Source organism: Heloderma suspectum, chromosome 12 (genome assembly GCF_057233095.1).
Source record: "Heloderma suspectum isolate Gila_16-S chromosome 12, 16-S_ref, whole genome shotgun sequence".
NCBI lineage: Eukaryota > Metazoa > Chordata > Lepidosauria > Squamata > Helodermatidae > Heloderma > Heloderma suspectum.
This window is the reverse complement of record NC_139469.1, coordinates 16,909,951-16,982,039: the sequence shown is the minus strand read 5'-3', so window position 1 is coordinate 16,982,039 and position 72,089 is coordinate 16,909,951. Positions and strand designations below refer to the sequence as shown.

The 72,089-nt window shown below is 46.0% G+C and overlaps 1 protein-coding gene across 1 annotated transcript; it reads right to left on the bottom strand.

Moving 5' to 3' along the window:
• Positions 1 to 21,200: 21,200 nt before the first annotated feature.
• On the bottom strand, positions 21,201 to 51,472 carry GPR139 (G protein-coupled receptor 139). Its single transcript, XM_084819200.1, has 2 exons — positions 51,364 to 51,472; positions 21,201 to 22,135 (listed from the first exon to the last, which is right to left on the bottom strand). The coding sequence occupies exons 1-2, from the start codon at positions 51,470 to 51,472 to the stop codon at positions 21,201 to 21,203; spliced, it is 1,044 nt and encodes a 347-aa protein (XP_084675326.1).
• Between the last annotated feature and the right edge of the window lie 20,617 nt (positions 51,473 to 72,089).

Here is a 72,089-nt window from a genome sequence, read left to right as displayed (position 1 = left end):
AGTCTTGATGGCTATGTGCTACCTCCAGTATCAAAGCCAGCATGCCACTGTACATCAGTTGCTGGGGAACACAACTGGGAGGGTACTATTGCACTCATGTCCTATTTGTGGGTTTCCCACAGGCAACTGGTTGGCCACTGTGTGAACTGGATGCGATGGACTCTTGGTCTGATCAGCATGGCTCTTCTTATGTTCTTTTGTTCATAGCTCAGTGGAAGATCCCAAGTTTTGCATGCAGAATGTTGATGTTTCAGTGATCAAGTAAGAACATGAAAAGAGCCAAGCTGGATCAGATGAAAGGCCTGTCTAGTCCAGCATCCTGTTCCCATGGTGGCCAAGCAGATGCCTATGGGAAGTCCAAAAGTCCAGTTATGTTTGCCAGCCACTGGTTTTGAGAAGCACATTGCCTCCAATACTTAGGTAATAGATAGCCATCTTGACCAGGAGTCATTGGTAGCCTTATCCTCCATGAATTTGTCCAATCCCCTTTTTCAAACCATTCAGGTTGGTGGCCATCCCTCCATCTAGCGGTAGTGAATTGAATTCCATATTTGGATTATGCCAGGGTGTTGAACCACGTTCACCCCGAGTGCTGAATTCCATTTTGAAAAAGCTTCCAGGGCCTGCCTTCTGTGGTGAGTGGGGCAAAAGGAATGGCCACATATAACAATGTTTTCAGAGAACTCTGTCAGGACTCAGTCATACGTTTGAAGATAGGCAGGAAGAGTGGTCACTGGCAGAGTTCTCTGAAAGCTTTTGAAAAGAATTCTCCCAAAGAAGGCCATCCCTATTTTACTGGGCCAAAAGGAATCGGGCTTCTTAAAGAATAAAGCTACTTTTTCAGTATCTTGAGACTAGTAGTTCTTTCTTTTTGGAAAGAAATGTAAATAAAACTACATAAACAGGAAGTCCAAAGCTCCCACAGGTTTTCCAGTTAGGACCTTATTTGGAAGATGTGTCACATAACCATTTCTGCCTTTATCACTGCAGCGGGTGAGAGGATAAACCATATACAGCCCCTTTTTGATTCGTATTGTGGGAGGAACAAATTAAAAGGGCTCCTGTGTGTAGCAGTAATTACATTCCTAATCAGTGACAGAACATTTAGGGGAGATATATGGGCTCCTAATGTCGGAGATGAATGCAGAACAGCCATTGTCACTGTGAGAGCAACACGATTGCAGTCACGTAGGTTGCAAAATGGGAAGGGGCCATTTGCCGGGTGTCTTCTTGAGGAAATGCAATTATTGCTGTCCATTTTTTAACAGGGCTTAATTGCATTGCTTTCTTTGACTACTGGCAGCAGAAGGTGGAGCCGAAGATAAATCCATCTGACTTCATTGGATTTCACTCTCTGGGAAGACAATTTCGTTCATGAAACACAGGTGTCTTTTAAAAATATGTGTGTGTTTTTATTAAGAACACCATGCTAATCATGCCATCAGCTTGCAGTGGTTTGTAACTCTCTGTTCTTTAGTATTTTATTGTAATATAAAAGCTAAGGCTGCAAGCCTACAACTACCCATATGGGAATCAACCCCATTGAACTTAATAGGGGCTTACTTCTGAGTAGACACAGGTAGGATCATTTCCCTGACCTAAATCAGCCCCCAAACCTGACACAGCTGCTAGATCCAAGGTGGGAAAAGATCAGTGAAAGCTGGTGGCTCAGGTGTTGGTGAGGTGATGAATCTGCTTCAGGTTTCAGTCAGAACCACACAGAACTCTAAAGGAACTATCCAAGCTGCAGAAGCACCTTGGATAGCTCCTTTAGACTTCTGACTGGTTCTGGCTGAAACCTGGAGTGGATTCACCACCCCACAGACATCTGGGCCACCAAACTCCAATGGAAAATATAGACACCTGTCTTCTGACTTTCTCTCCTGCTCCTCTCCCGACTGGCAGTGATGTCGTGGGGCCAGGGTTCATGGGGACACAGTGCTGGCACTTTTTTTTTTTTTTTAAATTAGCAGAGACTTTGATGTCATCTGCCATCCCCATCCTCAGAATTCTCTGTTCCCTCTGAACTTAGGTGCAATTCTCACAGTAGCTGGGGGGAAATGATTTTTCCCTGTAACAATATATTGCTGTGAGCTATCCTTGTGGCAACACAAAGTATTTTGGGGTGACTAGCTCTTGAATGGGCAATTGGCTTTACAAAAGACCTGGTCCTGGTGGGGAAAGGGGCCTCTAAGACCGTCGAGTCCAATCCCCTGCTCAATGCAGGAATCCAGTTCAAAGCATCCCTGACAGATGGCTGTCCAGCCTCATCTTGAATGTCTCCAGTGTGGGAGAGCCCACCGCCTCCCTAGGTATGCTAGAACTGGTTCACTGATGCTGTCAAGGGCTCCTTGGAGGCCTCTCTCAGTCTAATCCAGTAGCCAAGTCCAGACACAGACAAAGGGATTCCTTTCAAAGCTTTATTCTTCTTTTATAACTTAACAACTCTACCGTTTGCAACTAGATCTGAGCAGCACAGTACCTATGCCCTAAGTTGGAACAGTTGGTCCCCATTTGAAAAGGAATTACTGGCAGACCCCTGAACTTAAGGACTAGGGAGAGTCCCTCCCCTTTTCCCTTGGATCCTCTGGGTGCAGCCGTTGTTTGCGCGCCAACCGGGCACTACGCCTCCTTTCTGCGCCCTCCATTTGGCACCGCTCTCTGCGTCGGCGTCGCGCATCCAAAAAGTCTGCTTCCCGTGCTCTGTCACTCCCTGGACTGCTATCTAAGTTAGGAATGCTGGTGGGAGGAATCTCCATCAGCTATTGGCCCTGGGAAAGAGGAGCGCGCTCCTCTCCCAGGAGTGACTGCTCTTCCTCAGAATCAGAACTACTCTGGGATTCTATGGGCTCAGTGTCCACCCTGACAGATACAGAGCTGCCTGGATTTTTGGACTCTGCTTGGGGATGTGGCTATGGGGGCCATCATGCTGAGCACCTGCACTTCAAACTTGTTCACTACACCACTGCCAACAGGGCTAATCGGATCCAGTGATTTAGATGGTGGAAATGCCATAGCACCATTGCGAGAGGCATTGTACAGGGGCGAAAAAGATGGGTGCCATTGTGGCTGCCCAAACAAAAACAAACTTTGACGCAGACAAGCACATGCACACCAGTACCACTGCTCTGATCAAAAGTGGAATTCCCCATGCTGCAGTGGAGGCTGGTGGCTCCAAGATCATGGGATGGTAAACCTGCTCTGGGTTTCAGTCACAACCAGTCAGAACTCGGTTCTCCTTTTTTTGTTAAAAATTAGGAGAGAAATGAGATAACATCTGTGAACACATGTATGATATACAACTAAGATAAGAAGTAGGGAATAATAATGAGCATTTGTTGTGTAAGGGGAGCCAAAGGTAGATATCTTACAATCTTAAGAGATATTTTAGTGTATGTGTATTGTGTGTTTTAAAGTGTCCGCGGTGGCTTAGTGGTTAAGACGCTGAACTGCAGACCGGAAGGTCGGCAGGATAGCAGTTCGAGACCTGAGTGCCGCATGACGGAGTGAGCTCCCGTCTTCAGTCCCAGCTTCTGCCAACCTAGCAGTTCAAAAGCAAGAAATTGCAAGTAGATAAATAGGTGCCGCTTCGGCGGGAAAGGTAACAGCATTCCATGCACCTCGGTGTTCAGTCATGCTGGCCACATGACCATGGAAGCGTCTTCAGACAGCGCTGGCTCTTCGGCTTAGAAACGGGGATGAGCACCGCACCCTAGAGTCGGACACGACTGGTTGGGGACACCTTTACCTTTACCTTTATTGTGTGTTTATGTTGTTGTTGTTGTTGTTGTTGTTGTTGCTGTTGTTGTTTTTCTTAAAAAAAATAAAATTATTATATCAAGAACCAGTGAGAACTCTAAAGGTGCTATCCAAGGTGCTGAAACCTATCCCCAGCACCATTCCTGCACCTTGGAGAGCTCTTTCAATGACTGGTTCTGACCAAAACCCAGAGTATATTCACCACTGCACCGACATTGGAGCTACCAATTTCTACTGCCCTGCCAACTTTAGAGTGAAAAAAGAGGAAGAACTGTTCCACTGCCCCCAAAGTGTTTTTCTCTGTGCTGTTGTCACCTTTGAAGTGCTGACCTAAGCTTTCTTGGCTGCATTGCCCAGCTGAAGAACATCAGCCATCCCACAGCTACTGCTGGGATGCATCCAATCTAGCTCTTTGGTGGACACAGCACCTGTACTTCTGGTGTGGTCCTACCCCCTGCTTATGTTCAGGTGGAAGGACCATAGCTCAGAGGTAGAGCACCTGCTTTGCATTCAGGAGGTCCCAGGTTCAATCCTTGTCATTTCCGACTTGGGCTGGGGAAGACCCCTGCCTGAAACCCCGGAGAGCTCCTTCCTGTTAGTATAAATGAGTGCTCCCCAAGCTTGGGTCCCTAGATGTCAGACTACAACTCCCAACATCCAGCAGGCATGGCCAATGATCAGGCATGATGGAAGTTGTAGTCCAACAACATCAAGGGACCCAAAGTTCGGGTGTGCTGAACTAAATCAGCCAATGAACTGACCTGGTATAAGACCGCTTCCTACATTGAAGGTTTTTGGGAGGGGCCATAACTAAGTGTTAGTGGTGCACATATCTGGCATGCAGGAGGTCCCAGGTTCAGTCCCTGGCATCGCCAGGTGGGGAAGGGAAGGAGCTCTGTCTAGGGTCTTGGACAGCCACTGTGTCATGCCCCCGCTGGAGGGATGCTCCTCCTCCAAGGTGCTGGAGCCCCCAGAGACCCAGGGCACCCCAGATCACGTACTGCCACCAGACCAGCAGGTGTCTGGTCCCTCGGAGGTGATGGTTGCATGTCCATCCCTGTCAAAGGGAGGGGATTCTGCCATGGAGGCAGAGGATAAACAACCCCCATGTCCCTAGGAGCGTTGTATCCTCAATCAACAGGCCAGTAGGGCTAGTGAAAATCCATTCCATCTGTGTTTTGTGGATTGTCGGGTGCCTTTCATTCCTCTGTCTGCCCATTAATGGAATCAGATTTTTTTAGTTTCCAAGTCTGTGCAAATTTGCATATGCAAAAATGTGCAAATTCCTCCAAAATGTGCATGTTCACACTTTAGCCTATGGGGAAATGCACATCTGGGCCTGTTTTTTTTTTTTTGGGGGGGGATATTTTTCTATGATGAAATTTTCATGAAATTCCCAAAGAATAGAAAAATGGTTCTCAAGTCCATCGAATCCACCTGACAGGGGGAAAGCCGGTCCACTGCGGAATTGACGGGTCAGATTAATAAAAATCTGAACTCATTTGGTTCTGTTGTGGATTTATCTGACATCTATAAGTCTGGCCCCTGTGAGAAGGATTGCTCACTTGCAGAGAAGGATTCCTCAGGAGAAAGTAACTCCTCAGGAGTAGGGCTCTAAACAGGGAGCTCTGATTAGTGCAGCTGAGCTCTGGGTGGGGCTCAGCAGGCTTTGGGGTTAAAAGCCTTCACTGTAGGTAGCCTTCATTGTTCTCCCAGCTCCTGTGCCATGCACCTTGATTTCTGGACCGTGTTCTCTGATTGATGCTCTGTGTAACTGATCTTTGGACTGCCTATTATATCTGAATGGCTGCATGTGTTTTGACCTTTGCCAGTTATTTGGACCATTCTTGTCTTAAGCCTGAATCCCATTGGATAGAAATATGTATGCTTGAATGTCTGCTGGCTTTGTTGCATTGCTTCTGTGTTAGCCCTGAGCTCAGAGTCTGCTGCAGTCAAAGCAGGGCATGCTGCCACTTCCTATATTCGGGAGATGTGACTTATTTAATTTTGGACTTTTCCCATGCTTACCTTGGATGTTCTTAAAATTCCTCCCCTGCTGCCCCATTCCTCCTTCCTTGTCTCATCCTTTCCCCCTTCCAAGTCAGAGTAAAATGCAACATCCGTGTGTGCGTGTGAGCATACATGCGCACGCATGCGGCAGGCAGCTCAAAGAACAATGGGTGTAAATTGCAGACTTAATCTCAGGTCAGTGTGGTTAAACCTCAGAAGTTCTATATTCATTATAATTACACTGATTGATTTGTCAAGTCAGTCATTCATTGCTATAGCTACTGAGTGGAGGTAGCTTAAATGATTGCTTCAGAAAGTGCGCGCACTGGCTTCTGGCAAGAGGGAGACCTGCTGAGGGGAAGTGCAGGGGTGTCATTCACGTGCGGCGACAAGCTGGAGAGAGCCATGTTTTTTTCTGGGTTATGCACGGCTGCAAGCAGCACCTATTCCCTTACGGAGTGTGTGCAAATGTGCTCCCATCTTGTGAACATTTAGAGATTAGGAGGCTGTCTTCTTCCGAGTTGGACCATTGGTCCATCTAGCCAGTGCAATCTGGTGGCTCTGATGTCACTGGGGTGGTGAGTCCGCTTTGGGTTTCAGCAAGAAGCAGTCAGAACTCCAAAGAAGCTATCCAAGGCGCTGAAATAAATTTGGGGCTAGGTTTCAGCACCTTGGATAGCACCTTTAGAGTTCCAACTGCTTCTGGATAATACTCAGAGTAGATTGACATCGGATCTATGACATCGGAGCCACCAGCCTCCACTGCATCTAGCCCAGTATTGTCAGCACTGACTGGCAGCAGCTCTTGAGAGATTCAGGTGGGGTTTTTTTCCAGCCCTACCCGCTAATGCCAGGGATTGAACTTGGGACCCTCTGCATGCAAAGCAGGTGCTCTACCACTGAGCCACCACTCCATTCACATCTTTGGGCTTGGATAGGGGTAGGGAAATCAGGCCAAGTCCAGCTGTCCTGGCAGGATCAAAATCAGGGGTGCAGAACATCAGGCCCAGTGGCCAAATCCAAAGGGCCATGCCTCTTTCCCCAGCCCCATCCTCTTTCCCTAATCACTGTGTGGTAGTTTCCTGGCTTTTGTTCAGTTTTTCCCCATTCTAAAACATCTAAATTGCCTGTCCTTAAGTACTGCCAGGAAGAGTTTTAAGCTCAAATATGCTGGGTTTTAGGATATTTTTGGTGGTCTCTTTTGTCTTTAGCTCCACCTCCTTTTGCCTTTGGCCCTACCCACCACTGCAATGCAGCCCTGGGAGTGTCTCTTAAATGGAATTAGGGCCCCGGGCTGAAAGAGTTTCAGCAACCCTGGTCAAAATATTTGAAAGAGAATACACGCACACGCACACACACACGCGCGCGCACACACGCGCACACACACACGCGCGCACACACACACACACACACACACACAGAACTTACAGCCTTCCAAACCAACTTTCAGGTTTTCTTAAGGCCGTGAATATGTACTTCCCCTCTCTAATCGACTGCGGCAGTCTCATTGTCTATTCATCGCAATTGTCTTCGCATGACATGGGGCTGAAGTGTTTCAGGCTCTTTGTTGTGTCTGGAGAGTGTTGCATGCACTTGGATTAATTGCACACTGCCATGACGGCTGAGCCATGAAATTCAGCCTTGGAGAGGTAATAGCATGATTATTATTTAACAATCTGAGTCTGCCAAGCTGTCTCTTATTTGATCAGCTTGGTGGGGTTTAGACTGTTCTTGTTTTTTGTGGTGGTTGTTTTTAACAAAGAAGAAATGAAAAAGCTAAGAAGAGAAGTCAGTAGGAGTTCAACCATCAATGCTTTGGACATAGCTACTAGTAAACTTCGCCATACTAAGCAGCTGATTCTAAAGACGCTGGGGATGTGAAGGCCATGAATCATTTTGAGAAGTAAACAGCTCAAGGAGATCGAAGCTCAGATTGCCTCTGGTAGGAATACAAGGAAGATGGCTAGAAGAAGAACTCAATGGCTTGTCAACATCCACAGAAGATGAAATGCCATCCAGCTGTCAAAACCACCTTGGAACAAGCAAAAGGTGGGAAGGTCAAGTGTGTAGCAAAATACTCAGCAAAAAAGCACTTCCCAACTCAAACACCCGGAGAAACAAAATCATACGACTTGGGAGCTCCCTGCCCATAGCTGGGATGACTGTTTTCAATATCTGAGATGAGCCCAATCTATGTCTGAGAGGAAATTGAAGGCCAGGCTTTTCTCTTCTTTGGCCTTGGCTATTGCCAACCCATATGAAGCCTGTTCGGGGGATATTTATGGCCTCATGACTGCATGTAGTCCAGACAATTTGTATGGGGATTGTTGGCCAATACAGTTTGTGAACTCTTTTCTTACTGAGGAAGACTCTGAAACAGAGGTAACAGCTGGCAGATTATATATATATATATATATATATATAGAGAGAGAGAGAGAGAGAGAGAGAGAGAAATATATGATACAAAGACTAAAAAGAGAGTATTTAAATATATATATATATATATATATATATATATATATATTTAAGCTAAACATTTCGGCTTCAACCCTCATCAGTAGCTGATGAGGGCAGAAGCTGAAACTTCAACATATAGCTTGAAATACATATATTTAAAAAAAAATACTCTGTTGTTAGTCTCTGTATCTTTCATATACATTTTGCCTTAAGACTGACTGCCTCCATAGTGGACCCAGAGCCTCCTTGTTGCTTTGTTATGCCACTTTACACCCCCCACACACACACATTGATATACTATATTTTATATCATTCGTATGTACAAGTCCATTTTTGTAGAATAGTTCTGCATATCTTTCTGTGTATGTTTGCACTTTTCTAAAACACTTTGGTGTGATATTGTATCTTGCTATGATTGAGCTGGGGAGTGCTTTTTGTTTGTTTGTTTGTTTGCTTAGGAGAAGCTGCATTACTTGTCATGGTGACTCATCCCCAGGAACTATGGGCTTTGTAGTTTGGAGAAAGTGCAGACAATTCTCTGTTACACCACCTAGCCTCTCTCTCCAGGAGTTACAATTCCTAAAGATTCCCCAAGATCTTTGGGGAAAGCACTGACAATTAAGTCAATGTGGGTTTGTCACAGAAACACATCCCAAGATGCTGCCTCTGTGTGTGTGTGTGTGTGTGTGTGTGTGTGTGTGTATGTCTCTGTGTCTTTCATACAGAGATGGGTAACTTGTGGCCTCCCAGGTGTTGTTGGACTGCAACTCCCATCAGCTCTTGCCAGCAAAGCCAATGATGAGGGTTGGTGGGAGTTGTAGTCCAGCAACATCTGGAAGGCCAAACATTCCCTATCACTATTTGAAGTGATCAGAAGCTTTAACCAGCATTCCATCAACGGCTTAAAATCCCCTATAGGATAGAGGTTGTAGGTCAGTGGCAGAACTCCTGCTTTGCATGCAGAAAGTTCCAACTTAGATCCCCAGCTTCTCTGGGTACTGCTGGAAAAAACTCCCACCTGAAACCCCGGAGAGCCGCTGCCAGTCAGTGTCGACAATGCTGGGCTTGATGGACCCAGGGTCTGACTCAATATATGGCAGCTTCCTATGTTCCTTTGCATAAATCCAGCAGGGGAAACCTATGGTAAAAAGGTCTAATAGCAGCACGAAACTGAATGAATTTCACTTTCTCCCACATTTGGATGTTATGAATTTCAAGTTCTTTTCATCCCATTTACAAAGGAATTTGTGGATTTGGGTAAGTTCTTCTCGAAAAGAGAACTAAAAGGAATTCTCAGCCACCTGCTAAATTCAATAGGTACAGTGATTCCCAGCAGGGAGAGGACCATGTTTTACCTGTCTGCCATGCAGCTGTTAAAGATGAAGAGCCTGTCTGAAAAAAAAGAGAGGTGGCAACCCCAGGTCACCAGCAGAAACCTGGTTGGATGCACAGCGATTCAAAGCCAGGTTTTGAAGAGCTAAGCACTCAAAATCCTCTGCCAGGATGGATGAATCTTTCCATTTTGTTTTCTCCCACATTCCCATTTTTTTTTAAAAAAATCTGAAGTTCTTTCCATCCTGTTTATGAAGACATTTGTGAATTTTAGTAAGTTCTTATCAAAACCTGGAACCAAAAAAAATTCTCACCTGTCCTTATTCGGTAGGCAGTTTTCTTGGTGAGCCGTTGTAGTAAAAAAGCCCTGCTCACACACCAGTCTTGCGAGGTAGAATGGGCAGGAGCTAAATTTAAATCATAGTCATCGTTTCTACATCTGTATCTATAAATTTGCATATGCAGATTTTATGTAAATTATGTCTTCTTTTCCGTGGGGGTGATGCCTTCCCTCTTTTTTGAAGATGCATGAGCAGCCATCCCATAGCACCAAAAAGCTCTGTCTCTCATGCTCATTCACTGGACCACTTGAGATGCCAGCACAGACCCTCTGAGGTAGATCTTAAAGCCCATTCAATACAGGAGCAGAGCGGCCTTGTGGTAACCAGACCCAAGACGGTTTTCACCCTTGGAAGCTATTTAGTATCTGCTCTGGCACAACTCCTTCCAAGTCAGGTGAGGCAATTCCACTTGTGTTCACAACCTACGGTGATAGTGTGGTATAGAGGATTTGGGATGTCTCCTTCTTCTTCCCAAAGATTCTCCTGGCTTCCTCCCTATTTCTTTCAAACAGAAACTGAAAACGTTTTTATTCAAACAGACATTTGATGTCTAATTTTGCTGGCTCTTAATGATTTTAAGCTGAAACCCTAGACACACCTATCTGGGAGTGAGTCCAAATGAATTCAATGGGGCCTACTTCTGAGTAGGCATGTATAGGATTGTACTGCAGTTCCTATATATAGGAATACATGGTGATTCAAGGTGGTTTTTAATTCTGAGAGGGTTTTTTTATGCATTATCATTAATTCTTGTTCTTTCTGTGTGTGTGTGTGTGTGTGCGCGCGCGCACGTATGCATGTGTGTGTGTAAGCTGCTCTGAGTACTTATTGGTAGAAGAACACTGCCTACCACCCAAAATTTAATTAATTAATGACACCATAAAGAGACAACCTCTGCAGTGGAGAATTTTATTAGAATACAAACAGGTATTGCCAAACACAATATAGTCTCTACTTATGAAAATATTAGTGGTTACAGTTTGAATAGGCAGTAAGTCACATTAGTAGAATGTTTTTGTATCCAATATTCTGGTTTTCTTAAAAAAAAACACTTTTAATGTTTTGGCATTAAAAAAAATCAGACACATACAAATCCTTTGTTGTATTGCCTGGTAACACAGTCTCTCTCCCGCTCCTCTTCAGTATAATTGGAGGCATTTGAAATAGAAGTTCAATCAAGAAAATAACAACCCCCCGCCCCATCTTCCACCAAGATCTGGACTGTATTTTCATTTTCTGTCCTTGGTTAAATCCTAATTGTATAGACATCAGAGATTACAAATAATTCAGTGAGACTCTGCCAAGTAATCAAAGCCATGGCGTTAAAAGTCACGAAACTGGGTCAATACCATAAGGCCCACATGAGATGACCTCTGAACAGAGGCTTGAGCCGTTGCTAGGGGAGGGAGGGCCACCCCAATCCTCCCCAGCAAGGTTCTGTGCGTACCATGATTAGATCAGGATGCAAAATGGGACCCTTCTCCCATTCATGAGTAAGCTATTTTCCTCCCACTCATGGTGATTGACAGTGGCATGGGCCAATGGGACTGCTTGTTCCCCTGGGCTTTCTCTTGTGGTGGGTATCTCAATACATGACTTGTGTCCTTTCTTTGCATTGATTTTCCTGCCTTGTGCCTGATCTCTGTTGGCCAATTCAGCATCATGTTGCCACCTTCAGTAATATTTGCTCCTTGCCCCCTTTCTCTTTCACCACCTGAGCATCTTGGGAAATGTAGTCCCCAGGGTCAGACCACAGGCTAGAATACAAAAGTCTGAGAAGCTATAAAATAAGGAAACAGCTTTTGGGTCATCAAGAGCTTCCATAGTAGGTTAAAAAGTCAAGGTTATATTTTCTCCAAAAGCACCCTTAACCATTAGCATGCAAAATCGTGACAGTGTGTTTTGGTTTACAATTGTGTTCTGAATTCTGATGCCTTGGCTCAATGTGCACAGGGGATAGTTGAATCTTGAACCACAAAGAAGTTCCCAACAGGCCCTCAAAGCCAAGGAAGCTGGAAACAAAATGGTTTGGGGGTAAGTGTATATGTGTGGAGTGGATGACACCAACAAACTTGTCCTGCCCTAGCTTGGCTCAAGGCTCCCAGGGGAAGCTGATTATAAGCAGTGGCATTGAATGGAAGGGCAGGGTGAAATCTGATAAAGAAGAGTTACAACAAGATAGGTAAGGACCTTATACAGATCCCTGTGGCAGGTGCTAGCTGGAACTAACCCAAGGAGAGCTGTTGTCTCAGCAACATGCAAAGGCCTTATGAAAGCTGGTTGATCGGGATCTACTGTTCATCCCACCCCCTCAGAGGACCAGTCTGTATTTCTTAAAGGTCCAAGGCTTGATTTTGCACCGACAGACTCCTATGTCATAGGGGTGGTGAGGACTGTATCAGGGGGGTAAAGCCATGTCCTCTGGCCTGAAAGGCCTTGGAGTGATGAACAATGGCTCATCAGTTGATGCCTCATCCCGCTCCGAATCTTCCTCTGAGCTAGAGGGGAATTATGGCCAGAGAACATGACGAGATAGTTCAAAAGACTGGTGTGGAGAAGTGATCGTGACTAGGGATGTACGAAAGTCACTTACCTGTAACAAAATTTGATTCGCGGTGGGGGGGAGGTGCTCTGTCCCTCCCCCCCCCCAAATTCTGCCCTGGGGGGAGGTGCTCTGTCCCTCTCCCCTGAAATTCTGGCCGAGGGGGAGGCGCTCCGTCCCTCCACCCCCGAATCCTGGCCAGCCGGGCCGCAAATGGCGGCGGCCGTAGCCGCTGCCGTTTGCGTCCCTGCAGTCAGCCGTGATAGGCTACATAAATGTTTACGTAGCCTATCATGGCTGAGTAAAAAAAACCCAACTCCCCCCGCGCATACGCAAATGGTGGCGCCCATGGGCACCTCCATTTGCGTTCCTTATTTTGGCATGTCTAGTCTACGTAAACATTTACGCAGACTACGGCAAAAATAAGGGGAATGCAAATAGCGTTTTAAAAAATCTAGCCGTGATAAGCTACATAAATCTTTACGTAGCCTATCACATTTTTTTGTTGTTGTTGTTTTACTAGAAATGGCGGCGGCGGCAGCTGGTCGGAAGACCGGCTGCCACAGCCGCCACCACCGAACCGCCGCCGAACTGCCGCTGGAGCTGCCACCATCGCCAGGAGGATTCGCCCAAGGTAAGTCCCGTCCCGGGGGGGCGGGGGGGGTGACCATTTCACCACCAATTTCGGGGGGCCGAATGCACTGGCATTCGGCCTCCCCGAGATTCGTGGTGAAATTCTCTGACATCCCTAAATTCGTGACTTATTTGGTGTTTTGATAAACATCTGAGATGTCATGTCACAGAACTGCCACACCATTCTCTGTTTTGAAGTAAGGAATGGGGAAATGGAGTGGTTCAGAATTGCACATGAATGTTTTACTATATCTTTTCAGTGCCCACAATGTTTTGCACAGGCAGGATGAAAGTGGATCACATAGTTTGCCAGGATTTTTTTTCAATGTTATAAAATCCAGAGGGATAGCTATGTTCTGATGTCTGTAGCATCAGAAACAACAAAAGAACTGCATGATACCTTAAAGATTAGCAAATTTATTATGACAGATACTTTGTGGGCTGGATTCCAGATGTGTGACCATCAAAGTGGCCTCTGGCCTACAAATTCTGATGCTCCAAAACATTTGTAAGTCTTTAATGTGCTGCAGGACTTTCTGTTGTAGTAGCCATAGTAGTTCAACATGAGTTTGATGCCAAAGCAAATGGAGAAACACCCACTTGTTTGAGGCTCCATGTGGCCACCACAGTCACTGGACCATCTGTACCTGTGTTTATGGTAGTGGATGGATAATGGAATAAAGGACTTGCAGTTACAGTCATGTGGATGCAGCAAAGGAAAATCACTTTTTTGTGACACTTTTTATGCCCCCACTGGAAGAGTTCTCCTCAGAGGAAGAGCTAGAACTCCCAGAAACCGAGGGCACCACAGATCACTCATGGTCACCAGACCAGGAGGAGCCTGGGCCCTTAGGGGAGATGGCTGTGGGTTTGTCCCTGTCAGGGGAGGGGACTCTGCCTCTGAGACAGAGGCTGAGCAGCCCCCAGGCCCCCAGGTACATCTTCACCTCAAGCAACAGGCCAGCAGGGCTACCATTAGGAGGAGTGGTCACTTGCAAAGAAGGACTTCTTGGGAGAAAGTGACTCCTCATGAGTAAGGCCCTGACCAGAGAGTTCTAATGTACTGCAGCTGAGCCCTGGGTGGGGCTCAACAGGCTCTGGTGTTACAAGTCTTCAGTGTCTGCCTAGGTAGTGCTGGAAACAACACCATTCTTCCAGCTCTAGTGTCCTTTACCTTGCCTCCTGGACCTTGCCGTGTGATTGATGCTCTATGCTGCTGACCCTTGGACTCCTTCTTGACTGCTTCTGGACTGTGTAACATATCTGACCACCCAACTGTGTTTTGACCTCTGCCTGCTTTCTTGACCACTCCTGCCTTAGCCTGAATCCCACTGGACTGAAACCTGTCTGCTTGACCATTTGTCTGCTTGACCATTTGTCTGCTTCCTTACTTTGCTCTTTGGATAGCCTCTTCACTTGGAGTCTGCTGCAGCCAACACAGAACTGTCCCTAAAAAAGTGTTTCCTTAAATATGTGCAACTTGGAGTATTTTGGGCTATTTCAGTGCTGACTATTTCATTGCTGGAGGCTTCTAAGAAGTTCTTTTGACCTTCTGTGTTTGTTGTCTTTAATTTAAGATACAGCCAGAAGCAAAGTTATAAGATGGAGCTGATACGTCACTCAGCCATAGTATAGTTCTGCAAGAGAAAATGTCCACTGCAAGTTTAAGATGCAAGGTTTCGTCCCATAGCATCTCCTGTTAAAGCAGGGGTGGGCAACCTGCAGCCCAAGGCTTAATTTCATCTGCCATGCAATCAGTTCAGGACCTCTAGCAAGAGTGATCTATCCCTTCCCTGGCAGCCCACTGGTTGGAAAAGTAAGATGGGGGAGAGGGGGGGCAGCAGAGAGAGGGGGGGCGGCGGGGTGGTGGTGGTGGCAGAGAGAAAGTGGGTGACCCATCCACTATTGGCTCTGCCCACCAATGGCTTCACCCCCCCCACACACACACTGCTGACATGTGCCTCCTCCTGGCAGATTACCTGTGAGATGCTTTTCTGTCAGAACAAATGTTGCTCACCCCTGTTTTAAAAGTTTGTGGATAGGAACATAAATCGGTCTGATGGTCTCCTCTAACTGGCAGCAGGTTTCTAGGGTCTCAGACAGTCTTTCCCATCATCTGCTACCTGAATCTTTTAACTCTTGAGTGGGGAACTGGCTGCATGCACCCATCTGTCATGCAACCTGCAGAGATGGGGCATGTGCATGCACACACACACACACAGATGGAGGAGAGACATGGAGTCACACACTCATACAGACAGAAAGAGAGATGGATTGGGGTGGGAGGAGATTAGATGGCAGAGAGAGAGAGAGAGAGAGAGAGAGAGAGAGAGAGAGAGAGATGGGGTCACACACACACAGATGGAGTAGCAGAGAGAGAGAGAGAGAGAGAGAGAGAGAGAGAGAAGGATATCTCTGTCTGTCAGTCAGTCAGTCATCTAGGGTGACACACACACAGATGGGATGGCAGAGGGAGGGGTCTCTCGCTGTCTCTTAATCACACACATGTACGTGGAGATGGAGATGCAGTGGGAGGAGAGAGATGGAGTCACACACACACACACACACAGAAAGAGATGGAGCGGTGAGGGGAGATTGGGTGGCAGAGAGAGAGAGAGAGACAGACAGACACAGATGGGGTCACACAGACAGACAGAGAGATGGAGTGGGGGGGATTGGGTGGCAGAGAGAGAGAGAGATGGGGTCACACACACAGATGGGGTAGCAGAGAGAGAGAAGGATATCTCTGTCAGTCTGTCATCTAGGGTGACACGCACACAGATGGGATGGCAGAGGGAGGGAGGGGTCTCTCGCCCTCTCTTAATCACACACACACACACACACACACACACGGAGGTGGAGACGGAGACGGAGACGGAGACGGAGATGGAGACGGAGTGGGAGGAGAGAGATGGAGTCACACACTCATACCGACAGAAAGAGAGATGGAGTGCAGGGGGAGATCGGGTGGCAGAGAGAGAGACAGACAGAGATGGGGTCACACAGACACATAGACAGACAGACAGAGAGATAGAGTTGGGGGGGAGATTGGGTAGCAGAGAGAGGGAGAGATGCGGTCACACACAGAGATGGGGTAGCAGAGATAATTAAGGATATCTCTGTCTGTCTGTCGATCATCTAGGGTGACACACACAGAGATGGGATGGCAGAGGGAAGGGTCTCTCGCTCTCTCTTAATCACACACATGTGGAGATGGAGAAGCAGTGGGAGGAGAGAGGTGGAGTCACACACACACACAGACAGAAAGAGAGATGGCGTGGGGGCGGGGAGATGGGGTGGCAGAGAGAGAGAGACAGTCAGACAGACAGACAGAGATGGGGTCACACACACACACAGATGGGGTAGGAGAGAGAGAGAGAGAGAGAGAGAGAGAGAGAGAGAGAGAAGGATCTATCTATCTATCTGTATCATCTATCTCACTAGAGTGACACACACAGATAGGGTGGCAGAGGGAGGGAGGGGTCTCTTGCTCTCTCTGTTACACACACACAACACACACACACACACACACACACACACGGGTGGCACAGAGCACGCAATCAGTATACAGTCCTGCAGTGTTGCAAACACCTCCCACTTTTGGCTGTGGCTCCACCCATATTGGGCTCTGTTTCTGGCTTCCCCCACCATTGGCTGCAGCCCCAGACAGACTTTTCCTGTGGGTCATAGGAAAGAGGTGCCCTGCCCCAGTTTGAACTGGAAATACCAGGGATTGGATATAGGGCCGTCTGCACGTGAAGCATTTTCTCTCCCACTGAACTATGGCAGTCATCTCATCCCACTGCCTAAGTCCTCCTGGGAGCTAGTCCCTCAAATACTGTGGCAGCTCAGTGCTCAACTATGGGAGGGGCGGAGTCGGCAGGGGGCTTAATTCTTCAAGCCCTGCCCCCAGCTGTCACCATTTTCTTTTTGCCAAATAATACAGCCTGCAACAGCCTTTTAAAAACAGTCACTAAGGGAGGCCATCCCCAAAGGAAAGTGGACTGGGGGTCCCTGTAGTACAAGCACCGAGGCATTCTTATGCATTCTTAGCAAGAAAAATATACGGCAATTGGTTTCCACATATTAAGTTTAAATAGTTTTCTTTTCTTTAAAAGAACAAAAAATCTAAACATTCATTTGCTTATATATGGTTGCTAATATAGAAGGGTGAAATGCTGAATATAATTTAATCCCCCCCCAGTTATTAGATGCATTTTCAAAAATAACCCCACAAATATATATTGCACTTTGACAAGTATACAATCATGTACCTCCTTCATCTGAGCCTTCTGTAAAACAAATTTCCAATGAATTATAATAAAGCTGTTATGCATCCTTAAGAAAATAGAACCTTTCAATGGTAAACTTTGGTTAATATCCATTTGCAAAGGAGAGATATCAAATGGAGGGGAAAGATGTTTAAGATAGGTGTGTATGAGAGCTTTTGCCTACATGAGGCATTTATTGTGCGCTTGTCTTCATGTTTTTTTTTATGGGTTCTTCAGATGCCAGCGTGACTCTCCAGTTTTGTTTTGGTTTTTAAACAGCACTTTCAGTGAGCTTTCTTTAGAGCAGGGAAAATGCGGTATTATTTCTGGAAGTGAAACAAAACACTTTTTCCTCTTGTGTATTTGTGCTATTCCACTATACTACAGTTAGTGGTTATGTAGTGGAAAAGCAGGAAAAGAAACACTTTTTGTGTAATGCTCGGATCTCAATTCTGCAATGAAACTGAAAGTAGATACAGCAGATTAACAGCCTTATGTAGAAAAATGCTCTGTGTGTGTGTGTGTGTGTGGGAGGGGTTACATTGTATATTATTCAGATCTGAAGTGGAGCATTGGATGCTTGTGCTATCTTTCAGTCATTCAGCTATCTTTGATAGCTAAGAGCACAATCCCATGCATGCTTAGATGGAAAAAAGTCCTACAATATGACTTATTGGGGAATGCTGGGAGTTTTAGGACTTTTTTCCATTTAAACATGCAAAGGATGGAGCTGTAACATTCCTTTCTGACTTTTTATTGCAATAAATGTTTTTAATATCCACACTGCATTGGGTCCAAATCAGAAGAAAAAGAACTGTGAAGGCGACCCTCTTTCTTGCCCTCTGCAGAGTGTTAGTTTTTATAATGTGTTGCATAAATATGCATGCAAGGTACGTTTGATGGTAAAAGGGGGCTATCTGGTTCCCAGCCCCTTGTCAAGGCTAAGGCCTGATTTATACATGCCACAGGATGAAATGGTACAGTCCGATGGTCAGGGCTGGTGTAAGCACCCAGCACCTTCAGGCAGCTGCTGAGGCCCCAAGTGCCCCAATAGGGTCCCCTCATTCGTGTACTCACAGTTGTTCTCTAGACAATGTGACCCTCCAGTTCCACTTCTGTTTTTAAACAGCACTTTTGGTGAATTTTTTTTTAGAGCAGGGAATATGTGGTGACATTTGTGAAAACAAAAGAGAATGCTTTTTTCACTTGTGTAATTCTGCTATACCACAGTGCCACCTAGAGGTTATGCAGTGGAAAAGCAGGAAAGGAAATTCTCTTTGTGTCATGCTTGGATCCCAGTTCTGTGATGAGACTGAAAGTAGATACAACAGATTAACAGCCTTGCGTAGAAAAGCTTTGGGTCTGGAAAGTGGCTCACTATGGTAAATTTCCCATAATGCCTTGGAGTGCCCAATGTAGTGCCACCTGGGAGGTTTCTATCACCATCTTTAAATTATTTTCTATGCTTCTTATCAATACCTTCTTGCCTCTTTCTATTTCCCCTTGTCTTTTTCCTGTTTCACCCACAAAGCATGCTGGGAAGTTAAGTCACTGGGGTCAGACCACAGAAAGAGGGGTTCTTAAATCTATGTTCTTAAAAGATTTGGGGACCAGGCCCATAGGAGACAAATCTGCATACAATTTGCATATATATATATATAGGATTTGTTTAAATTTCACAGGAGGCAAATTAATTTCTCATCCAAATAATCTCAAATAAAATAAATTCTTCAATTAATTTGCATCCTGACCTAGATCATCCCAAACTAATGGAAAAAAGCTTTTTCTCAGCTTAATTGCCATGTGGGGAAAATTTGGGGGTCTGTGTACTGTAGCATGGGGGGAGGGGAGAATTAAACCTCCCCCCTACACAGCTGCAATCCCCCTTGAAAATACCCCCCCCCCCCGCATGACAAGTACACTAAGAAAAAAACCTTCCATTGGCCCAATGGACACTGGGAAATAGATTTGGGGCCCTGCGAAACAGATACAGGGCCAAGACCCCATGTGCCCAGGTCTAACAATGCCCCTGCACAGAAACCTCCCAAGGACAAACATGTACATGTAAATAGGAGAACAAACCATTTGCCATTTTCATACAAGGTGCACTTATAATCACTAAGGCCTACAACTCTGTTTCCAGAAGTCCTTTGCCGCATAGGCAGGAAAGCTATCCCAAACTCTACCCCGGTTCTAGAAACTGAAACACCAGAAGTCCCTAAAATGCCAGGCATTCCTGAATCCATAAACTTTATCGATGGCCATGGCCATAAATCTATATGCCTATCCAAAGGGACTGCAAACATGTTGTAACATTGCAGCCTTATTCAACCTGGTGCTAGGGAGCATGACCTCTTGGCACGTTCACCTGCCACTTAGCATCTCTCCTCCCAAAGATTCCCCTCTAGCTGTTTGCAGTGGGGTTTATGCCACTGTTCCTGAAAGCAATGAACTGCAGAATTGGGCTCATGATGAACAAGGAGAGTGGAACATGTGTAAAAACAATGCTCTCAAGTGCTCACCGTTATGCCAAAATCCCACACGTAGGGTGGTGCTTACCATACCAGGAGTTACATTTCATATGATTTAAGGCCAGCATTAACTGCCCAAGAACACATTTATTCAACAAGGGATAAGAAATGATGCACGTGTCCGCCTTTATGTCTTCCCAGCATCTGAACAATTCCGTTGTTGTTTATCATACACTTTTCTCAGGTTCTCATGCCAGAACTTTTGAAGACTGTCTTGCTAATGATAGTTTTAAACAGACTGACCAAACCACTGGATGCTTTATCACCAGAAAGCCAGGAGGTCTCTCTTGTGTTACTTCCATAAACAGTTTTGTGTGTGTGTATGTGTGTGTGTGTGTAACTTTTAAAGATGGATGATGAAATGCTGGAACTTGCAGATGCAAAAACCCACTCATCATACATTCTTGGGTTTTTCCGATGTGTACGAACAGCCACTCGCAGTGTATCCAAGGGAGGTACTGCTCTTTCCTTAGGCTCCAGTGGGACTTAAAGACTCCATAAAAATCACAAAATAATTCAGTGTCACACACGGACAGAGCACCTTGCAGACGTGGCACTGCACTTTCAAAAGTCCTAGTTAAAAACAGATGCCCAAATGTTTTTTTGTTCTCTGCTCAGGAAATCCCTCCTTTCCTTTCCTTTTTTTTTTCTTTTCATAAAATGGTCTCTGACATTGCATAAAATGCAGTGCAACCCTTGTGGTCGATACAGACAGTTGCAGCAACTTTCGCCTTGCTACACATGCCACGACTCACAAGGCCACTTGGTTTCTGGATCCTTCTTCCAGAGAACTTCCAAAGGTTAGCTTATGCACCATACAAAGATTTTATGGATGGCTCACTTCCTTTTTTCAATGTCAGAAAATCTGTGAAGTAGGATTCCATGTCAGAATGAAAACCAAACAGGAAAAGAAAAGAAAAACAAGCAAGGGCATATAGTTTAAATACCCCCATCAATATATTATATAAAAATGTTCAGTTTGGGTGCATGTTGATAGAACATCAGTTCATTCAAAAAGTTGCAGGTATGCATTGTGGTAGCTTTCCACCCTGAATTTTGCATGGCACCAAACTGTCAATCCTGAAGGATCCTTGTTTCAAGGCTATTTGATGTGCCCTGCGGGAGGTAAAGCTCCTTTGCCTGCCATCTCCCTTTTCTCCCAGGAATCAAAGGCTCTTGTTAACAGTTCTAGCCTAACTACCTTGCGGCTCCTGGAGAGAAATGAAATCCACTGCTCTTTGCAGTGACCATCTTGGCAATTACATCCCATTGATGTAATGGTTGGAAAAGAACTCACATCCATAGGTAACCTTCTGGGCGGCTCTCACGGAGATATTTTTATAGGCTTTCCATTCTTATCATATTGGTAAACAAGCATTTTGATGCAGTGAGAGTTGGCAGGAGATATCCAGGGGCTGCTAGTTATGGAGAAATTATGGTTTGTATAGAACTGAACGGGTTGCTTCTGACACTTAAAGAAGGCCTTGAGCGTTGCAGTTGCCATCGTGCGAAACCGTTTGCTAATGAAACAGTACAGGAAGAAATTGATGGCAGTGTTCAACAGTGCCAGCATGTTGGCAATGTCGGAGACAATGTGGACGGACCAGCTGTTGTTTATTGGTGAGACGTAAAGGTGATACAATATCATGATAATCCTTGGGGCCCAAAGTATGGCGAAAATGGAGGTTATTGTAAACAAGATGGCCGTTGTTTTCCCCGTAGAATACCCTCTCAACCGGAAGTTGCACTTTTGTCGAAGCTTGTAGACAATGATTGAATTCAAGATGAAAAAAATGGAGCAGGGTACTAAGTAGATGGTGAAACAGTGGGTCCAGATGAGGACATGATGCACCAGTGTACTCGTGTAGTCTTCTTTCCAAATGTTGGGCCACCAATAGTAAGGGATGCTGGTCAGAAAACAAATGATATAAACGCTTATGATGACTTTTCGGGTACGAGCTGGGTAAGAAACCATGTGATATTTGAGAGGGTGGCAGACGGCTATGTACCGGTCGATGGTCAGCGGCACCGTAATCCAAATGGATGTGTGGATGGAAGAAAATTCCAAGACCTTGATAATTTTGTCCAGGATCTCTGGCATTTGCTTTTCCAAGATGAAGTCTTCCAACAAGAAGTCAACAAAGACAATGAAGAAGAGCACCAGCAAGTCTGCAGCAGCCAGAGCTAAAAGGTAATTGTAGGAGGACTTTTGCCGGCGAGCCACCAACTGTGAAAGGATAATGACTGTCAGAATGTTAGCTGTGGGGAGGGGGGAGAGAGAGAGGGAGGGAGAGAGAGAGAGAGAGAGAGAGAGAGAGAGAGGAGTTGAGTTAGCTTTATAAGAGGTAGGGTAGTAATCACTGGATAGTATCCAATTGTGCCCTTGTGGGGGCAACACTTGCGCAATGAGGCTTTCACGCTTCTAAAAATAATCTGAAAAGAGCGGAAATGCCCATTTCATAACAGAAGAGAGCACCGCTGATCTGTCCTGATCCAGAAATGAGAATTTCTGCTCCTTTCCAGGGTTATTTATTTTTTTTAGAAGCAAATGGCTGTTCCCATGAGCACAACAGAACCAGCTGAAGTGAAGCTATCCTGTTGGACAGTGCCCACTATTTCCAATATTCAGACAATTAATTCAATGTATGGCCCTCCCTACTGCATTTGAGCTTTGTAAATTGGCGGTGGGGAACCTTTTTGGGCCCAAGGGCTGGCTTGCCCCTAGGAAAACTCTCAGGGGCTGTATGTTAGCAGTGGGAGTGGCCAGAGCCCCAGATGGGCAGGGCCACCCCTTCTCTCTCTCTCTCTCTCTCTCTCGCATGAGCATCTGTATGCACATGCACACCATTCACCTTTCATACCCACACACACTAATACCATTCACATCACTTATATACACACACATACATACTGGGCAACATGGTGCGGGGAGGATGGGGAGGACGGCAGTGATCTCCCCTCCACCAAGCCCCTCTGCACAGTAGAAGAGCTGTGCTGATGCTCTCCCAGAGCCTCAAAGTGGTGGCTTCCCAGTTCCTTGGGAATGTGCCATGCCAAGGGGTTCCCAGTACCTTCAGATGGTGGCTCCACTGAATGCATCGGTGCTTGCTTTCTGACTGCACAGGTTCAACCTGGAAAGCACGTTGAGATCTTCAGCTGGCTGAAGTGCCAGCTTGAACTTTTTGTTAGAGATACAAAAAACCTCGCAAAGACGTGTGGCCATTGAAACTGCCTGGCGTGAAGCAGGAACTCCATGAAAGAAAAGGAAAGAAGTATCTAAGCCTCTGCTTGATCGTTTTCTTCATTCTCTGACTTCCTCTATGCCAGGAGCCAGTGATGGCTCCAGGTTTTGGAGGGCCCTTGGGCAAGGCCCCCTCAATTGGCCCCCTCCCTCAGTAAGTCTCTTTCTCATGACTGCTACCACTCGCTTGCTTGACAGGCAGAGAGCACTGCTGGAGTGTGGGCCCTTGGCAGGTGCCCAGTCATGCCTACCCTTGATGCCAGCCATGCCAGGAGTAGGCAACCTAGTGCCCTTCAGATGTTTTTAACTACAACTCTCATCATGACATGACTCTTGGCCATGCTATCTGGGGATGATGGGATTTGTAGTCCAAAGCATCTGGAGGGTGCCAGGTTGCCTACTCCTGCCCTGTGCTAATCTGTCACAAACAATAGTCAAACCAGACCACCTCGTGGTGACCTCTTCCGCTTGCCATAGCAAGGTGGCTCCATCTTCTCTGAGGCACTAGGCAGCCTATGATGAGGTTTTAATCAGGTTCTGGATCTTTCTTCTTGTTGATTGTTCCAAATTGTTTTAGATGTATGTGTGTCTCTCTGTGTGCTGCCTCTTTATTTGTCTGTATGTAAATCGTTTTTATAATGTATGTTTAAGGTTTTAATCTTGGTAAACCACCCGGAGAGCCTCGGCTATTGGGCGGTATAGAAATGTAATAAATGAAATAGAAATGAAATGACCTTCATACTCTCACAGATGCTATCAATGCTCCTGCTCTGAAATAAAAGTCCCAGTGCTGTGATTTCCCACTTTCCTGCCTCCATTCCACGGCTCAGGAATATATTTCAGCCATAGAAGCTTCAGATGAACATAGACATGACATTTCTAACAGAGTTAGCCTGGGTGTGCTGGTGTTTTGTTTTGTTTTTTTAAATCTTGGACACAGCCCTCCCTGCCTCCGAGTTGGGTCAGGACAGGAACATGGGCAGTGGAGATGGTGGCTCTGATTTTGGTGGGGCTGTGAATCCATTCTGGGTTTCAGTCAGAACCAGCCAGAACTTTAAAGGAACTTTCCAAGGCACTGCACCCTATCCCTCTAATAGGTTCAGCACCTTGGATAGCTCCTTTAGAGTTCTGGCTGGTTCTGACTGAAACCCAGAATGGATCCACAGCCCCACCGAAATTGGAGCCACCAGCCACTACTGGGCATGGGTGGGGCTGTGAATCCATTCTGTGAATCTCTCCCCTGCCCCCCATGCTCCTGATCAGAATCATCGGGCTTCTTCACATGGAGCTTTTATCCTTCTATTGAGATTGCTCACTCAAGGAAGTTTGTGAGCCCTTTAGATGCTGTCGTTAACCTCCAGGGCAACTCCTGCACTAAATGACCTTTATTCCATTGTCTAAAAGATCGGAGATAATGAGCTGTTAAATTACCCCACTTGAGTTCCATTTGAGATCCCTCCGTGAAAAAGGAAAAGCTGCAAGAAAAGGACAGTTAGGCTGGTGAGGACTAGGGAGAGGGCCTTTTCTGTGGTGGCCCCCACTCTGTGGAATTCACTTCCTATTGACCTTTGCCATGCCCCATCTCTGATGAACTTCTGCCCTGCATTGAAAACCTGGCTGTTCAGGTGGGCATTTGGGGTGGGTTAGGGGTTGTTTTTTTTTAGAGCAATGCTGTTTTGTTCAGTTGATTATGTAAATTTGTGGTATTTTGTGTTATTTGTATTGTATACCACCTAGAGTGCTCGGGTAGCTGGCCAGAGGGGTGGCTAATAAATCTAATGAATAAGTAAATAAAATAATGAAACATATGTAAGACTCAGATACGGAGGAAAAGGGGGGAGGAAACGTGTGTAAAGGGAGTCCGTTGTGATCCTGCATTTAAAATGGAAGCAGAAAACCCCATTTTAAATGCGGGATTTTAGGCTGATGTAGAGATGCTCACTGCCTTGTTGTGGCGAAGGGGCTTGCGTAACTCAGTGAAGCCATAAGCTATGCCGTGCAGGGCCACCCAAGACGGACAGGTCATGGCAGAGAGTTCTGACAAAATGTGGTCCACTGGAGAAGGAAATGGCAACCCACTCCAGTATTCTTGCCAAGAAAACCCCATGGAACGTATCACAAGGCTAAAAGAGATGACGCCGGAAGATGAGCCCCTCAGGTCGGAAGGTGTCCAATATGCTACTGGGGAAGAGCAGAGGGTATTTCCAAGTAGCGCCAGAAAGAGTGAAGCGGCTGGGCCAAACCCGAAAGGACACTCAGCTGTGGATGTGTCTGGTGGTGAAAAGAAAATCCGATGCTTTAAAGAACAATATTGTTTAGGAACCTGGAATGTCAGATCAATGAATCAAGGTAAGCTGGAGGTGGTCAAACATGAGATGGCAAGATTGAACATTGACATCTTGGGAATCAGCGAACTAAAATGGACAGGCATGGGTGAATTTAATTCAGGTGACCATCATATCTACTATTGTGGGCAAGAATCCCTTAGAAGAAATGGAGTAGCACTCATAGTCAACAAAAGGGTGGGAAAAGCAGTACTGGGGTACAATCTTAAAAACAATAGAATGATCTCAGTACGAATCCAAGGCAAACCATTCACCATCACAGTAATTCAAGTCTATGCCCCAACCACTGAGGCCGAAGAAGCTGAGGTTGATCGGTTCTATGAAGACCTACAACACCTTCTAGAACTAACACCAAAAAAAGATGTCCTCTTCATCATAGGGGATTGGAATGCGAAAGTAGGAAGTCAAGAAATCACCGGGATAACAGGCAGGCATGGCCTTGGTGTACAAAATGAAGCAGGACAAAAGCTAATAGAGTTTTGCCAAGAGAAAATGCTGATCATAGCAAACACTCTTTTCCAACAGCACAAGAGGCGACTCTACACATGGACATCACCAGATGGTCAATATCGAAATCAGATTGATTATGTCCTTTGCAGCCAAAGATGGAGAAGCTCCATACAGTCAGTCAAAACAAGACCTGGAGCTGACTGTGGCTCAGATCATGAGCTGCTTCTTGCAAAATTTCGGCTTAAATTGAAGAACGTCGGGAAAACCAATAAACCGTTCAGGTATGACCTAAATCATATCCCTGATGAATATACAGTGGAGGTGAGGAATAGATTTCAGGGATTAGACCTGATAGACAGAGTGCCTGAGGAACTATGGACGGAGGTCCGTAACATTGTTCAGGAGGCAGCAACGGAATCCATCCCAAAGAAAAAGAAATGCAAGAAAGCAAAGTGGCTGTCTGATGAGGCTTTCAAGTAGCTCACAAAAGAAGGGAAGCGAAAAGCAAGGGAGAAAGGGGAAGATATACCCAACTGAATGCAGAGTTCCAGAGAATAGCAAGGAGAGACAAGAAGGCCTTCTTAAATGAACAATGCAAAGAAATCGAGGAAAACAACAGAATGGGAAAGACTAGAGATCTCTTCAAGAAAACTGGAGATCTCAAGGGAACGTTTTGTGCAAAGACGGGCATGATAAAGGACAAAGAAGGCAGGGACCTAACAGAAGCAGATGACATTAAGAAGAGGTGGAAAGAATACACAGAAGAACTATACAGGAAAGATCTTAATGTCCCTGATAGCCATGATAGTGCGGTCACTGAACTCGAGCCGGACATCCTAGAGAGTGAAGTCAAGTGGGCCTTAGGAAGCATTAGTAACAACAAAGCTAGTGGAGATGACAGTATTCCAGCCGAGCTATTTAAAATCCTAAAAGATGATGCTGTTAAAGTGCTGCGTTCAATATGCCAACAAATCTGGAACTCTCAACAGTGGCCACAAGACTGGAAAAGGTCAGTTTACATTCCAATTCCAAAGAAGGGCAATGCCAAAGAGTGTTCAAACTACTGCACAATTGCGCTCATTTCACATGCCAGCAAGGTGATGCTCAAAATCCTACAAGCTAGGCTTCAGCAGTATGCGAACCGAGAACTACCGGAAGTACAAGCTGGGTTTCGAAGAGGCAGAGGAACTAGAGATCAAATCGCCAACATTCGCTGCATCATGGAGAAAGCAAGAGAATTCCTGAAAAATGTCTATTTCTGCTTCATTGACTACGCTAAAGCCTTTGATTGTGTGGATCACAACAAACTGTGGCAAATTCTTAAAGTGATGGGAGTACCAGACCACCTTACCTGTCTCCTGAGAAACCTGTACGAGGGTCAAGAAGCAACAGTAAGAACCAGACATGGAACAACCGATTGGTTCAAAATTGGGAAAGGAGTACGACAAGGCTGCATATTGTCACCCTGCTTATTTAACTTATATGCAGAGTACATCATGAGAAATGCCGGGTTGGATGAATCACAGGTCGGAATTAAGATTGCTGGGAGAATTATCAACAACCTCCGATATGCAGACGATACCACCCTAATGGCAGAAAGCGAAGAGGATCTCAAGAGCCTCTTGTTGAGGGTGAAAGTGGAGAGTGCAAAAGCTGGTTTGAAACTCAACATTAAAAAAACGAAGATCATGGCATCTGGCCCCATCACTTCCTGGCATATAGAAGGGGAAGAAATGGAAGCAGTGACAGATTTTACTTTCTTGGGCTCCAAGATCACCGCAGACGGTGACTGTAGCCATGAAATTAAAAGACGCTTGCTCCTTGGGAGGAAAGCTATGGCCAACCGAGACAGCATAGTAAGAAGCAGAGACATCACCTTGCCGACAAAGGTCCGTCTAATCAAAGCTATGGTTTTCCCAGTAGTAATGTATGGCTGTGAGAGCTGGACTATAAGGAAGGCTGAGCGCCGAAGAATTGATGCTTTCGAACTGTGGTGCTGGAGAAGACTCTTACGAGTCCCCTGGACTGCAAGGAGGTCAAATCAGTCCATCCTAAAGGAAATCAACCCTGACTGCTCATTGGAAGGACAGATACTGAAGCTGAAGCTCCAATATTTTGGCCACCTAATGCGAAGAGAAAACTCCCTGGAAAAGACCCTGATGCTGGGAAAGACTGAAGGCAAAAGGAGAAGGGGACGGCAGAGGATGAGATGGCTAGATAGCATCACGGATGCAATGAATATGAACTTGAGCACGCTCCGGGAGAGAGCGCAGGACAGGAAGGCCTGGCGTGCTATGGTCCATGGGGTCACGAAGAGTCGGACACGACTGAACAACTGAACAACAACAAAGAGATGCTCACCATGTCTACAATTGGAGATTTTGCCAATGGGAGTTTTCCTCCCATCAGACGTGGCTCCTCTGACTAAGACTGCACTGGGTAATGGCTTAAAGCTCTCTCCGCCTGTTCCCAATCCAGCCCGCCCTCCCGGCTTTTTTTAAAGCAAACACACCAGGGCTAATGATGTGACAATTGTTACATCTAGACTGGCCCATTGTTAGAGGCTGCAGGAGGACAAGAAAACCAGCTGGCAGCAGTTTTTCAGCGGAGAGAGACACTGGCAGAGTTCCTTGCCGCTCCCATGCATACACAAAGTACATTGAGTGAATGAGTGAGTTTCTGTGCCTGGCAGGGATGAACTTAATTGTATCTTCCCACTTCCAAATCTTGAGGCTGGATGCATCCCCTTCCCCAGCTGTTCCTGTAATCATGCCCATGTTAGCAAAGTTATTAGATCTGGTACCAAATTGAGAAAGCTAGAATCTGACCAGCCAATGAAATACATCTGGGCGAGATACATTCCATTATCAGATACATGATTCAGCTGGAGAATCTGTCTCTGGTACAGAGTTCTGAGTGCTTCTATTCTGTTTTCCACCTACTAAGAAATCCACATAAGGAAGGAGACAGTTCTGAGCTGCATTTAATATGATCAAAATTGGGGGAAATCAACCAGAATTTCCTTGTTTCTTCATCCCAGCCGGCCTTTGGAGAGTCCTAGGTGCAACAGTCACAGCACCAGGTAGAGTTTAATCTGAATATCTGTGGCCTCCTCCTAAATTTCATCTTAAGACTTTAACTCAGGAATGGGGAACTTAGGGCCCAAGGGTCCCAATCCAGCCTTTCAGGGGTACCAATCCAGCCATGTCCCTTTCTCCTGGCCCCATCTCTTTCTCCCAACTACGGGTGTTTGAGAAATCCACAATGGAATCAAATGAGTTCAGATTTCTATGGATCCACCCTGCAGATTCTGCAGTGGACTAGCTTTTCCCAAGTGGCATGGATTCTGTGGACTTGTGGACTGGTTTTGTGACTTTCCTGAATTTGACTCAAATTTAGTCCTAGAAAAATACATAAAATAAAAACAACTGGCCAAAACTGCACATTTCCCCCACAGGCTAAAGCATGAAAATGCATGCGGGGGGGGGGGATTGGGGCATTTGGAGTGGGATTTGGGCTTTTTCACAAGTGCAAATTTGTGCAAATGTGGGCTTTTGGAAAAGATCCGTTTCCACCAATGAACGGATGACAGAATAAAAGGCTCCTTCCAATCTACAAAACACAGACGGAACAGATTTTCCAAAATCCGTACTTCCCTATTCCCAACCACCGATCTTTCAGGGATTTCCTGGCTTTTGTACATTTTCTGCCCCATTCTAAACAGTTGAAATGCCTCTCCTGAGGCTTAGTTAGTGACAGTAAGAGCTTTAAGCTACAGTATGCTGGTATTCTTTGCCCCATCCTCTTTGTCTTTGGTCCTGACCACTCTGGAATGTGCCCTCCAAGAGATGCTTCAAAATTGAATTTGGCCTTCAGGCGGAAAGAAGTTCTCCAGCTTTGCTTTAACTAAATGCAGACTTCATGGTTTGAACATCGGCCACTTTCCTCCTCCCGTTTACCATCTTGCCTGACAGTGTTCTGGAGAACTCAAAAGCTTGCACACTATTTTGTGACCTTGAGTTACTTAATAAAGGTATTGCTCTAGGACTGCATCCAGATGCAGTCATACTTAGAGCAGACCCACTGAAATCAACGGGACTTAAGTCAGTCAGGAGTAACTTAAGTCCCATGGGTTTCAATTGGTCTACTCTAAGCATGACTGAGTTGGGATCCAAAGCCCTAGTATAGATTTTGGAACAGATATTTTATGAGTGTGTTGCTTGTGTGTGTGTGTGTGTGTGTGTGTGGTCATTTACGAAGTGGTAACTTAGCATGATGTGCATGTAACCAGTTGGTAAATTGGCAATCTGTTAACATCTACCAAAAGGGTGAAAGATATGTTCTCCCTCCCCTATTTCCCCAAAGTTCCATTTTTGTGGGGAAGATGACCAGCCTTTCCCTCATTTGATTCATGGCTATATTAATTTATTATGCAATGAACTCTACAGAAAAGAACAGTGTCCTGGACAAACGAGAGCCTTTGATGTGGTTCAGTTAAGGGCTGAAAGAAACACATCAAAGAAAGAAAGACATCAAATGTGAATCTTGTTGTTGACAGAAGGTAGTACATTTAATGCCCCCCTCCCCCTGCCGCCATTTACTTTACAGACAACAATATAGGTGGAATCCACTGGCTGCTTAGAAATCTCCTTTATAGTTCTTCATAATATCAAATTATCTTTACAGAGCAATCCTATTCATGTTTAGACAAAAAAAGAGTCCCCTACAACTCCGAGCATACTGGGAGTTGTAGGGGTCTTTTTTCTGTCTAAACATGCATAGGATTGCACCCTTAGTCTCTTTTCCACAATCTGAGGAAAGGCTTTGGCAAATACTGCTGCATATTTCCCTGACTTGTATATACAATAAAACCATGCCATATTTTATTAAAAAATCAGATATTTTGACTTTGCCTTTAGCTAATTTCAGTTGGTGCATCCTTTTTTCTGGTGTGGCTATTTGCTACAGCTCTGTGTACCAACACTTCAATATTAGAAGTTCTTCAGTACGATATTAGAAGTTCTAACTTTTAGCTATTAACAAGCTTGTTTGTTTGTTTGTTTGTTTGTAATGCTGCTATACTGTTTAATATAATAAAATCTCTAAGTGGTTCACATATAAGTATTGAAATTGCATTTTAAAATACAATATTAAAAACAATTCCAATTACAATATTAATAGTTGTTCAGTCGTTCAGTTGTGTCCAGCTCTTCATGACCCCATGGACCATAGCACTCCAGGCCTTCCTGTCCTCCGCTGTCTCCCAGAGTGTGCTCAAGTTCATATTCATTGCAGCGGTGATGCTATCTAGCCATCTCATCCTCTGCCGTCCCCTTCTCCTTTTGCCTTCAATCTTTCCCAGCATCGGGGTCTTTTCCAGGGAGTTTTCTCTTCGCATTAGGTGGCCAAAATATTGGAGCTTCAGCTTCAGTATCTGTCCTTCCAATGAGCACTCAGGGTTGATTTTCTTTAGGATGGACTGATTTGACCTCCTTGCAGTCCAGGGGACTCGTAAGAGTCTTCTCCAGCACCACAGTTCGAAAGCATCAATTCTTCGGCACTCAGCCTTCCTTATAGTCCAGCTCTCACAGCCATACGTTGCTACTGGGAAAACCATAGCTTTGATTATATGAACCTTTGTCAGCAAGGTGATGTCTCTGCTTCTTACTATGCTGTCTAGGTGTGCCATAGCTTCCCTCCCAAGGAGCAAGTGTCTTTTAATTTCATGGCTACAGTCACCGTCTGCAGTGATCTTGGAGCCCAAGAAAATAAAATCTGTCACTGCTTCCATTTCTTCCCCTTCTATATGCCAGGAAGTGATGGGGCCAGATGCCATGATCTTTGTTTTTTTAATGTTGAGTTTCAAACCAGCTTTTGCACTCTCCACTTTCACCCTCAACAAGAGGCTCTTGAGATCCTCTTTGCTTTCTGCCATTAGGGTGGTATCATCTGCGTATCTGAGGTTGTTGATAATTCTCCTGGCAATCTTAATTCCGACCTGTGATTCATCCAGCCCGGCATTTCTCATGATGTACTCTGCATATAAATTAAATAAGCAGGGAGACAATATGCAGCCTTGTCATACTCCTTTCCCAATTTTGAACCACTCGGTTGTTCCATGTCTGGTTCTTACTGTTGCTTCTTGACCCTCGTACAGGTTTCTCAGGAGACAGGTAAGGTGGTCTGGTACTCCCATCTCTAATCTCTTTAAGAATTTGCCACCATTTGTTGTGATCCACACAATCAAAGGCTTTAGTGTAGTCAATGAAGCAGAAATAGACATTTTTCTGGAATTCTCTTGCTTTCTCCATGATCCAGCGAAAGTTGGCGATTTGATCTCTAGTTCCTCTGCCTCTTCGAAATCCAGCTTGTACTTCTGGTAGTTCTCAGTTCACATACTGCTGAAGCCTAGCTTGTATGATTTTGAGCATCACCTTGCTGGCATGTGAAATGAGTGCAATTGTACGGTAGTTTGAACACTCTTTGGCATTGCCCTTCTTTGGAATTGGAATGTAAGCTGACCTTTTCCAGTCTTGTGGCCACTGTTGAGTGTTCAAAATGTGTTGGCATATTGAGTGCAGCACTTTAACAGCATCATCTTTTAGGATTTTAAATAGCTCTGCTGCAATACTGTCATCTCCACTAGCTTTGTTGTTCGTAATGCTTCCTAAGGCCCACTTGACTTCACTCTCTAGGCTGTCCAGCTCAAGTTCAGTGACTGCACTATCATGGCTATCTGGGACATTAAGATCTTTCCTGTATAGTTCTTCTGTGTATTCTTTCCACCTCTTCTTAATGTCATCTGCTTCTGTTAGGTCCCTGCCTTCTTTGTCCTTTATCATGCCCGTCTTTGCACAAAACGTTCCCTTGAGATCTCCGATTTTCTTGAAGAGATCTCTAGTCTTTCCCATTATATTGTTTTCCTTGATTTCTTTGCATTGTTCATTTAAGAAGACCTTCTTGCCTCTCCTTGCTATTCTCTGGTACTCTGCATTCAGTTGGATATATCTTCCCCTTTCTCCCTTGCTTTTCACTCTCCTTCTTTCCTCAGCTACTTGAAAGCCTCATCAGACAGCCACTTTGCTTTCTTGCATTTCTTTTTCTTTGGAATGGATTTAATTGCTGCCTCCTGAACAATGTTATGGACCTCCATCCATAGTTGCTCAGGCACTCAGTCTATCAGGCCTAATCCCTGAAATCTATTCCTCACCTCCACTGTATATTCATCAGGGATATGATTTAGGTCATACCTGAATGGTTTAGTGGTTTTCCCTACGTTCTTCAATTTAAGCCAAAATTTTGCAACAAGAAGCTCATGATCTGAGCCATAGTCAGCTCCAGGTCTTGTTTTCACTGACTGAATAGAGATTCTCCATCTTTGACTGCAAAGTACATAATCAATCTGATTCCGATATTGACCATCTGGTGATGTCCATGTGTAGAGTTGCCTCTTGTGCTGTTGGAAAAGAGTGTTTGCTATGTTCAGCGTGTTCTCTTGGCAAAACTCCATTAACCTTTGTCCTGCTTCATTTTGTACACCAAGGCCATGCTTGCCTGTTATCCCGGTGATTTCTTGACTTCCTACTTTAGCATTCCAATCCCCTATGATGAAAGGGACATCTTTTTTTGTGTGTTAGTTCTAGAAGGTGTTGTAGGTCTTCATAGAACCGATCAACCTCAGCTTCTTCGGCCTCAGTGGTTGGAGCATAGACTTGAATTCCTCTGATGTTGAATGGCTTGCCTTGGATTCGTACTGAGATCATTCTGTCATTTTTGAGATTGTACTCCAGTACTGCTTTCCCACCCTTTTATTGACTATGAGTGCTATTCCATTTCTTCTAAGGGATTCTTGCCCACAATAGTAGATATGATGGTCACCTGAATTAAATTCGCCCATGCCTGTCCATTTTAGTTCGCCGATTCCCAAGATGTCGATGTTCAATCTTGCCATCTCATGTTTGACCACCTCCAGCTTACCTTGATTCATTGACCTTACATTCCAGGTTCCTAAACAATATTGTTCTTTACAGCATCAGACTTTCTTTTCACCACCAGACACATCCACAGCTGAGTGTCCTTTTGGCTTTGGCCCAGCTGCTTCACTCTTTCTGGCGCTACTTGGAAATTCCCTCTGCTCTTCCCCAGTAGCATATTGAACACCTTCCGACCTGAGGGGCTAATCTTCCGGCGTCATCTCTTTTAGCCTTGTGATATGTTCCATGGGGTTTTCTTGGCAAGAATACTGGAGTGGGTTGCCATTTCCTTCTCCAGTGGACCACATTTTGTCAGAACTTTCCACCATGACCTTTCTGTCTTGGGTGGCCCTGCACGGAATAGCTTATGGCTTCACTGAGTTACACAAGCCCCTTCGCCACAACAAGGCAGTGATCCATGAAGGGGAATATTAATAGACAGCAATACAAATGATCCTGAATGCGATTAATTCCTTACATGTCACTTTTGCATTTTGTTCTTCCTATAGTGTTAATAGAGCCAATGCTGATGTAAGAGATATAGCTTGATGTGTAATATTGGCCATTACTGAGAATCTCATATTCCAAAACTGTAAGGGCATAATGCTATGGGATGTGCCTTAGCTGCTCATAAGCCTCCAAACCCAAGAAGCTTATGATTATCCATGCAGGACGGGAAGTACCTCCCACCTCCTGCTCTGTATTTAAGCTAGAAGGGTGATTTCACCCATCTAGCGGAGGCTTCAGGGAGGGGAGGGAAGGAGGGTGGGGATGGCTGGGGATACCTCCTAGCCCCACATCCCCAGTCTCCTCCCCCTTCCTGCCCCTGGGAATGCTTCTTTTCCCCCATCTCCACACTCCCTTTTGTGAGCATGGAGAGGTAGCCAGCATGGTTCTCTCTGCACTGGCTATGATGTGGAGGGGATGGGGAATGTGGTTTCCTGGTTCTCAGCTTGGAGCCCTGTCTTATGAGCTCAGAGCCAAGAAACCAACCAATCCTATGTTTCCCTAGAAGGTGTCTAGGGGACACAGGATTGCTCCTTAAAGGGCTATCATCTGAAGGCAGATGATGTTGTAACCTTGCCGAAGCTACACAGGTACTTGGAGATGACCTGGGTACACTGTGTATGGAGGGGGTGGGCAGAAATGTTTTTGAGAAGTGCTCTTCCCCCACACGGGCGAGTCCCAGCTCCTACTATCTCTCATCCCTGCTCTGATCTCAGAGGTAGCAGCAGGGATGAGAGGTGGCAGGAACTTGCCCGCATAAGAACATAAGAAGAACCATGCTGGACCAAGTGTCCATCTTGTCCAGCATTCTGTTCACACAGTGGCCAACCAGCTGCCCATGGAAAACCCACAGGCAGGACATGAGTGTCACAGCACCCTCCTGCCCATGTTCCCCAGCTGGTGTACATATGGCCTCTGATACTGGAGGTAGCATGTAGCCATCAGGACTGGTAGCCTCCTCCAGGGATTTGTCTAACTCTGCTTTAAAGCCATCCAAATTGGTGGCCATCTCTATGTCTTGTGGTAGCAAAATCCATAGTTTGACTATGTGTGGTATGAAGAAGTCCTTCCTTTTATCTATCTTGAATCTGCCACCAATCAGCTTCATGGGATGACCCCATTGGGTTCTAGTATTATGAGAGAGGGAGAAAAATGTCTCCCTTTCCAGGAGGATGACCAGGTGCTCTCCCCATGCATGGGCGAGTCCTAACCTCCACTGCTAGACTTCTCCACTGATATCTCTGTCCAGAGATTGGAGATAACTGTGGGGGTTCTGTTGCTGGTGCATGCCAGCAGGGAAATCCCTGCAGTCATCTCCAATCTCAGATGGGAGATACCACTGAGGATGTCCTCTTAGCATGGAACCTAAGCCTTACCCCTGGACAAACCCCAAGAAGTGGTGTGGGATGGATTGGGGTGCCCACCCAAGAGGTTCTGCACCCCTGCTTCAATTGGACCCTAATTTAATTCCACACACACTGCAAAATGTGCTGTCCCAATCTCATCCACATATCCCCACCCACTCCTGCTCCACCAACCCATTTAATTAGTTTATGAACGAGGCACAGAGGTTTGGCCTGCCGACAGTTTGGGTTGCCAAGTATTGACCTTTTCATATGCATTCGGTAATTACTCCTCCCACGGAGTTAATGCACCACATTCCATGTTCAACTTCTGATCGTGCTGATTGCCGTTTCAAGCCCAATCAAGAATAATTAGGAGGATTCCTCTAAATAAGAAGCAAGCAAGCAAAAGAAATTATATGCATCTCTTTGCAAAAGCATGAGTGCATATTATTTGCCACTTACTGCCTGACATTTACTTCTACTCTCTCAGATTTATAAAATTCTGCTTGAGTTTGATTTCCTAGGGAGAAACCCCCACCCCTAATGTTTAAGCATTGGAGGAGGTGGGAGGGGTAGAATGGATGAAATCTGAGCAGCACAAATATATGGCACCAACATTTTCATCAGGAAAAATTGTAAAGAGAATTGCCGCTCAGAATGCTCAAGTTATCATTGCATACAGAAGGAGAATGAGGGAGGCAGAAAGGGGGGCTAGCTGCCCAAGTTTTGAGATCTGCTGAAGTTCTATTCCAAGTGTCTTCCTTATCAGAAGTGTGCCATGCAACAATATAGGACAGGGCTTCTCAGGTGGTGGTGCCCCAGTTCTAAAACACTCTCTTTAAAGAGGTGCACCTGTTTCCTACATTACCATTTCTTTCAGCACCACATTAAGACTACTGTAATTCATTGTACATGGGGCTGCCCTTGAATCATAAAATCATAAGGGTTGGAAGAGGCCATTTAGGTCATCAAGTCTAACCCTGTGCTCACTGCAGGAATCCAGTTTAAAGCATTCCTTACTGATAACTACCCAGTCTCTGCTTGAATACTTCCAGTGAAGGAGAGACCACCGCCTCCCTAGGCAGCTGGTTCTGCTGAAAGTAGGGATGTCCGGGAATTCTGCCATGGACTCCACTGAAGCCAGATTCTTTTGAATCCGGCCTCCAGAGCCCGTGGCGGAATGGGTCCACCTACCTCTGCCTCCCGCCAGACCTGTGTGGAGCCGGATCCTCCTCGCCAGCCGGCTCTGTACAGCAAGCGCTATGGCCGCCATCACTGAGCACTCACTGCAGGAAGGGATCAGGACACAAATGGCATCATAAAGATCTTAGATTAAGCTAAATATCCATGTAAATACAAATGCACAGCCTACCGCGTGAAAAAAACGGGATGCAAATGGCGTAGCGGATGCCATTTGCGGCCATAAAGCTGTTAGACTGACCTAAATGCAGCCATTTATGGCTGCATTTAGCTTAATCTAAGATCTTTATGACCACAAATGGTGTAGCTGATGCCATTTGCATCCAGATCCCTTCCTGCAGTGAGTGCTCAGCGATACAGCATGGCAATGGCGGCCGTATCGCCTGCTGTACGGAGCCGGTTGGCGGCTCTGTGGAGTCGCAGAGGAGCGGAGCCAGCAGACGAGTATTCCAGGTGGAGGAATGGATCACCTCCCCCCCCCCGTGGACCCCCATGCCCAGACTGGCAGGTAGGGGATTCAAACATCCCTAGCTGAAAGCTGTTTGAATATGACTGCTAGTGGAAAATGCAGCTGCTGGACTATTGGTTGGTGTGCGCTTTAGAGATCAGATCTCAGTGATCTTGAACCAATCACACTGGCTTCTGATTGGTTTTTGAGCCCAATTCTAGGTGCAGGTTTTGACCAATGAAGCTCTAAATGGCTTGGGACAGGATATCTGAAAGGCCACCTCCTTCCAGATTAGCACGCTTGTAATCTGCGATCTTCATCTGAGGCTCTGCTGTTTGTCCCACCAGCAAGGGAGGTTAGGTTGGTGGTAGGGATATATGGATTCTGTAAAATCCATTCTGTCTGTATTTTGCAGATGGTTAGGCACCTTTCATTCTGTTGTCTGCCCATTGATGGAATCAAACTTTTTTTGTTTCTGAATTTACACAAATTCGCATTTCTGCAAATGCACACATAAAAAATGTGCAAAGTCCCCCCAGATGTGCATTTTCATCCTTTAGCCTATGGGGGGAAATGCACATTTTGGGCTGTTTCTTAAATTTTTGCAAATTTCTCTAGGATGAAATTTGCACAAAATTCAGGAAAGTTAGGAAACCGGTCCGCAAGTCCACGGAATTCGCGTGACAGGGGAAAAGCCAGTCCATTGTAGAATCTGTATGTTGGATTCATGAAAATCCGAACTCCATTTGGTTCTGTTGTGGATTTCTCTGTCATCCCTAGTTGGTGGGTACACTAGACAGGACCTGTTCTGTAGCAGAACTCCAGCTATGGAACTCCCTCCCATGGAAAGTTTGGTTGGCTTCATCCCTACCAAGTATTACATTAGGTTAGGTTATCCACCCAATGATCTGGATGCTCAGATGCAATGTCTAGAATTGAATAGGGATGTGATGAATTTCAGCCAATGTGCCTTAAAACTAGAGTGGTGAGCAAATGGCTTCTCAAAATTCTCCATCCTATTTGTGGGCAGAGAAATTGGGGGGACCACATTTCTTCTGGTGGAGGAGGAATGATCCAACAGTTTCTCATAGGTGGGGCTCACCATGGGCTGGGGTTGTAACACTACTTCTTTCTTTTTTCCTTAAGATTGTTTTTTTGGGGGGGTTGTGTGTGTGTGTTCTGCCACTGCAAGCAGCAACAGCCTCAGCTGTGTTGTGTTGGCAAGCTGGCTCCCATGTTGCATCCCCCACAATGCAGGTGTGAAGGTGTTGTGTCTTGCTCCAGAAAAGAGGCATAGCTGGTGCTGTGCCAAAATGTGTCCTCCAATGTCCGGGACTTTTTCTTCCCACATTGTTCTGCCTGGATGCGCCCAATCTTGTCTGATCTTGGAAGCTAAGCAGGGTCAGCCCTGGTTAGTACTTGGATGGGAGACTGCCTGGGAATCAGGCTTCCTGTACTGAGCAGGGGGCTGGACTCAATGGTCTTGTAGGCCCCTTCCAGCCCTATGATTCTATGATTTTCAAAGTGTTTTATAGTTTATTTATGTGGTGTTTTTGAGCTTACCTAATCATCGCAAAGTGGCTGAGAGTGCACTGTGTTTTTCTTTCTTTCTATGACATATCTTCCCATTGCTCTGCAGCCTCCCAGGCTGCCTGCACTTCCTGATCTGCGGGCTTTCATTGAAGTGCAGGAAGCCAAGGATAATACAGGCTGTGAGGGAGATGACACTTATGCACACTGCTCGGCCACCTCTGAAGTAAGGTAAACACAAGAAACCTGAACCTAACCCATGACATTTCTCTGCAACTTTCTTCTCCTTTGAATTTCTTTTTTGAAAACTATTTATTTTCTATCAAATTGAATGAGAATAGTAAAAAAATAAAAAAAACTACGGGAGAATTTTCGACACAGCACATTTCATCTCTTATTTTCTTTGCTTTTGTGGCTTGCAGTTCTTTCTCAGTGCTGTGGGATTATCAGCCATGCCTTTTATCATTGTGTGAGGCAGCTCAAAGTAGCAATGTGGGAGTCTTTAAATGGACACTTACACAGGGATAAGCCCCATTAAACACAGTGGGACTTACTTCTAAGTAAACATGGATAGGGCTGAACTGTCATTCAGTTACTCAGTCATGGTGGTTTTCTACTATATATACACACACACACACACAAAAGCAGTTCACACTATGCTTCAAAAACACCCTGAGCATGTAAATGGATTGCAACTAATTTGCCAATAAAACTCCACATGACATGGTATCTGAGCACACCACCACAGGTTTGCTAAGTCGAAATCCAGGCGATGGTTGCTTCCTGTGGGATAATCTCTCTCTCAGCACTGAATCTGACACATTTGCAAAGTCAGACCAATTATCTCCCTGGCTTGCTAGGCGCTTTTCTACCACTGGACAAAAACGTTGCTGCCCATTTCTCATAAGGAATGGGGAGATGAGATGTACAATGACTCCTGGGCATAAATGTACTCCTGGAAGCAATTCCAAGTGCCACTTTGAGCTGAGCATGAACAGCCTCTTGGAATTCCCCATCCTGTGTACAAGCACAACTTGAGCTGGCTGAAGTTCTCCAGATTTCACCTTGAAGCTCATTCCGTCTCCTGCCCATATCCAGTTGTAAGCTTTGTTTTTACCTTTTTGCATGAAAATCCGTCTGTATTTTTCTGCATATTTTCCTGCTTGTACGCATCAATTCTGCGCACTTTTGAAATGTTTGCGTTCTTCTCCCATGGATTAAAGTGTCTTTGCATGCATTTTTCAAAAGTATGCATTTTTCAAATGGACACATGCTGTCATATGCATTTTTGGGGTCCAAAAATCGCATTGCAAGCTTGGAAATATATGGACATCAACCACAGATTGCATCTGAGTCCATGTTCAAACCAGGAGGTGCAACCTGGATAACTCCTGATCAAAAACAAAGTGAGACAAATTTCTCATACATCCCCGGACCAGTTCTCCTAATTTGTCCACAATGGTGTAGCCAGAGCTGGATTTTGGGACTCACATCCAAGGCCCTACAGCCCGGGGGGTGGGGGTGGGGAAATCACCATCCAGAGATAAGCAATGATGGGGGGGCAATGGAGGCTGGTGGCTGCAATGTCAGTGGGGCAATGAATCTGCCCTGGGTATCAGTCAGACCCAGTCAGAACTCAGGGAGCTTTCCAAGGTGCTGAACCCAGCTCCTTCAGAACAACTGTGTTGACAGCCTAGACACTGTTTTCCACCTTCCACAATGCCCCGGGCATTGCATTGTTACAGGGCATTGTGTGTGTGTGTGTGGGGGGGGGGAATGGCAGCCATCACAAATGAGGATGAGGATGATAATAAAAAATGGTGGAGAATATTTGGACAGAATATTTAAAGTGGCCTTTTTCTGGGATAGGGGGTGGGCAGTAAGAAAAAGAAAAATCTCATGCATTTTCTCAGAAAAGGGTCTTCTGAGAACATAAGAAGAGCCCTGCTGGATCAGAACATTGGTCCATCCAGTCCAGCATTCCATTCACACAGTGGCCAACCAGCTGTAGACCAGGAACCCACAGGAAGGATATGAGTGCAACAGCACCCTCCCTCCCATGTTCCCCAGCAACTGGTGTACATAGGCTCACTGCCTCTGGTACTGGAGGTAGCATATACCCACAGTACCTCCGTCTTGCCTGGATTAAGGGAGGGCTTTCTTCTTTTGTTTGTTTTTATACCATACCATCCAGTCCAGCATTCTGTTCACACAGTGGCCAACCAGCTGTTGACCAGGAACCCACAAGCAGGGCATGAGCTCAACAGCACCCTCCCACCCATGTTTCTGAGCAATTGGTTTTTGATCAGGAGTACATAGGCATCTATGTGCCTCAGGAACTGGAGGTAGCACAGAGCCATCAAGACATAACATGAGCTTTGTACAGAAGCCTGTGCTCAGCTAGGACTTTAAAAGGGGCTTCATGGGCGATAAGGCTATCAATGGCTGTTAGTCGTGATAGCTATATATATTATTATGCCCACTATCAGAGGCAATATCAGCTGCTGCTGGGGAACATGACTGGGAGGATATTATCACACGCATGTCCTGCTTATGGGCTCGCCAAGAGGAAACTGGTTGGCCACTGAGGGGACACAATACTGGAGCATCTTTGTTCTGATCCAGCAGAGCTCTTTTTATGTTCTTAATGTGGGTGGGTTGTTTGAACAGCCCCCCCCCCCGGTCTTTTTGTCCATCCTTTCCTCATGCACATTGGGTCTCCTGCACCGATAGACACATGCATGTTCTGAGGATCAATGCCAGCGATGTGCAGATCTCATGCACCATGTGGGGTTTGCATGGGTGGAATCCTCACATCAGAGCCCGCCTCTCCTCCTGCCCCCAAACCCTTTCAAGAGACGCCTTTGGGCATGCAACTTCTCTGATAGTATTGCTGTGTAAACAGCCATCCTTCCAACGTCCACCCCATTTCAGCAGCTGATGCATCAGCGCACCTGGCCTTGACTTAGCAAAACAATCAGCGGATGCTTCCTTGCAGAAACTCAGCTCTCTAGACCACCGTTTTGTTCTGTGATGTGCCTGATGTGCCATGTCTACCCTGCCTCCTGAAATTAAACCGCATCTGCCACCACAGCTCTCCCATCCCTAGGAAATTATATTTTAAAACAGTGACAGCTTAGCAGACATTTTTGCCAGACACATGGTATTGACCAGGGCTAAGTGTCTTTAATCCATACTCCTTTCCTGCCACCTGCTTTCTTTTCCCCCACCCCCATCTCCACCCCTCCAAGTTGTTGTTATGGATCTTTCCATCTTGGAACAAAAATGGACAGTAATTCACTTTAACCACATAGGCCGGCATTTGTTCTTCTCTCTGAGCATCAATCTATGATCGCTCCACACAGTTTTTACAAGCTAGCTATCCATGCTTGATGTCTCAAAATGAGAGGTGCAGGGGTTAATCTGGAAAAGGGGTTTAGCCCCAGGACCTGTTCTCATCATCAAAATACAACCCTCTGGGACATGTGGAGGAATGATAAAATGCCTTTCAACATTCCTCCACCCCACTCCACCCCACCTGGTTGGGCTTCTTTGCTTTCAAAAGCCAAGCGACAGGCAGAAATTCACAGCCAGAAATTCTACTCCAGGGAAAACTTCAGTGGCACCATCAGAGAAGGACTTTGGGGCAGAAGTCTGCCCCCCCCACCACAGCAGGGCCTTGGGAATTATGGGAGTTATAGTCCAACACATCTGGAGGGCGCCAGGTTAGGGAAGGCTGCTTTAGTTCGATTTCAAATTCCCCAGCACAGCTGTGCAAACCTTCCTCGCCAATATAACTCAGTGGCTCGAGCTGTCCTCAATGTCTTATCGCAATGCTGAAATGAAATCTACAAATTTCTTATGCACTCAGCATACTGTACACGTAGAGTCATTGCGGTGGATGGGATTGGAAATATTGTCCTCAGATGACATTCTCTGAATCAAGGCAGTGTAATTGCATCAAGGCAATGCAGGTGCTGGCATTATAGCGGGAGCGAGGTGGTGCTAGTGAAGAGGAATCCTTGCTCCTTTTCTGATCATGGTTATCCCCATGTCCTCACTCCCAATGGATATAATTCAACCGCTCCCTAGGGAAATGCAGGTCACCCCTGTTGTATGACACAACGGCCTTCAGTCCAAGGAGAGGACTCTGATTTGCATGCACATGCATGGGCATTTTTGGACGAATCGATCTGTTAGTCCACAAGATGTCAAGGGGGATGGGGCTACCCATCTGATATTTGCAGTTGTAACTGAGGGGCATTCTACAGTTGCCCCACCACCCATTTCAAGAGATCTCGCTCTTTTCAGGGAGATACAGATGGCACACCGAATTGCTTTCTATTAACTTCCAGTGCTCAGGTTCTTAAGGTGGACTGAGATCAATTCTGTTAAAGGCTATCCTGGCTTCTCTGTCTGTTTACCCAAGAGGCAGACCCAAGTCCTCTCTGGGCCTCAGGGTCCCCTCCCTGCCTCTCATCCTCACAGACATTGCAAATGAGGCCAAAGAAATGCTGGATTTTGGACACATTGCACCTGCAGAGTTTTTAACTCCAGCCAGCCATCTTTCCTGTTTCCCCCTTCAGGAACATTTCATTTGCATGCCTGCCATACAATTCCAGATGGGAAAGCAGGGAGGTGTTGGGGGTGGGGGAGACACACTTAATATTTCATCTTATACATGCAGAGTAACAATGGCATGATTAACTACCCAGCCACACAGAATGTGTAATGCCTGCTTCCACAGTGAGCAATTGGGAGCTGAAGAGCCAATGATGGTATGGTTTGCACCACATCAAAAACCGACAGGCTGAATGAAGGCTTTGGAAGTCAGTCTGCATCGCTCAGGTCAATTCTGTTTAGACTGCAGCCTTCCCCAGCCTGGATCCTTCCAGATGCTGTGCACAACTCCTATCAGCCCCAGGCAGCATGCCTGATTGTCATAGATGATGGGAGTTGTAGTCCCAAACATCTGGAGGGCACCAGGTTGGGGAAGGCTGCTTGAGAGAATTTTGTATTAGGAAAGTATGAACATATCAACTCTATATAGATTCTTTCTCTAATATATATATATATATATATATATATTCATCTTGACAAATAAAGATGCTGTAATGACAACCCACTTTCATAGCCTTGCTTGTCCAAAATCAATAAGCAACAGATCTCTCTTTTTTTTAAAAAAATAATAATAATGGCATTTTAACACCACATAGTTTAGCTCTTCTGGCCCATTTGGCAGCACTTGATGTAATGAAACCCTCTATGAAACCACAAAAGTGGTCGAGAATGGAAAATGAAGTTGTCTCTGATGTTGACCTTTTTGGTCCATTTCTGGAGGGAGCAGATAATTATGTCTCCCCCTGAGATATTGTACAAGAATTTTCTTTCACTCTGCAAAACATCTCCTGGTGTGTACCGACTTGTACGTGAGGCTCAGCATCTAAGGCCCTCCTCCAGGTGCCTCCTCTGAGGGAGGCTCGGAAGGCAGCAACAAGGGCCAGGCCTTCTTGGTGTTGTCTTCCTTGCATTATGGAATGATCTCCCTGATGAGGCACACCTGGAACCAACATTGTCATCTTTTCAGCACCAAGTTGAGACCCTTCTCTCAGGCATTTGGCAGCATGTAATGAGGTTTTAATTAGGTGCTGGACTTTTCTTACTGTTGATTGCTTGAAATTGTTTTAGAGATATGTGTTGTCTGTCTACATGTTAGTATGTAAATGGTTTTTACACTTTGTATAATGCATTTTAATGGTTTTTAGTCTTTGTAAACTGTCCAGAGAGCTTTGGCTATTGAGCCGTATAGAAATGTAATAAATGAAATGAAACATCCTTGCCCTGTTTGCAATCCTGAACACCAACAGGAGGGTATTTTTTAAAAAATGTTTGCACATTCCCAAAGTTGCTATCACATTTGAAAAATGCATTTTTTTTAAAAAATGTACACTTTGAAACTATCAATCAATCAATCAATCAATCTTCATTTTCATGCTTTAGCCAATAGGGGAAAGTGCACACTTTTGAAATATGTGCACAGAAATGTTCTCTTCAGCTGTTTGCAATATGCAATTTTCCCATTTGAACAAACAAAAACAAGAAAATGCTCCAAATGAATATGGGAGTAAGTTGAACTGAGCTTTGAAGAGACGTATGGAGCATTTTGGTGAAATCAAACATCCCTGGTCCTTCCATCCCTATCTGGTTGCTAAGGCTGGCTGAACAGTTTCAATCAATTGTCATAGTCGCATATGTATGGAGACATATGTGCATTTGCTGTGAAGGCTTGTCTGGTGGTTGGCATGGTCCATCGCTTGGATGCCCCCAAACCAAGTCAAGAGAGTCCTTCTCCTTGTTCCTCTGCCTAGGCCACAGTTATCTTCTCTCATCATTCTTCCTAAGGGTGGTCCCTAGACCATCCTTCCCCAATGTGGTTTCCTCCAGATGTTTTGGACCAACTCCCATCAGCCTCTGCCCGCATGGCCAATGGTAAGGAATGCTGGGAGTTGTCATCCAAAACATTTGGAAGGCAACAGGCTGCCCCAGACCACGTTTGCCTTAGAGTTGCTCTAGAACTTCACAAAAAGCATGTTGTACAGCAGAGGTGTTGAACCTCAGGCCTGGGAATTGAATCTAGACCACTTGAGAAGCCAAATCTGGCCCCCCAAGTTCCCCAGATAGCCATGCCCCCTTCCCCAAATCAGCAGGTGTTCCCTCTTCCCTGCCCCCCTGACTTCCTATCATTTGGTTTTTCCCCAGCTTTTGTGCAGTTTTTCCCTCATTTAAAAGGTTGAAATGCCTCTCCTAAGGCTGTGTTACTGGCACGAAGAGGTGTAAGGTAAAATATGCGGGTATTCAGGCCACATCCCCTTTTTCCCTTGGCCAAACCCCCTTTTGCCCTTGGCCACACACCCTTTGCCTTTGGCCCCACCTGCCACTGGAATGTGCCCCCCAAGAGCTTCTTTGAAATTGAATTTGGCTCTCGGGCTGAAAGATGTTCAACACACCTGATGTACAGTCAATGATGTACCACTGCTTCAGAAGGCAAGGAGTGGGGTGTGGGAATGGCACATTTGAACTTCTTCTAAGTAGAATTTGGCACACCAAGGTCTTAGCTAGACTAGAACACTTTCCTTACTACCCTAGTATTCCACAGCCAGGGAGTTTTCAATGTGGCAAAGCATTCAGTCAGGCAACATCGCCCCCCTCCAATCCGCTATATTTATGTATTTCTTTCTTTATGTCTTGTATTTCTATACTTCCCAACAGCAAAAGCTCTCTGCATGGCTCACAAAATAGAGCTGAGAACACCCCATCTAATATAAGAACATAATCAAACAAAGCATAAACATCTGAGTAAAATAAGAACAGCTACAGAATCATAAAACCAAAGACAAACCAACAGTGGGGCTAAGCTCTAAGAAAGCAAAAACACAGTCCACCCCCCCCCCTTCAAAAATGAAGGACTAAAAACCCTGGGAGTATAAAAGAGTTTTCCCTGGGTGCCCAAAAGGACCACAACAGAGATGTCAGGCAAACCTCCTTGGGCAGGGCATTTTTCGAACAGGCTGCCACCACTGAAAAAGCCCTCAGTTCCCAGGGGCACCCAGAGGGCCTCTGATGATAATCCTAGGTATGTATCAGAGGAGAAGATCCTTCAGTTAATCTGGCCCCAAGCCATTTAAGTTACTGCAGATTACAATGCACTGGCATAATTCAATAGTATTGTCCAATGATGTAGGAAGACTCTACCTTGAGCTTTTTCTAAACATAGGTATGAGCCAGCAGTTTGGTGCTGGCACACAGCACTGGCTCACAGTTTCTGAGGTCCCTTGGACAAGACACCCTCAATGGGCCCCCCTCCCTCAGTGGGTCTACCTTCTCACCACCATTGTCCCCAGCTGCTATTGCTCCTGGCCCTCTTTCCTCTTTCTCACCAGGTGGGGAGCCAGCTAGCAAGTTGGCAGTGGCATCTACTGTTCCTCCTCCTCCCACCACCACCACCACCACCACCATTGATTGGGGCAGAGCAAGAGGCAGGTGAACAAGCAGGTTGCAATGGTGAAAAGTAGAAACAACTCCAGGGGACTCCTGTCAGCGAGTATGGGCCCTTGGCAGGTGCCCAAAACTTTGGATTCCATGAACAAGCGGATACTTTGCCTAGAGACCTTCCTTCTTGGTTGCACGTTCACACAAGATGTTTCTACAAATCTCAACTGCTTATGGTGGCGGCGGGCCAAATGTGGCCCACATATTCACACCACAACCCCATCCAGAATAACCCATGTGGGCTGCAGTCCTATACTCACTTACTTGGCAGTCAGCCCGACTGAACTCGTTAAGACTTATTTCCAAGTAGACGTGTATAGGATTGCCATGTTAATCTAGATAATGATAGTTAAATAAGAGAGGTAGAGAGCATCATGGTGGGGGGAGGGGAGAAAGATGTAGAGAGCCAAGGGAAGGCACCATACAGATGGAAAGCTTGTACATTTCAAATTCCTCAGAGCTTACAACTGCATACATTTTAAGGAATCACATTCCTGTTAAAGTCTCTTGAAATGGATAAATTCCGTACTTCATACACTCCATTCAGTGTCTAGAACAGCCTTCCCTAACATGGCTCCCTTTTGATGTGTTGGACTACAACTCCCATCATCCCAGCCTGGGGATGATGGATGTCAAAGTCCAACCCATCTATAGGGTGCCATGTTGAGAAAGGCTGGTCTGGACCTTTGCTGTTCAGGTTCCAGCTTTGAAGCGGATTTATGCAGGTTAATTTTCTCAACTGTTACTTTGGGTGTAATAGTTTGGGTGTAACTTCTGCCATATTAAAACCATCTGGTGCTTTACTATTGACTTCAGTGGCAGATGACTTAACCTTTTACTATTATTTTTACTATTTTTCATTATTATTATTTTTTTAGAAGACTGGTGATCTAATTATAAAATCCGCAGTGACTGTAAATGGATTAAGTGGTTTTTTTGGTAATGATGATAACACTTTACCAACAAACTAAGTGGAGAAGTGGTGTGGTGTAGTGGATAAAGTGCCGGAGTAGAACTGCAGAGACTTAGGCTTTAATCACCATTCAGTCATGAAGTACATTGAGTGACCTTGGAGCTGTCCCTCTTAGCCTAACTTACAATTCAGGGATGTCAGAGAATTTCACCACAAATCTTGGGGAGGCTGAATGCCAGCGCATTAGGCCCCCCAAAATCGGTGGCGAAATGGTCTGCCTCCCCGCCCCCCTGGGACGGGACTTACCTTGGGCGAATCTTTCTGGTGGCGGCGGCTGCGGTGGTGGCCGGCGGCGCGGCAGCGGTGTGTCGGCGGCAGCCAGTCTTCCGACTGGCTGCCGCCGCCACCATTTCCAGTAAAAAACAACCCCCCCCCCCAAAACATGATAGGCTACATAAAGACTTACATAGCCTATCACGGCTGGATTTTTAAAAAATACCGTGATAGGCTACATAAATGTTTACGTAGCCTATCACTGCTGATTTAAAACAAAAACACGCATGTACGCAAATGGCGGCGCCCATGGGCGCCGCCATTTGCGTTCCTTATTTTGACACGTCTTAGTCTACGTAAACATTTACATAGACTAAGATGGCGAAAATAAGGGAAACGCAAATAGCATAGTGTCTACGGTATTTGCGTTCCCCTTATTTTCGCTGTCTTAATCAACGTAAATATTTAGGTAGACTAAGATGTGTCAAAATAAGGAACGCAAATGGCGGCGCCCATGGGCGCCGCCATTTGCATATGCGCGTGTGTGTTTTTCTTTTAAATCAGCCGTGATAGGCTACGTAAACATTTACGTAGCCTATCACGGCTGACTGCAGGGACACAAACGGCGAGGATTTGGGGGGGAGGGATGGAGCACCTCCCCCCCGGGCAGAATTTCAGGGGGGGAGGGACGAAGCGCCTCCCCCCCGGCCAGAATTTCAGGGGGAGGGACAGAGTGCCTCCCCGCCACCGCGAATGTCACCCTTCGAAAAGGTAAGTGACTTTCGTACATCCCTACATCACAGGGTTGTTGTGAGGTTAAAAAAAGGGGAGCCATGTAAACTCTTCTGAGCTTATTGGAGGAAGGACAGGTAATAAATGTAATAACAACAACAATTAGAAAACTCATTGATGAACATGGGTGAAATGTTTTGCCAGTTCTCCATACCTGCTCACTATTAGCGCTGAGTCCCAACAAGGCTAATTCTGAAGCAAGGTTTAATCCCTCTTGGTTTGGGGATTGTGAAGAGGCTAAAGGTGCAATCCTATGCGTGTTTAGACCGAAAAAAGTCCTACACCTTCCAGGATCCCCCAGCCAGCATGGCTGGCTGGGGAATGCTGGGAGGTGTTGGACTTTTTTCCGTCTAAACACGCATCAGATTGTACTTTTAATCTCTTTATCGGGAATGCTGTGCCTACTCATTTCGTGCATCAACTTGGGGTTGGACTAGATGACCACTGAGGTGCCTTCCAACTCTCGGATGCTATTAAGAAAACAGATGATCCTAGTGCATTTGGCCAGAGGGGAAGCTGGGTGGGTTTGTTCAGAGGAAAAGGAATGTCTTCTACCACATACCTTAAAGGCATCCTGTTGCAGGGAGAACCATGATTTCACATCTACAAAGACTTACGCTAAGGGACTTCAGGCTTTTGTAAACCCTAGCTATCGAAGGCTTTGCTCTCTAAAGCATTTGCTTAATGGCATAATCGGAGACCAAGGTGAGACCCTCCTTAAACACATCTCTAGATCACTGTTCCGTTCTACCCTTCAGCAGCTTCTCTGGCCAATAGAGGCGTGAGCGGTAGAGTGTTCTGGCGAGCACCGAGCACGCTGTGTCAGCACCACGGACAGCACATCTGCTTAAGAAGCATCCGAGGCTGTATTTGTGGCCGAGGTGTCTCCTCCAAGGGCATTGATGTCTGAGAATCTCTACCTAACATGGTGCTACTATGAGCCACTTTCTTTATCCATATTGTGACATGGTTTGGGTGATACTAGAAGCAGATTCTTCAAAATAAAGCATGTGCGTGCGTGTGTGTGTGTGTGTGTGTGGGATTAGTTCCTCCGGGTTCAGAGGCGGCTTGGCGCTGAGCACCAGTTGCTGGGGGAGTAAGAGCAAGGAAGAGCTGTTGCCTCCACGTCCTCCTTGTGCAGCCAGTTCCAGGAGGTATTTGCTTGGCCACTGCTGGGAGACAGGATGCTGGAGGACAGGGAAATTTGGACCGACCCAGCGGAGCTCTGGGTGACGGACTTGGCCAGCAGACTTCATCAGCTCCAACTTTCTGGAGTGTCTGACCTTGCTTATCCCCCCCCCCACACACACAAACACACACATACACACCGGGCCCCATTCCTCTCCCCAAACCACCACCCCCTATCTTGTCGGCTATTGGCTGATACAGAAATGTAATAAAGAAATGAATAAATTGTCCATCTAATGTGGATTGTATGACCTCCGCAGGGCTTCATTTGGGCTCAACTCCAGAACCTTTTTGCAACGCCAGGCCTCTGTCCTGGAACATGTGAAAGTATCATCAAACCACGGAGCTTGTATCCTGGAGGCATCCCTCATTCACAAATCCAGACCTTTTAGGGGGGGTGGGAGTGGGGATGGATCAAGATGTCCAGGTCAGAGGTAGATTGACTTGGAAGCTCCTGTCCACCCCCACCTTTTTGCGGGTGGGGTGGAATCCAGCAACCTGTTCACCAAAACCAGACTTCTTTTTTTGCAGGGGGCGGGGTTATGTGTCAAAATGTCTGAGTCAGAGGTAAACTTTAGCCCTAGCAGGGCTCCTCTTTTGAGAAATCAGCCCTACTGCCCATACTAATGTACAATGTAAAGCACCCCCCCTCTTTAAGCACATCCTTGAGGAGCAGCTCCATGTTAGGCAACCTGGTGCCCTATTTTGGACTACAACTCCCAGAATCCCTGATCATTGGGCCATGCTGGCTGGGGTTTATGGGACTTGTAGTCTAAAACTCTAAATCTGGAGGCAATAGGAGCCTGGGTTGTGCGGGAGTGGAGAGACCTGAGGTTAAATCCAAGCAGTCGATCAGTCACGGAGGAACTTCAGGAGGGCAACCAACGCACACCGAGTGTGGGTGGGCAGATTGCTGGCTCAACGGTTGGACTGGGAGTCAGGAGATCTGGGTTCTAGTCCCCAGCTGGCCACGGAAACTCACTGAGTGACTTTGGGCCAGTCACAGACTCTCAGCCCAACCTACCTCACAGGGTTGTTGTTGTGAGGATAAAGTGGAGAGGAGGAGGATTATGAATGCTGCCTTGGGTTCCTTAAGGAGGAAAAAAGGCAGGATATAAATGTAAACAACAACAACAACAACAACACAGTTGTCCAGGCAGCGCCATAGGTATGGAAGACCCCCCTGCCCAGGTCTTATCCCCACAAGTTCTCATGCCCACCCCCAGCCTTACCTGGTAGCCCCAGGCAGAGAAGCAAGCTGTAGTAGACGACAGGCAGGTATCCTAAGCCACAGCCGTGGAGAGAGGTGGCGTTGTGTGTGTGGATGTAATCTTGCTCCATCGACGTTCTCCGGCTGGGTTTCCTGGCCGAGCCTCGGTGGAAGGATGGAGGGCAGCAGAGTCACCCTCCCCCGAAAAGCACCGCTCGGCATCCCAGCATCAGCCGCCGGAGAGTCCGCACCTTTCACAGGGAAGGGAAGAACCCGGCCAGCCTCACACAGTCCCCGCGTTGGAGGAGGCGGCGGCGGCACATGGTCCGCCTAGCCGGTCTCCGGGGAGGGAGGGAGGGACCTTTTTCAGGCGACGGGCGTGCTAAGGGTTAACGCGCTCATCATCGCTTCGCCAGGCAGGAGTTGCGGGCTGCGCTGCCCACCTTCGAATACACACGCATTACGCGCTGCCAGCCTAGCTGCCTTTGGGGTCCTAAGGGCAGCCGGCTTCAGCCCGTTCCTTTGGAGGGAGAGACACGTATCTCCCTTCCCCTCACTTTACTAGGATGGATACTACTACTACTATTTTATACTAGTAGTATTTACTAGTAGTAGTAGTTGTTTTTTAAAGTACAACTACTAGTATTTTAATCTGTCCTAGTAACGGAAAACTTTACTACTGGTACTTTAGTAGTAAAGCAGTATTTCTAAGCTGCTACTACTAGTAGTAATTTAATCTGTCCTAGTAAAGGAAAACACTAACATGAATACTACTAAAAACAGAAATATTACTAAAAGACCTCTCTATTACTAAAGTACTACTATTACTACAAATAATGCATTCTTAGTAAAGCAGTCTTTTAGTAATATCAGTATTAGTATTTTATTTTATTTTATTAGTATTTTAATACTATTTTTTGTTGTTGTTTGTTCAGTCAGTCGCTTCCGACTCTTCGTGACTTCATGGACCAGCCCACGCCAGAGCTTTCTGTCGGCCGTCGCCACCCGCAGTCCCCCCAAGGTCGAGTCCATCACCTCCAGAATATCATCCATCCATCTTGCCCTTGGTCGGCCCCTCTTCCTTTTGCCTTCCACTTTCCCTAGCATCAGCATCTTCTCTAGGGTATCCTGTCTTCTCATTATGTGGCCAAAGTACTTCAGTTTTGCCTTTAATAGCCTTCCCTCAAGTGAGCAGTTTGGCTTTATTTCCTGGAGTATGGACTGGTTTGGTTTGATCTTCTTGCAGTCCAAGGCACTCTCAGAATTTTCCTCCAGCACCACAGTTCAAAAGCATCTATCTTCCTTCGCTCAGCCTTCCTTATGGTCCAGCTCTCGCAGCCATAGGTTACTATGGGGAATACCATTGCTTTCACTATGCGGACCTTTGTTGTCAGTGTCATGTCTCTGCTCTTAACTATTTTATCAAGATTCGTCATTGCTCTCCTCCCAAGAAGTAAATGTCTTCTGATTTCCTGGCTGCAGTCAGTGTCTGCAGTAATCTTTGCACCTAGAAAGACAAAGTCTGTCACTGCCTCCACGTTTTCTCCCTCTATTTGCCAGTTATCAATCAAGCTGGTTGCCATAATCTTGGTTTTTTTGAGGTTGAACTGTAACTCAGCTTTTGCACTTTCTTCTTTCACCTTCATCATAAGGTTCCTCAGCTCCTCCTCGCTTTCAGCCATCAAAGTGGTATCATCTGCATATGTGAGATTGTTAATGTTTCTTCCAGCGATTTTAACTCCAGCCTTGGCTTCATCAAGCCCAGCACATTGCATGATGTGTTCTGTGTACAGGTTGAATAGGTAGGGTGAGAGTATACAACCCTGCCGTACTCCTTTCCCAATCTTCAACCAGTCCGTTGTTCCGTGGTCTGTTCTTACCGTTGCTACTTGGTCGTTATACAGATTGCTCAGGAGGCAGACAAGATGACTTGGTATCCCCATCCCACCAAGAACTTGCCACAATTTGTCATGATCCACACAATCAAAGGCTTTAGAATAGTCAATAAAACAGAAAGAGATGTTTTTCTGAAACTCCCTGGCTTTCTCCATTATCCAGTGGATACTGGCAATTTGGTCTCTAGTTCCTCTGCCTTTTCTAAACCCAGCTTGTACACCTGGCAATTCTCGTTTCATGAATTGCGGAAGTCTACCTTGCAAGATCTTGAGCATTACCTTACTGGCATGTGAAATAAGTGCCACTGTTCAATAGTTGGAACATTCTTTGGTGCTTCCCTTTTTTGGTATGGGGATAAAGTTGATTTTTTCCAATCTGTTGGCCATTCTTGTGTTTTCCAAATTTGCTGGCATATGGCATGCATCACCTTGACAGCATCATCTTGCAAGATTTTAAAAAGTTCAGCTGGGATACCGTCATCTCCTGCTGCCTTGTTATTAGCAATGCTTCTTAAGGCCCATTCAACCTCACTCTTCAGGATGTCTGGCTCTAGCTCACTGGCCACACCGTCAAATCTATCACTGATATTATTATCCTTCCTATACAGATCTTCTGTATATTCTTGCCACCTTTTCTTGATCTCTTCTGCTTCTGTTAGGTCCTTGCCATCTTTGTTTTTGATCATACCCATTTTTGCCTGGAATTTACCTCCGATGTTTCTGATTTTCTGGAAGAGGTCTCTTGTCCTTCCTATTCTATTATCTTCTTCCACTTCTGCACATTGCTTGTTTAAAAATAATGCCTTATCTCTTCTGGCTAACCTCTGGAATTTTGCATTTAATTGGGCGTATCTCCCCCTATCACTGTTGCCTTTTGCTTTCCTTCTTCCTTGGGCTGCTTCCAGTGTCTCAGCAGACAGCCATCTTGCCTTCTTGGTTTTCTTTTTCTTTGGGATGTTTTTTGTTGCCGCCTCCTGAACAATGTTGCGAACTTCTGTCCATAGTTCTTCCGGGACCCTACCTACTAAAGCTAGTCCCTTAAATCTATTCTTCACCTCCACTGCATATTCATGAGGAATATTCGTGAGCTCATATCTAACTGATCTGTGGGTCTTCCCTATTCTCTTTAGTCTGATTCTAAATTGTGCAATAAGAAGTTCGTGATCTGAACTACAATCAGCTCCAGGTCTTGTTTTTACCAACTGCATAGATGTCTGCCGCCTTTGGCTACAAAGGATGTAGTCAATCTGATTTCGGTGTCAACCGTGTGGTGAAGTCCATGTATAAAGTAGTCTCTTAGGTTGTTGGAAGAGAGTGTTTGTTATGCACAGTGAGTTGTCTTGGCAAAATTCTATCAGCCTATGTCCTGCTTCATTTTGTTCTCCCAGACCATGCTAGCCTGTAATTCCAGGTGTCGTTTGACTACCCACCTTAGCATTCCAGTTTCCTGTAATGAAAATAACATCTTTGCTTGGCGTACTATCCAGTAGGTGCTGAAGATCCTCATAGAACTGATCTACTTCTGCTTCTTCAGCATCTGTGGTTGGGGCGTATATTTGGATCACTGTGATGTTAAAAGGCTTACCCGGAATTCAAATTGAGATCATTCTGTCATTTTTTGGATTGTATCAAAGCACTGCTTTAGCCACTTTATTATTAATTATGAAGGCTACTCCATTTCTTCTGTGGTCCTCTTGTCTACAGTAGTAGATCCGGTAGTCATTTGATGTGAAGTGGCCCATTCCAGTCCATTGCAGTTCACTGACACCCAAAATGTCTATATTTAATCTTGACATCTTCCCAGTAACCACATCCCATTTGCCCTGGCTCATAGATCTTACATTCCAGGTTCCTATGGTGTGTTGATCTTTAGAACATCGGATTTGTCGTTCACCACCAGCACCATCAGCTGCTAGCCGTCCTTTCGGCTTTGAGCTAGCTGTGTCATCACATCTGGGGCTAGTTGAACTTATCCTCTGTTCCTCCCCAGTAGCATTTTGACCATCTTCCAACCTGGGATTCCCATCTTCCGATGGTATACCTACTGACAAATCTCTGGTTGTACTGATCTATTTAGTTTTCATGGCAAGAATACTGGGGTGGGTTGCCGTCTCCTTCCCCAGGGATCGTATTTAGTCTGACCTCTCTGCCATGAACTTCCTGTCTTGGGTGTCCCTTCATGGTTTAGCTCATTATGTCACTGAGGTGCTCAAGCTCCAGCACCACGTCAAGTTAACAATCTCCTTTGCTGGAGAATACTAATATTAGTAGTAGGCAAAAGGAGTATTTATTAGTAGTACGCAAAAGGAGAAGGGGACGGCAGAGAATGAGATGGCTAGATAGCATCACCGATGCAATGAATATGAACTTGAGCACACTCCAGGAGAGAGTGGAGGACAGGAAGGCCTGGTGTGTTATGGTCCATAGGGTCACAAAGAGTCGGACATGACTTAACGACTGAACAACAACAAGTACTAGTACTAAAAATACCACTACTATCCTAAAAAAGACACACCCTACCAACGGACCATAGGCATCTACCAGTAAGGCAGCAGACCTTAATTTGAACCAGGGCTTAGTCCTTGAACTTGTTTGCAGCTATTGGCCCAAGCTTCAAACACAGATGATTTAAAAATAAATAAGGGCGCAATCCTATGCATGTTTAGACAGAAAAAAGGCCTGCAACTGCCAGCACACCCCAGGTAGAGAAAGCTATGGTAAAATAATATGTTTTCAAGCCCTTCCTAAAAGCCTGCAGTGACAGAGCATGGCAGACTTCCAAGGACAGCTTGTTCGAAAGGTGTGGGGCCACTGCAGAGAAGGCCCTCTCACGTGCGTTCACCCATCTGACTGTTCTCACAGGTGGGCAAATGAGAAGGGCCTCTCTTTCTGATCTTAAAGTGTGGGCAGACTGATATGGGTGAAGGTGGTCCTTCAAGTAACTTGGTCCCAGACACTTTAAGGCTTTAAAGGTCAAAAACAGCAATTTGAATTGGGCTCAGAAACATACTGGTAACCAGTACAGCTGGTGTAGTGTAGGCATTATGTGATTGAATCTCCTCACCCCCACCAATACTCGGATGGCTACATTCTGCACAAGCTGGAGTTTATGAACCATCTTCAAAGGCAGCCCTATGTATAGTGCATTACAGTAGTCCAGACTGGACGTGACTAGTGCGTGGATAACTGAGGCAAGGTCCGTCCTCTCTTTTTACCAGCCTAAGCTGGTAAAAAGCACTCCTGGATACTGCAGCCGCCTGGGCTTCCCCAGTTAGCTCAGAGTCCAGGAGGACTCTCAGACTGGGCACTTGGTCTTTCAGGGGGAGTGCAACTCCATCCAAGACCAGTTGTAAACCTCCATCCGAAGTAGCTGGTTTCCCAACTCACAGCACCCCCATCTTGTCTTGATTAAGTTTGTCTTCTTTATCAAAGGCAAACACTGCAGGGAGCCCTATTGGTCTGAGGAAGAGGGTGATTGGCTTCACATCCCACCTGTGAGCTTCCTAGAGGCATCCAACTGGCCACTGTGGGAAGAGATGCTTTGGTCCTATGGTCTGATCCAGCAGGGGTCTTCTGATGTCCTTATAATCCATTAGGGGTGGGGAAAAAATCAAGAGGAACAGTAGCAGAACACCTTTATTAGGACCCAGCACTGCTCAAATTATTGGGGCGAGGGGCAGTCAGGTGAGACAGAGGGAGGCTTGCCCTTTTACACAGGTTACAAACACCACAGAGGATTGCCTTATACCAAGGCAGACCTTCCATCTAACCCAGTATTGGCTACATGGACTAGCAGCAGTTCTCCAGGGTTTCAGAGAAGCCCCCAGCCCTATCTGGAGATGTCAGGGATTGAGCCTGGAACCTTCTGCATGAAAACCATGTTCTTGTCCACTGGGATATCATGGCAGCCCCATCAGTGACTATTTTTTAGAAGGTTATGGGTGGCATGGTTTGACTAACATTTGGAAGGCAGGGCTTGTGTGTTTTATAAAGGGCCACTTACCCCCCCCCCATCCCCATAATTCAAGGACTGGGACCAACTGCACCATCAAATGGTAGCAAGCAAGCTTCTGAGTTCAACAGCACTCTTCATCAGGCTGGATGTTAAGCAAAACAGGAAAAAGAGGAGGAAAAAATGTTGGTGGGGGGTGATGGGAAAATGTCCAGTTAACGTGCAAAGTGATTCCTCCATACCCTCTTAAAGCCATCTGCAGACAGACTAAGCCTTTTCTATCATGCCTACCAATTTTCTTTCTGTTCCCCCCACCACACCAATTATTACTTTTTGCTTAATACCCAACCTGAAGAAGAGCTTTGGTGAGCTGCAAAACTTGCTCACTTTTGTGGAGTTGGATCAATGTATTACACTACTGTTGCTTTTGGATTTCTCCCTCCCCAATGATCCACCTCTCCCATCAAAATCCTGCATTTGGGATGTAGTAGTAGTAGGCCTTAGGGAACTGGGTTCAGAACCCATTTTGGGGATAAGGTTCAGCACTTTGGATAGCTCCTTTAGAGTTCTGACTGGTTCTGTCTGAAACCTTCTCTATAGTGGCCCCCACTCTGTGGAACTCCCTCCCTAGGGAACTCCGCCATGCCCCCTCTTTAATGAGCTTCCGCCATGCATTAAAAACATGGTTGTTCAAGCAGGCATTTGGGATGGGTTAGGGTAATTTTAGAAATGTGATGTTTTTCATGTTGAATTTTATTGTTTTGAACTGTTTTTATTGTTGTACATCACTCAGAGTGGCTGGGTTACCAGCCAGATGGGCAATTAATAAATTTAATAAACAAACAAACAAACCCAGAGTGGATTCACTGCCCCACTGAAATAAGAGCCACCAGCCTCCACTGGGTTCAACACCCTTGTTTTATATGATATATTGAGATCAGTACATGTGGATAGAATAGTTACAACCTGATCCAATGCCTGTTTACTCACAAGCAAGTCTCACTGTGGTTGGATGTGTGTGTGTTACTGTCAAATATGCATATATAGGATTGCAGCCTTTATGGCTTTCAGCAAAGCTATGGCCTTGAATTATAGACTGATTAATTAAAGATTAATCAACTAAAGCTATAGTAGATTAAACTGGGAGGGGAAAATGTTAAGTGGTGAAAGTGAGACTGAAGGGCACACTGTAGTGTTTTTTAAAACTACTTTTGTCGTAGTGTGTTACTGTAAAGTGCGGGAAAACATGAAAATATCAGCACTCTGGAATTTTAACGATACCTAGCAATATTATACACATTTACTTGGTAATAATGCCTGTTGAATTCAGTGGGGGTTACCACAGACTAAGATAGGAAGCTGCTTTATACTGAGTCAAACCCTTGGTCCATTGAGCCCTGTATTGTTGACAATGATAATGCCAACTGGCAGCGGCTCTCCAGGGTTTGAAGCAGGATCCTTTCCTAGCCCTACCTGGAGAGACCAGGGATGAAGTAAACATGAATAGGACCAGACTGCAAGTATATTACATTTTGAGATATCCCACCTAGACTTCTGTTATCATTTCCAAAAAAAAAGGCACCTAAATTGAACTTTTAGTAATATACACATTTATATTCACTGATAAAAATAAGCCTGCTGGTTTAGGACCAGAGTTAAGGCTATCTCACAGTGTCTCAAGATCCACTAAGGTGGCAATCCTATGCATGTTTAGACAGAAAAATGTCCTACAACTCCCAGCATGCCCCAGCCAGCCATGCTGGCTGGGGCACATTGGGAGTTGTAGGCTTTCTTCCATCTAAACATGCATAGGATTGCATCCTCAGCCAGGAAACTGGGAGCCAAGGCTGATGCTGTAACAGACTTGCCCTGTGATCAGTCATGATGTTGTGCAATGTGCTTGTTTACCACTTACCCTCCATGCATCTATACTTTCCCTTGGTCTTTCAGACCCAAATCCAGATGGGGGTATTACACTATATGTATTTTGGAATTTTTTCTTATGGCCAGTATGGCTGCCTTTGGGGTTGTTTTTTGTAGGAAACAACAGTTTGCTATCGCATGAGAAATGGAGCAAATATCAGAATCGGCTTAAAAAACCTAAGCGACAAAATGAGAAATGCTACAATGGCAGCTTCTTATTTAGCATGGGGTCAGTACTGACAGCATAGTGCTGTACAGAACCCAGGACCCAGTTTGGCCATTGAAATAAAGTTGCCATGTGGTGTTTTGTCACCCTGTGCTTTGCAACAGCCATGTGCAACAGGAGGAAATTTGGTACCCTGCAGGCTTTTCCTGGTATGGAAATGTCGTGATCGGGATTGCTGTGTATGTTAGATTCCTGCCTAACAGAAGGATCCCCGAACCCTATCCCCAGAATCAATTCGGATCCTTGCATATGTCCTGTCTGGTTGGTTCTGACTGAAACCCAGAATTGGGAGCACAGGCCCATTGAAATTGGAGCCACCAGCCTCTGCTGCCACCAGGTACCCAGTTTTGGCATCAAACTTTTCTTCTCTCCCCACTGTAAAGCAGAGTTAGGCAGACGTTTGACTTGCAGCAGGTACCCAGTTTTGGCATCAAACTTTTCTTCTCTCCCCACTGTAAAGCAGAGTTAGGCAGATGTTTGACTTGCAGCAGGTACCCAGTTTTGGCATAAAACTTTTCTTCTCTCCCCACTGTAAAGCAGAGTTAGGCAGACATTTGACTTGCAGCGGGTACCCAGTTTTGGCATCAAACCTTTCTTCTCTCCCCACTGTAAAGCAGAGTTAGGCAGACGTTTGACTTGCAGCAGGTACCCAGTTTTGGTATCAAACTTTTCTTCTCTCCCCACTGTAAAGCAGAGTTAGGCAGACGTTTGACTTGCAGCAGGTACCCAGTTTTGGCATCAAACTTTTCTTCTCTCCCCACTGTAAAGCAGAGTTAGGCAGACGTTTGACTTGCAGCAGGTACCCAGTTTTGGCATCAAACTTTTCTTCTCTCCCCACTGTAAAGCAGAGTTAGGCAGACGTTTGACTTGCAGTGGGATCTACTTAATCCCACCCCCCTCCTCCCAACAAGGACACCCACTTACGCATTGCCAGAAAAAGAGAAAATGCATCACCCCCAAAGAGGACACTGATTTGTATAAAATGTGCATGTGTAGAGATATAGATGTATAAATGCAAATTTAGAAATAATTATTCTAATTTACACAGAAATAACAGTTCATCTGACCACAACTTGGGAGACTAACCCAGTGGCCTGTGTTCCTTGCTCAGCCTACTGTCCAGATGCTGTTGATGGGCAATGTCAAAGCTTCTGAGCTCTTCCTTCGGATGGTTCTTTATCTTTAAACTGGACTTGTGCTGGACAGCCCTTCAAACGGAAGACATCATCAAAATAGAGGACAGTCCTCTGTAAAAGAGGAGGCCACCCTATCCCTGTCTAGAACCATAAGGTCCACCAACTGGAGGAAGGTACATAACAGTGACTGGGTTCGCACAACATGCTAACCCACACTCACTGGCTGGGTGTGGATTGTTGTTGAACTGTGAGTTGTTTATTGAACCATGGCTTAGTGTGTTGTCTGAACCCATTTTCCACAGGGTGGCTCATTAACCATGCAGTGTAGTTTATTTTTCTCAAACAAGCCACCTTGGGAACCCATGGCTTGTCACTGAGTTGTTCAGGGTGGTTAACAAGCCACACTGCTTGGTTAACAAGCCGCCCTGCAGAAAATATCCTGGGTTCAGACAACACGCTAACCCACGGTTTAACAAACAACCCACAGTTCCAACAACAACACACACTCAACCACTGAGTATGAGTTAGTGTGTTGTGTGAATAGCCCCATTGTCTCAGGAGGGAGAACAAATGCTTAGAATCAAGGATGGGGTGCCCAGGAGTGCATGCTCAGGCCAGCCCCCCCCCCAGTTTCTTTTTCAGCAATCTCATTTAGGGTGTATGGTTGTTGCTATGCTACTGTTAGACAATCTGGAATTGGAAACACATGCTGATCTTCAAAAAGGGTAAAAAGGAGGAACCTGGGAACTACAGACCAGTCAGTCTGACATCAGTCCCTGGGAAAATTCTGGAGCAGATGATAAAGCAATCCATCTGGAAGCACCTTGAAAACAATGCAGTGATTACTTGAAGCCAACATGGATTTGTCAAAAACAAGTCCTGCCAGACAAATCTGATCTCATTTTTTGATCAAGTCACCTTCCTTGTAGACCATGGGAATGCTGTAGACATCATATACCTCAACTTCAGCAAAGCTTTCGACAAAGTGCCCCATGATATCCTGATGAGCAAACTAGCTCCAAGTGGGCTAGACGAAACAACAATCCAGTGGATCCACAGTTAGCTACAGAATCGGACTCAGAGAGTGCTTATCAATGGGACCTTCTCAAACTGGGGAGAGGTAACGAGTGGGGTACCGCAGGGCTCAGTCCTGGGCCCAGTGCTCGTCAACATTTTTATTAATGACTTGGAGGAGGAGGTGCAGGGAATGCTGATCAGATTTGCAGATGACACCAAATTGGGTGGGATAGCTAATACTTGGGAAGACAGAAACAAAATTCAAAGTGATCTGGATAGACTGGAGCGCTGGGCAGAAAACAACAGAATGACATTTAATAGGGATAAATGCCAAGTTCTGCACCTAGGAAAAAGAAACCAAATTGCAGTGTCATCTGCAAATCTGATCAGCATCAGGAAAAAGAAACCAAATGCACAGTTACAAGATGGGGGATACATGGCTCAACAACACTACAAGCGAGAAGGATCTTGGAATTGTTGTCCATCACAAGCTGAATATAAGCCAACAATATGATGTGGCTGCAAAAAAGGCAAATGCTACTTTGGGCTTCATTAATAGAAGCATAGCTTCCAAATCCCAGGAAGTACTAGTTCCCCTCTCCTCAGCACTGGTTAGGCCTCATCTGGAATACTGTGTCCAGTTCTGGGCACCACACTTTAAGAAGGATGCAGACAAACTGGAGAGGGTTCAGAGGAGGGCAACAAAGATGATCAGAGGACTGGAAACAAAGCCCTATGAAGAGAGACTGAGAGAACTGGGCATGTTTAGCCTTGAGAAGAGAAGACTGAGGGGAGATATGATAGTGCTCTTGAAAGGTTGTCCCAGAGAGGAAGGCCAGGATCTCTTCTTGATCATCCCAGAGTGCAGGACACCGAATCATGGGCTCAAGTTACAGGAAGCCAGATTTCGGCTGAACATCAGGAAAAACTTCCTGATTGTTAGAGCAATACGACAATGGAAGCAATTACCTAGGGAGGTGGTGGGCTCTCCCCCACTGGAGGCATCCAAGACGAGGCTGGACAGCCATCTGTCAGGGATGCTCTGACTTGAATTCCTGCATTGAGCAGGGGGTTGGACTCGATGGCCTTGTAGGCCCCTTCCAACCCTACTATTCTATGATTCTATGATCTACTGCAAATCACCTGGATACCTACCAGTAGATCCCACCTTACCTTCTGCCTATGCTCTGCCATAAAGGAAGGTATGGAAAGGAGAGATTTCCACCCCCCACCTCCCTAAGCATTCCCAACAAGTCAGGGAGGACAACGATGATTTAAAGTCTATATAAGCAGAAGGTCTCATTACAGGATTTAGTACACATCATCAGGAGACTTGTCAAAGCCCACATGTAAGTTATGATTCGCAACAGGTCTGGGGATGAGGTAATAAATCCGACAACAGCAACAACACAATCCCAGCAGGTTTCTCCTGTGAAATAAAGAGAGGAGCCGAGCTGATCTGCAATTCTGGTAGCTCTCCTGTATTTCAGTACTGCTGAAATATGAACTCTGCTGCTCAGCTGGGAGGAAACACATAATTTACTCCCCCAAGAAGTAGGGAGGGGCCCATAACTCACGTGTGGCAGAACCAAAGCAAAGTTTTGCTTTCCCTTTGAGAAATGAGCTGCCTTGATGGTCTGATGTCGAGTGTTCAATTTATTAGCACACTAGGGAACAGGCCCGGCTTCCCATCTGGCCCTGTCCTATGGTTGGACTAGACCTTTGTTTGATTCAGCAAAGCCTTCAAGAACAGTTATGAAGCTGTCAGAGTTGTATGCGTGCTGCTTTCCCCCTCTGAGTGGAGCTTTTCTGGTTTCTAGTTTCTCTGAATTGGCACCACCTGAAGCAAGGAAGTAGCATTCAGCCTCTGTCTGGAACTGACGGCTTTTACACATCAGCATTCGGACCACCATCCAAGGCACAGTGGCAGCTCATCAGATCCACTTGAGGAAAGGTCTTACTCATGTGGAGAGTCAATGTCATGATTCCCGTTTTACTCATGAGGAGTCTTGTTACTTGGGCACTTTTTCACCTGGCTGAACTGTTAGGTGCCTGGGCTTCCTCAGAACAGGTGGTGGCTTGACGTGTACCTCTAAATCAGAAGTACAGGGTGGAGTGGGGAGTTTCTCTGCATCTCAAGGGAACAATTCAGATGTTGTCTTTTTCCCAAGGGCCCAGGACCAGTGGAGTCTGGTGGCTCTGATTTCAGTAGGGCTGTGGATCCATTTTGGGTTACAGTCAGAAACAGCCAGAACTCTAAAGGAGCCATCCAAACAGGTTCAGCACCTTGGACAGATCCTTCAGAGTTCTGGCTGGTTCTGACTGAAACCCAGAGTGGAATCATAGCCCCACCAAAATTGAAGCCACCAGCCACCACTGCCCAGGACACCCCCCCCCCCCCCGATCTTCCCCCGGGGTCCTTGAAGCTCCTCCACCTTGGAGATGTTCAGCACAGGGAGCTCTCGATTGTCCTCTGAACAGGATTCCGCTGCCTCATTATGTCATGTGGGTGTCTGTCACTCGAACACACTTTTTGACAAGCCTCGTACTGCTTTGTACAGCAAAGGAACCAGTGGGGAGTGATGGCTGTCATTCAGCCTCTGGATGGGCAAGAGCAGGTTCCTGGGATGATCCCTGTCTGGAGATCAGAAGGGATGAAAGGCATGACTCACCATTCTAATAGAAGCCAGCTTTATCAGCAAAAGAAATGTACAAAGAGGAACAGTTGACAATGCATTAATTTCTCAGGAGCAGAGCCTCTAAACACAGGGTTACAGCAGTCTAAGAGATGACTGATACATTCTGAAATATCAGGTAGAACAGCCTTACTAGGAGCATACCAGTACCATCTTGTGTTTGCACGGGGAGAGACCAAGTATTAGAATGCTCTCTGCCAAAGGAAGCTAACACAAAATCATAGAATTTTAGAGTTGGAAGGCACCTTACATGTTCCTATGTAAGATAGACAGAACTCCCCCTGCCCCAGGAATCTACTCTGCCCTTTCTTCCTACCCCCGCTATTTTTTTTCCTACTGTTGTCACTGTTATTCTCATCTGTGCCACAAAATGATCCCCTTGGTAGAAGGGAACAGAATGGTCCTGGGTCTGCAGGTTTTGTCTGTGCCTGTTGACTCTAATGACATTAATTCAATTGGCAAGTGCTAAAAGGCCTGGTCCAAACTTTTAAGGGTATTTTCATGTTCAGATGCTGAAGGAGTCGGTGTCTGTTCCAGAACATCAAAAACAGCACTTTAGTTCACATGAGAAAGGGGGTGATGTTGGAGTTGGGAAGGGTATTAGGGATGTATTCTGGGGTTGACTGGGGTTACCAGTGCAAGCTGATATTTTCCATGGCAACTGGAATGAGACCACATTTCATATTCGGAGGATTTGAATACGAGGTCTGTCATTCAGAGGATCATTGCAAAATGGGTGGGGGCAGGGTAGGAAAACACCTTTGCTTGCTTTGCATGGACCAGGTTGGGCTTTCTAATGGATTTTTCAGGTTACATACATACTGGAGGTGGTTGGGGAGGAAGAGACCCAAGGCAAAGGAGGGTAACCTCCAACCCAAAGGGTTAAGCTGGCCCACACAGCTCTGAAATCTGGCCTGCCAAGCCTTTCTTGTTCAATGTGCCCTTGCCTCCTTACCGGCAATCTCTTGCTCCTTCCACCTTGGGTTTCCCTGCTGTTCTTTGATGACTCATGGGTTTTCTCTAGACTTTTGGAATACTTTCCCTACATGTTCCGATACCCTCTGTCCTTCCCTTGGCCCCTTCTGGCTTCTGGAGATCCTACCTTGGGGGCTGGACTGGATGGCCTGCCCTTCCAACTCTATGATTCCATTATTCTATGAGGATGCAGTCTGCACTCAGTGGCCCATGTGCCGTTGCAGTCATGCTTATCTTCCAGTCGTTAGGCAGTTCACCCTGACCTTTGGAGGATATGAGAGAGCCCATCTTTTTATTTGTACTTTGGTCTTTCTTGTACAACTTGTCCTGTCAATAAAGCATCAAACTGAATTAAGTAGAAGAATATCAGAGTCAACTGCAGTCCCAGCTATGATGTGCCAGGGCTCCAGACGCCCAGCAGCAAACACACGGTGACCCTTTGTCTGTGATCTCCGTGGAGTGCATTATGGGCAATTTGGTATGTTTGCGCTATGGTGATGCAGGAACTGTAATGAGCACAAGCCTACAAAGGAACTGTTGGACGCTGTGCTGATTAATAAGGAGCCGTCAGATGCTGACAACGTTGTTTGCCTAACTTTTTTTTTTGCCAGACTCATTGAGTGAGGGGGGGGGGGCTGATCATTGTAATTTGTCCTTGTCTAAAACATGCCAGAGGCAACACCATTACCAAGGGCAGACACTTTCGCTGTATCTTACCACACTAGGATTGGAATACCAATGGCAGGGGCTATTTCTGGGAATATTTCTGATACATTTACCTCTCTTTTTCTTCCCTCCCCCACTCCAAAAGGCCCTCTTTGAAGAATTTTCTTTGAATATTCACCATCATCATTTTTGTGGCTTCTGCCGTTTTCCTCCCCTCCTTGTACAACCCCCCCCCCCAACTGGGGCATCGCCGAGGTTGTAAAATAGCAGCCAGGCTGCTGACATAGTTGCTGCTGTGAATTGCAGCAGGAGGTAGCAATGGAAAATGAACAAACAAAACTTGACACAACAAAATACATTAGAGAAAAAAAAGAGAGAAAAGATATTGGAGAATTTCTCCTCCCCCTGGAGAAGCTTAGTAAAATGGTTCCTCCCCGATTTATCTACCAACTAATAGGGTGGAGAATTTGGGGAAGTTATTTGCACATAGCACTCTCTTTCTCTCTCTCTCTCTCTCTCTCTCTCTCTCTCCCTCTGTCTCCAAAACCTACACCTTCTCTCTTACCTAAGCTGACAATGTTTTCGAAAAAAACGAAAATACTCTGTGCACATGGAGAAATGGACAGATAAAAGGAAGTACTTCTTCACACAGCCCATAGTGAAACGATGCAATTTGCTACCAAAAGATGCAGCAATGGCCACCAGTTTGGAGAGCTTTAAAAGTGGATTGGACAAATTCATGGAGGAGAAGGCTATCCATGGTTACTAGCCCTGAATTAGGGATGGCGGAGAATTTCTCCCCGAAACTTCGGGGGGCCGAGCGCCAACGTGTTCGGCCCCCCGAAGAAGTTTCGGGGAGAAATTCTCCGCACCCCCCGCCCCCTGCACCCCCCCCCAGGACGGGACTTACCTTTCCCGAATGTCCCTCCTGGTGGCGGGTCCTGGCGGCGGTTCGTCGGGTCTTCATCAGGGGCGGGGGCGGCAGCCGGTCTTTCGACTGGCTGCTGCCGCCGCCATTCCAATAAAAGTAAAAAAAAAACAAAACGCCCCCGTGATAGGCTACGTGACGATTAACGTAGCCTATCACGGCTAGATTTGCAAAGTCAGCCGTGATAGGCTACGTAAATCGTCACGTAGCCTATCACGGGTGACTTCAAAAAAAAAAAAAGCGCGTACGGCCAATGGCGGCCCCCATAGGGAGCCGCCATTCGCGTTCCTTATTTGGTCGCCGTAGTCTACGTAAAGATTACGTAGACTACGGCGAAAATAAGGGCAACGCTATTTGCGTTGCCCTTATTTTCGCCGTAGTCTACGTAAAGATTTACGTAGACTACAGTGACCAAATAAGGAACACGAATGGCAGCTCCCTATGGGGGCCGCCATTTGCATACGCGCTTTTTCTTTTTTTAAAAAAAGTCACCCGTGATAGGCTACGTGACGATTTACGTAGCCTATCACGGCTGACTTTGCAGATCTAGCTGTGATAGGCTACGTTAATCGTCACGTAGCCTATCACAGGGGCGTTTTTTTTAAAAAAAACTTTTTATTTCGCGGCCGGGCGAGGCGAGGCGTCTCTTCCCCGGCCTGAATTTCGGCTGGGCGAGGCGGGAAGCCTCCCCCCCCAGCCTGAACTTCGGGGGGAGAGCAGTGAAGCGCCTCCCCCCCACCGCGAAAAGCTGCGAGACCAGGTAAGTGGCTTTCGTGCACTCCTAGGCCTGATGACTCTGTGCTACCTCCAGCATCAGAGGCAATATGTACACCAGTTGTTGGGGAACATGGACGGGAAGGTGCTGTTGCGCTCATGCCCTGCTTGTGGGTTTCCTGTTGACAGATGGTTGACCACTGTGTGAACAGAATGCTGAACTAGATGGACCCTTGGTCTGTTCCAAACAAGATCCAAGAAGATGGCCCTTCTTATGTTCTTACTACAAAGTGAACCCCATGTAAGTTCATGATGGGGGGGGGGGGAAGAGACAATACCTGTCAAACTGCTGGTGGGCCCTCACCAGACATTAAGGGGTACACGGAAAGAGCCTCCTCGAAGACTGTTGTACAATCAGTTGGGTTCAGCACCTTAAATAGCTCCTTTAGAATTCTGGCTGGTTCTGGCTGAAGCCCAGAATGGATTCACAACCCCACTGAAATTGGAGCCACCAGACTCCACTGTGTCTACTCCGACTGGTAGTGGTCCTATGGGGTTTCAGGAAAAGCACTTTCCCGTTAGCAGCTACCTGATCGTTTTGGCTGAGACACCTGGGATTCAGCCTGGGAGTCTGGGACCTGCTGCATGTGGAGTACGTGCTCTACCCCGAGCTATGCGTCCTCGCAGATTGCAAAGGCATTTTTGGCAAGAAAGCAAAAATGCAAGAGAGACAGCAAAAACAGCAAGAAAATCAATTGCAAGAAGTCTCAAGCAGTGAAGGCAGGTGGCTCTGATTTTGGTGGGGCTGTAAATCCATTCTAGCCTTCAGTCAGAACCAGCCAGAACTCTAAAGGAACTATCCAAGGTGCTGATCCATACCCCCAAATAGGTCTGGCACTTTGGATAGCTCCATTAGAGTTCTGGGTGGTTCTGACTGAAACCTAGAATGGCATCACAGCCCCACCGAAATCAGAGCCACCCGCCTCCACCGGTCTCGAGGCCACCTCATGTCACATTGCTCAAACAATCCAGGGGGAGGTTCCTTAAGGATACGGTGATCAGGTGGTGGGAGGATCCATCTGTGCCCTGTCCCAGCTCCAGGCTTTTGAAGATCCTTGGGCAAGACACCCTCAATGGCCCCCTTCCCTCGCAAGCCACAGGATCATGGAATCATCAGGTTGGAAGGGGCCTACCAGACCATCAAGTCCAACCCCCTGCTCATTGCAGGAAGCCTGATTCTCAGGCAGTCTCCCATCCAAGTACCAACCAGGGCTGACCCTGCTTAGCTTCCAAGATCAGACGAGATCGGGCGCATCCAGCCTTTTGCTCCCTTTGCTCCGCCATTGTCTCCAAAGCCAGCTGTTCGTGCTCCTCCGACGCTTTGTCATCATGCTCCCACTGGCTTGCTTGCCAGGCAGAGAGCCCATGGGCGAGGTGCCACTGGCATCTCCTGCCCCTCCTTCTCACCACCATTGCTGTCTGGGCCAGAGCGAGAGGCAGGTGAACAAGCAGTTTGCAATGGTGAAGTGGAGGAACATTTCCAGGGGGGTCTTGTCAGGCTGTGCAGTCCAAATCTGGTTTAAAGTCAAAGTTTAAACTTTAAAGTGGAGCCCTTGGAAGTGAGTCCACCTGGTATGTTTTCCCAGCAATAAGGGTACCAGACTCTATGTTCTTTTAAAAACTGATTTTCTGGTAAATGATGGCTAGTCCTTCAGGGGAAATAGAGGGGGAGGAGAGACTAAATGCGACAAAGACTTTCATTGATGTTGTCGGCTTAAAACAATGAAGCTCACCGTGTGACGTGGTCCGGAGCTCCATAGAGGGTTGTAGGCTATCTATGAAGCCTTGTTCATCTTACTCTTTCAGCCTGGGAGGGGCATAGGATTCACCAGATGAATTATCTTTTGTTTTGCCATAGGCCCCAATCCCAAGGACCAATCCTACCATGATGAGAAGGTGTATTCACACCACCAGTATTTCACTCAACCTGCTGCAGGAAGAACAGGCACAATTTGCATCACATCCCAGGAACCTTCTGCTTCCTGCTTTCTTAGCACATCATCACAGGCCTTTTTAAAAGCAGTACAAGCTTCTTGTGCAATTGGTGCAGACAACACCAACTTCTGTTATGGCAATATTTGAAGAATGCGACGGGTTGTGAATTTTTGTGAACCGCCCAGAGAGCTTCGGCTATTGGACGGTATAGAAATGAAATAAATAAATAATAAATAAATTGTGACACCCCCCCTTTAGCTATAGCTTTTCTAAACAAAATTCTACAGGAGAGAACATGGTCACTGAGGTCATCAGAGGGCATGTTCCTGGTGGTTCCACATGGACCCATGGCCTAGTTGGAGTCCACCAGGAAAAGAGCCTTCACTGTGTTGGCCCCCTTCCTGTGGAACTCCCTGCCTTTGGAGGTCAGGCAGGCACCAACGTTGTGTTGCTTCTGGCGCCTCCTAAAGACATGGCTGTTTCTGGAAGCCTTCCTTGAGTGACCAGCCGCATCTTATTAAATTCGGTCTTGTCAGAACTTGTTTCTTCTTAAAACATTTTAATTGTTTTAATATGGTGTTTTATTCTTTTATCTTTGCTGTTCACCACTCTGAAATCTTTTGATGTGGAGCAGCATATAAATATTGTAAATAAATAAAATAAAATAAATGATTTGGCCAGTGCACAAAACATTGAAGATGAGCATGCATCATCTTTTATTACTATAGATGTCTCTTGCAGGACTGCCATTCTGGGGTTGGCATCATTGGAGACATGCCAAGGCTCACAGCCTAGCAGGGGGCTCACCTCTGTTCCCCTGAGACCCCTGGTTCTGCTTCTCTACACTTCTGTTCTCCAAGTGATGACATGAGCAAGGAGAGGTAGTAGCAGCAGCCCTGGCTCACCTTACCCCATCCTTCTGGACAGTAGCGCAACTTGGGTCCAGAGGGCAAGCAAATGGACAGTGGTGACAATAGTAAGGATGTCTTCTGAAGGCATCATGCCCAAGGGTTTCCCAAAATCTGAGCCAATGATGGCTACTTGCTCTCAGACAGCAGTCTAATACTACCCTGTTGTTCTCATTATGGATAGTAGACCTATAAGGTGATCTGTTCAAGGTGCTGGTTTTGACCTATAAAGCTTTACAAGGCTCAGGACTTCAATAGTTGATGGAGTACCTCTCCTGATATGAACTTACCCATACACTACAATCTGAGTGTATGGGTAAAATTTTCCCTGGGAAAATTCTGGAGCAGATGATAAAGCAATCCATCTGTAAGCACCTTGAAAACAATGCCGTGATTACTGGAAGCCAACATGGATTTGTCAAGAACAAATCCTGCCAGACGAATCTCATTTTTTGATCAAGTAACCTACCTTATGGACCGTGGGAATGCTATAGACATCATATACCTCGACTTCAGCAAAGCTTTCGACAAAGTGCCCCATTATATCCTGATGAGCAAACTAGCTCAAAGTGGGCTAGATGAAACAATGATCTGGTGGATCCACATTTGGCTACAGAATCGGACTCAAAGAGTGCTTATCAATGGGACCTTCTCAAACTGGGGAGAGGTAATGAGTGGGGTACCGCAGGGTTCAGTCCTGGGCCCAGTGCTCTTCAACATTTTTATTAATGACTTGGAGGAGGAGGTGCAGGGAATGCTGATCAAATTTGCAGATGACACCAAATTGGGTGGGATAGCTAATACTTTGGAAGACAGAAACAAAATTCAAAGTGATCTAGACTGGAGCGCTGGGCAGAAAACAACAGAATGACATTTAATAGGGATAAATGCCAAGTTCTGCACCTAGGAAAAAGAAACCAAATGCACAGTTACAAGATGGGGGATACGTAGCTCAACAACACTACAAGCGAGAAGGATCTTGGAAATGTTGTCAATCACAAGCTGAATATGAGCCAACAATGTGATGTGGCTGCAAAAAAGGCAAATGCTCTTTTGGGCTGCATTCATAGAAGTATAGCTTCCAAATCCCGGGAAGTACTAGTTCCCCTCTACTCAGCACTGGTTAGGCCTCATCTGGAATACTGTGTCCAGTTCTGGGCACCACACTTTAAGAAGGATGCAGACAAACTGGAGAGGGTTCAGAGGAGGGCAACAAAGATGATCAGGGGACTGGAAACAAAGCCCTATGAAGAGAGACTGAGAGAACTGGGCATGTTTAGCCTTGAGAAGAGAAGACTGAGGGGAGATATGAGAGCACTCTTCAAGGACTTGAAAGGTTGTCCCAGAGAGGAAGGCCAGGATCTCTTCTCGATCATCTCAGAGTGCAGGACACGGAATCATGGGCTCAATTTGCAGGAAGCCAGATTCCGGCTGAACATCAGGATAAACTTCCTGATTGTTAGAGCAATACGACAATGGAACCAATGACCGAGGGAGGTGGTGGGCTCTCCCACACTGGAGGTGTTCAAGATGAGGCTGGACAGCCATCTGTCAGGGATGCTCTGACTTGAATTTCTGCAATGAGCAGGGGGTTGGACTCGATGGCCTTGTAGGCCCCTTCTAACCCTACCATTCTATGATTCTATGAGCGTCTGGGTAACATCTGAGGTCCTCCTCTGAGTGCCTCTTCCGAAGAGGCTTGGAAGGTGACAACAAG

Bases quoted from the DNA above. Each gene is read 5' to 3' on its own strand.
- GPR139 (XM_084819200.1), bottom strand. From the start codon at position 51,472: ATGGAGCAAGATTACATCCACACACACAACGCCACCTCTCTCCACGGC. The intron at 22,136-51,363 runs GTAAGGCTGGGG...CCCTCCCCACAG, and splicing joins TCTCTGCCTGGGGCTACCAG to CTAACATTCTGACAGTCATT.